The 72,089-nt window shown below is 43.0% G+C and overlaps 2 protein-coding genes and 3 long non-coding RNA genes across 10 annotated transcripts; 3 read left to right on the plus strand and 2 right to left on the minus strand.

Moving 5' to 3' along the window:
- Positions 1–21,954: 21,954 nt before the first annotated feature.
- LOC100873147 (ent-kaur-16-ene synthase, chloroplastic) lies at positions 21,955–28,201 on the minus strand. Its single transcript, XM_044464429.1, has 14 exons — positions 27,898–28,201; positions 26,139–26,188; positions 25,777–26,053; positions 25,488–25,668; positions 24,950–25,167; positions 24,745–24,865; positions 24,576–24,673; positions 24,268–24,479; positions 24,068–24,180; positions 23,885–23,980; positions 23,595–23,810; positions 23,360–23,501; positions 23,041–23,286; positions 21,955–22,511 (listed from the first exon to the last, which is right to left on the minus strand). Exons 1-14 carry the CDS (start codon positions 28,163–28,165, stop codon positions 22,176–22,178), a joined length of 2,574 nt encoding a protein of 857 aa, XP_044320364.1. The 5' UTR covers positions 28,166–28,201; the 3' UTR covers positions 21,955–22,175.
- A 703-nt stretch (positions 28,202–28,904) lies between these two features.
- Positions 28,905–37,747, plus strand: LOC123046473 (ent-kaurene oxidase 2). The gene is made up of 8 exons (XM_044469851.1): positions 28,905–29,181; positions 33,364–33,524; positions 35,905–36,066; positions 36,178–36,321; positions 36,452–36,706; positions 36,802–36,960; positions 37,042–37,236; positions 37,350–37,747. The coding sequence occupies exons 1-8, from the start codon at positions 29,034–29,036 to the stop codon at positions 37,665–37,667; spliced, it is 1,542 nt and encodes a 513-aa protein (XP_044325786.1). The 5' UTR covers positions 28,905–29,033; the 3' UTR covers positions 37,668–37,747.
- Positions 37,615–39,426, minus strand: LOC123046474 (uncharacterized). Its single transcript, XR_006422346.1, has 2 exons — positions 39,285–39,426; positions 37,615–38,186 (listed from the first exon to the last, which is right to left on the minus strand). It is a non-coding gene; the product is annotated as an uncharacterized lncRNA (long non-coding RNA).
- Positions 39,427–39,614: 188 nt separating this feature from the next.
- Positions 39,615–45,423, plus strand: LOC123046475 (uncharacterized). Of its 6 annotated transcripts, none has more exons than XR_006422350.1 (4): positions 39,615–41,304; positions 41,760–41,846; positions 42,110–42,203; positions 42,265–45,423. It is a non-coding gene; the product is annotated as an uncharacterized lncRNA (long non-coding RNA). The 6 variants fall into 6 exon arrangements; XR_006422352.1 differs by having other exon boundaries at positions 42,113–42,203; XR_006422351.1 differs by having other exon boundaries at positions 40,014–41,304; positions 42,110–44,554; positions 44,642–45,423.
- A 1,711-nt stretch (positions 45,424–47,134) lies between these two features.
- LOC123041881 (uncharacterized) lies at positions 47,135–48,379 on the plus strand. Its single transcript, XR_006418661.1, has 3 exons — positions 47,135–47,691; positions 47,773–47,951; positions 48,038–48,379. It is a non-coding gene; the product is annotated as an uncharacterized lncRNA (long non-coding RNA).
- The last annotated feature ends 23,710 nt before the right edge of the window (positions 48,380–72,089 follow it).

Genomic DNA, 72,089 nt, shown 5'->3' on the forward strand with positions numbered 1-72,089 from the left:
TGATCTGAATTGTTCCTAGCTATTCGGGGTGGATGCCGATTTTTGTTTCTCTCTTCAACAACTGTCACAAGTCTGAGCTGCTTTTCGGCCGTCTCGTACAGCTATTGAGTTTCTTTTTGTGACAGTAGCCCTATAGTTGTTTTTGGCTATTTTAGGGAGCTGCCACCTTCTTCTTATCGACCCTGTCTCATGCTTTGAGCTGCTTTTCGGCCGTCCTGAGCCGTGGTTGAGTTATTTCAGTAATGTCCCAGATCTGAGTTGTAAAGACCGTTCTGGTGGCTACTGATTTATTTGCCAATTTCTTGCAAGGGTTTCGGATGATCATTTCCCAACGATCAGAACTTGAGAGGTGTTGAACCTACCATTTAATGGGTTACCCTGTCAGAAAAATGAGGATAAACTACAATTGCCGACAAATTGCACCAATAGTACCTATGGTCATACGAAGAAGCAATATGGCCCAGCTCTTTCAGGCAAGGATCCAGACCAAGAAAACAATAATGAAGGAGCAAGAACAGTGATGCAGGTATAAAAATTGTACACGACCCCCATGATGCAGATCCCCCGGACAGTCTAAGTCAGTATTGATCTGCATGGATATGCCTACAGCATGAGTAATCGGCATCAGGAATAACAGTCTGGAAGCCTAAGTCCTCACTTATGTGAATTATCATGGATAGCCTGTCGTGAACAAAATTTTTCCGTCAGAACCACCGTCAGTCAAGTCTGTAGATATTATCATACAGGCCAAACCCTTTATGCTAGCCGCGACAGGAGACAATCAAACATTTGGTACGGATCCGATACTCATGACAGTTGAACCAGTTAAGATGATTTAGAAACTTCTGCGATGAGTCAGAATCTATCAGGAAACGGTTATGTTTTAACTCACTGTTTGGAACCCAAAGGACCTGCGGTTAGTGGAGAAACCCCAATGCAATGAGTCAGAGCTTAAGTTTTCATCAGAAAAATCGGATCATCATTACATGAAAGGTTGTCAGTGCCGGGTGGCACACCCGGCGGAAATAACTTTTGGATTTGTGAGACGGACATATATTTCAATCGTGATAATTAATCACAGTCAGCTAGTCAACAGATCTAAAAAGAAATTGGAGCATGTATAAACATGAGCAAGCCAGGTAAGATCTGTCAGAATGTGGATACAGTAAATAGAACTACCCTAGGGTCAGTCAGATAAAGATTTAGTGGGAACAACAATAAAGGAAAAAGGATACCCGAGTTGGAAACGGTTTCCTTAAGTCAGAATATTCATACATGTTCCCTGAGCAACCAAATCTTGAGGATGAGATTTCTTTAAGGGGGTAAGGTTTGTGACAGCCTGATTTTTGGCCCAGTCTTTTTCTTTTGTTTTTCCAAGGTTTTTGCTTGAGTTTTATTTTTTCATGGCTTTGTGGTCTAGAAACTGAAGAAGATGCCCTCTTCTTTGCTTCCAGAGTGGCTTGTCATTCCCAAATCCTTCCCGAGACCCTGTCATTTTCATCCTAGTCCAAATCCCAATATTCTTTTTATTGAGAATATTCCTTTTCTATTAAAGGAATAACTCAACTTGCCCTAGGTTGTGAAGCAACCTATATTTCCCTCACTCCTAAAATTCCCAAATAATTCTCATAAATTTTTTGCGTCATATCTTGATCAAATATGGCAAAATTTTTCATTGCCATGTTCAAAAATAATCCTCCAATAAATCATTTCCTATTCTGCCCTAAATGGCACATTGTGAAGCAAGTGCCATTTTCCTTTGCCCAATTGACCTCAAACTCCTTGGACATCTTTTCGCACGTTCATATCATTGCCACATGCCAAAATTCAACCTCATTTGCCTAGTAATTATTTAATTATGATTTTCCAAAGTTTCTGTCCAAAAAAAAGCTTTGTGAAGGAGGTACAAGCTAGACATATCCAAATGAGTTGCCATTATGCCTCCATGTGAGCTCATTTCATATCATAGCCCTCCACAAAAGTTGAGCTCATTTCATGCCTCCATGTGAGCACAACTTCAATTCTTAGTTTCTGGTCAAAATTTCAGTTTGTGAAGCAAGTATATTTTATCTTACACCATTATGGCTGCACATTTTTCTAGACCTTCTAGTATCCATATAACCTCCCTCAACCAAGTTGTGGCTCAATCCCTTCGACCATTTGCCCTGTGGAATTTTTCCAAGTTTCTGGTCAGAATAAATCTTTCTAAAGCAAGTGCTATTTTGGTTCATCCAAATGGCATGAAACTACTTGGGCGTCTTAATATCCTCAAATCATTGGGCCATAACCATTTTCAGCTCAATTGATGCAACTATGTGAGTGCATCATCCAAATTCTCATTTCTGGCCATTATGGCACTTTCTACAGCAACCACCCTTTAAACTCCTCCTCCTAAGCTGATTTCTTGTGATCGTAGTCACTTTAGTGTTTGATCATCACCAGACAAACTAGTTACTTAGTTACCTAGCTGGTGTCCCCACTTCACAACACAAACACTTGGCTGCTGGTTTACTTTGGAGCTAAGTGCAAATCACTTCTTTGCCCCTGGAATGATTTATTTCCTCAGTTGTACTAAGGTCACTAGGTTCAATCCACTAGACATGGTTGGTCCGGCCAAAACAAGCTATTTGCACCAGTGCGCGTGGTGATCACGCTTGCGTCATGCAGATTGCACGCTCTGGCTTCTTCCCGCCCCTGTTCTCGTCGGCTCCCTCCTCGTCTCGACCTCCATTCATGTCCTGGAGCTCCCCCGTGATGCCCTGCATCGCCCTGCATTGATGGCTCATCGTCGTTCACCTTAAATGCGTCGTTAGGTCCATTCTCGTGCCGTGCCCCGCCACTGTCCACCATTAGAGCCATGTTGGAGCCCGCTTGTGATGCTCCAGAGGCTTCCTCTGGCCTATATAAAGCAAGCCCGAGTCCTCCCGCAGCTCATCCATCCCTCCCCCCGCCTCGTTTGCCCTCTGGAATCGCCAAATCTCGTTGTTCTTTGCCGTGCTCGTCTTGGCCATCGCCGGAGTTTGCTCCTCCCCTGTGTGCCTAGCCCTCCCCTCGCCATTCCAACTTGTCCCCCGCGTTCCCCTCACGCCCGTAGCTCACCCCAACCACTTTCCCATCGCCGGAGAGCACCGTGGTCGTGTTCCTCGAGCTCGGTCACCGCCTCTGTAGCTTTCCGTCGCCGCGGCTTCCCCTCTTCTCCAACCCTTCCCCGGCGCTTGTTCTGCCTCTGAACGGGTGCGCCTCGTCGCCCCGCACCTGTCGGTGGTCCCCGTCTGGCCGAAGACGGCCGGAGCCGCCTGCTCCCTTCTCGGGCGTCCTCCTCTATTGCTCCTCTGTCGTCGCGCCTCGCCGTCTCCCCAGGCCGCCCCTGCTGCCTAGGCACGGAGGCGCTAGGCTCCAATGGTCCCTCCGGTGGCCGCGCCCTGGCCGGAGGTGGCCGAAGCAGGCTGGCCCCCTCGCCGCCCTCCCCTGCTCTGCCTCTGCTTCACACTAGGAACAGTGGAGCGGGAGGAAGGGGACGAGCGCCCGTGCCCCCTCCTGCTGGCCAGGCGGCCCCCGCCTCCCCTCTTGACCCCACGCGTCTGTGAGCCAGGAGTCGGCCGCGCGTTGACCCGGTCCGCTGACGTGGCTAAGTGGAGAGGTAATTTGGCGAGTACATTTTCATCCCCCGAAAGCGTTTTCCTCATTTTACGCCTCTACCTGATCCACTCAGGGACCTGTTTGCTGAAGAATTATTCACGGATTGGTCCCTGATCTTCATCACCTTATATCTCCGCAACCGTAACTCCAAATGATTTGATTCCAAAACCTACTTCATCGTCTCGTCAAGCCCTTTCTGTTGGTGTCACTTTAATTATGTTTTTGCATTCTGAAAATGACCTTTTCTCCCTTGCACGTAAAGAGCCCCTTCGAGAGAGAACTGTTTTTGGCAAATGTTTCCGCGGCTTCATCGCACTTCTCCCCGGTGCCTTCTTCATCCCCATGCAAGCCACAATACCCACTTGCATGATAGTCATGCAGTAGCCATGGTTTTCAACTTGAATATTTAATAAATGTTTGCTTGTTGAAAAGATGGTTATCGTTGTCCCAGTGATGTTTAGATTTGCATGTTCACTTTTGTGCTATGTTGTCTTGTACTCTGTTATCATGTTCTACCTGCTATTATGTCCTTTCATATGTTTATGCTTGCTAGTAGTACATGTTGATGTTGGTGATGGTCTTCGGTGCATGACTGTCGTCTGTCCCGAGTACCGTTGTTATGCATGTTCCATTGCATCCAGTTGGTTAAATGCTTGCATGTCATGGCATTATGACGCCGGTTATTTTCACTTTAAGTCGAACCTGATAATAACTCAACTTGAATATGTTGTTGACCGGGTCATGGTGCCGCTGAAACGAGTCTTTCCCAGTGCAACCACATTTGCCGGTATGGGACGGCCTTAATTCGGTTCATTGTCGTGCCTCTGGTCGGTGCCTCCATCTAGGGAAGGTTATGGGCATGTTGTACCCTGGCCCGGTAAGCAGGCATAACCTTGTGTGCCCATTGTTAAGTTTTTGGATCCGGGTCCCAGACTGGATCATGGCCACGACGGTGTTCGATGTGTCTTGAGGTAGACACGGGGCCACCCAGGACTAGCCTGATGGGGATTGAGTCGGAGTGGCCGGGAGAGTGTCATGGCAATGAAGTGGTTTCATCATTATGTCGTTAGTCCACCCGAATGGGAATGCGAGGCCATGGGTTCCATAGTGTGGGTCCAGTGCGCTACCTCTGCAAAGTGTATCAATCTATCGATAACCGAGTCCATAGTTAAGGACACGCTCGAAAGTAGGGTACACCATGGGTCAACACTTAATAAATTTGCACACTAAGTATGCACTGAGGTGATGGCAGAAAGGCCATCGTGTTGAGTTGGACCAGATGTGGTCGTGGTTGTGATCGCCGTAAGGATCACGGGCCATTTATTGGTCGGGTTGTGATCGCCGTAAGGATCACGGGCCATTTATTGGTCGGGTTATGATCCCGTAAGGATCACGGACCATTTATTGGTCGGGTTTTGATCGCCGTAAGGATTGCGGGCCATTATTGGTCGGGTTGTGATCACTGTAAGGATCACGGGCCATTTATTGGTCGTGGTTGTGATCGTCGTAAGGATCACAAGTTTGTCTCTGTGTTCATCACGTTTGTGATCTAGAAATGATCACGTTCGATAAGCCAGTCCAATGGACGAGTACTACTTGAGCATAGTCACAGCATTTTGGATATATTGTTGCATGCTAGTATCGTCAGATTCATTTGTTCATGCCAGGTTCATGTTGTTCTAGCTGTATCATGTTCATGTTGATGCCATGTTGCTATGATGATATCATGTTAGTTTCTGCTTAACCTGTAATTGCCATGTTGTTGTTTGTCTTGAATGCTTCTGGTTATTGTGAGCTTGCAAGTACATTCAATGTACTGACCTGGCGTGTCATCCCAGTTTGCAGGTCATTTCGGATTTGATTGTTTGTTTGCCATGGAGTCCTTGTTTGCGAGCTAGGATAAGCGTTCCAGCCAGAGTCCCTGTGGAGTGGAGTTCACCACCGTCGTCGTTGTTCCGCTGCTAGAGTTCTTCCGCTGCATCGTTTTTTTCTGCTGCTTGCATAGAGCAACAGTGGAAGGCATAGTGTCGCCGTACCGATGTAACCCTTGTACCCAAATAGATTGTAATAAAGAGCTGGTTTGTTCTATGCTAAGCAGTGTCGTATTCCATAAGACATCATCTCGATCTCTGGGCTGGAATACGGAGCTGGTTTGGGTCATATCTTGATCAAATATGGCAAAACTTTTCATTTCCATGTACGAAAATAATCCTCCAATAAATCATTTCCTATTCTGCCCTAAATGGCACACTGTGAAGCAAGTGCCATTTTCCTTTGCCTAATTGACCTCAAACTCCTTGGAAATCTTATCATGTACATATCATTTCCACATGCCAAAATTCAACCTCATTTGCCTAGTAATTATTTAATTATGATTTTCCAAGTTTCTGTCTAGAAAGAAGCTTTGTGAAGGAGGTACAAGCTAGGCATATCCAGATGAGTTTCCATTTTGCATGTTCCTTCATATCATCATATCATAGCCCTCCACCAAAGTTGATCTCATTTCATGCCTCCATGTGAGCACAGCTTCATATCTTAGTTTCTGGTCAAAATTTCAGTTTGTGAAGCACGTATATTTTATCTTGCTCCATTATGGCTGTAAATTTTTCTAGACCTTCTAGTAACCGTATAACCTCTCTCCACCACGTTGTGTCTCAATACCATAGACCATTTGCCCTGTGGAATTTTTCCAAGTTTCTGGTCAGAATAAATCTTTCTGAAGCAACTGTTATTTTGGTTCATCCAAATGGCACGAAACTCCTTGGAAATCTTAAGATCGTCAAATCATTGGGCCATAACCATTTTCAGATCAATTGATGCAACTATGTGAGTGCATCATCCAAATTTTCATTTCTGGCCATTTTGGCACTTTCTACACCAACCACCCTTTAAACTCCTCATCTTAAGCTGATTTCTTGTGATCGTAGTCCCCTTAGTGTTTTATCATCACCAGACAAACTAGTTACTGAGTTACCTAGCTGCTGTCCCCACTGCACATCACAAACACTTGGTTGCTGGTTTACTTTGGAGCTAAGTGCAAATCACTTCTTTGCCCTTATAATGATTTATTTCCTCAATTATACTAAGGTCACTAGGTTCAATCCACTAGACATGGTTGCTCCAGCAAAAACGAGCTATTTGCACCAGTGCGCGTGGTGATCACGCTTGCGTCATGCAGATTGCGCGCTCTGGCTTCTTCCCGCCCCTGTTCTCGTCGGCTCCCTTCTCTTCTCGACCTCCATTCATGTCCTGGAGCTCCCTCGTGATGCCCTGCATCTCTCTGCATCGATGGCTCATCGTCGTTCGCCTTAAATGCGTCGCTAGGTCCATGCCCGTGTCGTACCCCGCCACTGTCCACCATTAGAGCCATGTTGGAGCTCGCTTGTGATGCTCCAGAGGCTTCCCCTGGCCTATATAAAGCAAGGGAGAGTCCTCCCGCAGCTCATCCATCCCTCCCCCGCCTCGTTTGCCCTCTGGAATCGCCTAATCTCGCTGTTCTTTGCCGTGCACGTCTCGGCCATCGCCGGAGTTCGCTCCTCCCCGGTGTGCCTAGCCCTCCCCTCATCATTCCAACTTGTCCCCCGCGTTCCCCTCACGCCCACAGCTCACCCCAACCACTTGCCCATCGCCGGAGAGCACAGTGGTCGTGTTCCTCGAGCTCGGCCGCTGCCTCTATAGCTTTCCGTCGCCGCGGCTTCCCCTCTTCTCCAACCCTTCCCGGCGCTCGTTCTGCCTCTGAACGGGTGTGCCTCGTCGCCCCGCACCTGCCGGTGATCTCCGTCCAGCCGGAGACGGCCGGAGCCGCCCACTCCCTTCTTCGGCGTCCTCCTCTGTTGCTCCTCTGTCGCCGCGCCTCGCCGTCTCCCAGGCCGCCCCGGCGCCCCTGCTGCCTAGGGACGGAGGCGCCAGGCTCCGCTGGTCCCTCCGGTGGCCGCGCCCTGCCCTAGGTGGCCGGAGCAGGCCTGCCCCCTCGCCGCCCCTCCCCTACTCTGCCTCTGCTTCACGCGAGGAACAGGGCGAGCGGGAGGAAGGGGACGAGCGCCCGTGCCCCCTCCAGCTGGCCAGGCAGGCCTCGCCTCCCCTCTTGACCCCACACATCAGTGAGCCAGGAGCCGGCCCCGCATTGACCCGGTCCACTGAGTTGGCTAAGTGGAGACTTAATTGGGCCAGTACATTTTCATCCCCCGAAAGCGTATTTCTGATTTTACGCCTCTACCTTATCCACTCAGGGACCTGTTTGCTGAAGAAATATTCACAAATTGGTCCCTAATCGTCATCACCTTATATCTCCGTAAAGTAACTCCAAATTAGGTGATTCCAAAGCCTACTTCTTCGTCTCGTCGAGCCCTTTCTGGTGGTTTCACTTTCATTATGTTTTCGCATTCTGAAAATGACCTTTTCGCCCTTGCACGTAAACAGCCCCTCCGAGAGAGAACTGTTTCCGGCAAATCTTTCCGTAGCTTCACCGCACTTCTCCCCGGTGCCTTCTTCATCCCCAGGCAAGCCACAATACCCACTTGCATGATAGTCATGCAGTAGCCATGGTTTTCAACTTGAATATTTAATAAATGTTTGCTTGTTGAAAAGATGGTTACTTTGTCCCGGTGATGTTTAGATTTGCATGTTCAACTTTGTGCTATGTTGTCTTGTACTCTGTTATCATGTTCTACCTGCTAGTATTTCCTTTCATATGTTTATGCTTGCTAGTAGTACATGTTGATGTTGGTGATGGTCTTTGGTGCATGACTGTCGTCTGTCCCGAGTACCGTTGTTATGCATATTCCATTGCATCCAGTTGGTTAAATGCTTGCATGTCATGGCATTATGATGCCGGTTATTTTCACTTTAAGTTGAACCTGATAATAACTCAACTTGAATATGTTGTTGACCGGGTCATGGTGCCGCTGAAACGAGTCTTTCCCAGTGCAACCACATTTGCCGGTATGGGACGGCCTTAATTCGGTTCATTGTCGTGCCTCTGGTCGATGCCTCCATCTAGGGAAGGTTATGGGCGTGCTGTACCCTGGCCTGGTAAGCAGTCATAACCTTGTGTGCCCGTTGTTAAGTTTTTGGATCCGGGTCCCAAAGTGGATCGTGGCCACGACGGTGTTCGATGTGTCTTGAGGTAGACACGGGGCCACCCAGGACTAGCCTGATGGGGATTTAGTCGGAGTGGCCGGGAGAGTGTCATGGCAATGAAGTGGTTTCGTCGGAATGTCGTTGGTCCACCTGAATGGGAATGCGAGGCCAATGGTTCCGTAGTGTGGGTCCAGTGCGCTACCTCTGCAGAGTGTATTAATCTATCGATAGCCGAGTCCATGGTTAAGGACACGCTCGAAATTAGGGTACACCATGGGTCAACACTTAATAAATTTGCACACTAAGTATGAAGTGAGGTGATGGCAGAAAGGCCATCGTGTTGAGTTGGACCAGATGTGGTCGTGGTTGTGATCGCCGTAAGGATCACGGGCCATTTATTGGTCTGGTTGTGATCGCCGTAAGGATCACGGGCCATTTATTGGTCGGATTGTGATCGCCGTAAGGATCACGGCCATTTATTGGTCGGGTTGTGATCGCCGTAAGGATCCCGGGCCATTTATTGGTCGGGTTGTGATTGCCGTAAGGATCTTGGGCCATTTATTGGTCGTGGTTGTGATCGCCGTAAGGATCACGAGTTTGTCTATGTGTTCATCACGTTTGTGATCTGGAAATGATCATGTTCGGTAAGCCAGTCCAATGGACGAGTACTACTTGAGCATAGTCACAGCATGTTGGATATATTGTTGCATGCTAGTATCATCAGATTCATTTGTTCATGCCAAGTTCATGTTGTTCTAGTTGTATCATGTTCATGTTGATGCCATGTTGCTATGATGATATCATGTTAATTTCTGCTTAACCTGTAATTGCCATGCTGTTGTTTGTCTTGAATGCTTTTGGTTATTGTGAGCTTGCAAGTACATTCAATGTACTAACCTGGCGTGTCATGCCAGTTTGCAGGTCATTCCGGATTTGATTGCTTGTTTGCTGTGGAGTTCTTCTTTGCGAGCGAGGATAAGCGTTCCAGCCAGAGTCCCTACGGAGTGGAGTTCACCACCATCATCATTGTTCCGCTGCTAGAGTTATTTCGCTGCATCGTGTTGTTCTGCTGCTTGCATAGATCAACAGTGGCAGGCATAGTGTCGCCGTGCCGATGTAACCCTTGTATCCAAATAGATTGTAATAAAGAGCTGGTTTGTTCTATGCTAAGAAGTGTCGTATTCCAGAAGACTTCATCTCGATCTCTGGGCTGGAGTACGGGGCGTTCCGGTTTTCTCTGAGCCGGGGTGCCACACAGTATGACTATTATCGCCCACAACTCTTTGTGTTCTACTCGTGCATATAACATCTATGCATAGACCTGGCTCGGATGCCACTGTTGGGGAACACAGTATTTCAAATTTTTTACCTACGATCAGGCAAGATCTATCTATGTGATGCATAGCAACGAGCGGGAGAGTGTGTCCATGTACCCTCGTAGACCGAAAGCGGAAGCGTTAAGTAACGCGGTTGATGTAGTCGAACGTCTTCGCAATCCAACCGATCAAGTACCGAGCGCACGGCACCTCCGCGATCTACACACGTTCCGCTCGGTGACGTCCCTCGAACTCTTGATCTAGCTAAGGCCGAGGGAGAGTTTCGTCAACACGATGGCGTGATGATGGTGATGATGAAGTTACCGACGCAGGGCTTTGCCTAAGCACTATGACGATATGACGGAGGAGGAAATCTGTGGAGGGGGGCACGCACACGGCTAAACAATCAACTTGTGTGTCTATGGGGTGCCCCCCTCCACCATATATAAAGGAGTAGAGGAGGGGGAGGGCCGGCCTCATGGGGCGCGCCCGGGGGGATTCCTACTCCTAGCAGGAGTAGGTTTCCCCCTTTCCCTAGTTGGCGTAGGAGAAGAAGGAAGAGGGAGAGGGAGAGAAGGAAAGCCCCCCCCCCAAATTCAGATTGGGCTTGGGGGCGTGTGCCTCCTGAGGGAGTCTTGGATTAGGGGGTGTCCGGATGGCCGGACTATAGCCTTTGGCCGGACTCCCGGACTATGAAGATACAAGATTGAAGACTTCGTCCCGTGTCCGGATGGGACTTTCCTTGGCGTGGAAGGCAAGCTTGGCGATATGGATATGTAGATCTCCTACCATTGTAGCCGACTCTGTGTAACCCTAACCCTCTTCTGTGCCTATATAAACCGGAGGGTTTTAGTCCGTAGGACGAACAACAATCATACCATAGGCTAGCTTCTAGGGTTTAGCCTCTCTGATCTTGTGGTAGATCTACTCTTGTACTACCCATATCATCAATATCAATCAAGCAGGAGTAGGGTTTTACCTCCATCGAGAGGGCCCGAACCTGGGTAAAAACATCGTGTCCCTTGTCTCCTGTTACCATCCGCCTAGACGCACAGTTCGGGACCCCCTACCCGAGATGCGCCGGTTTTGACACCGATATTGGTGCTTTCATTGAGAGTTCCTCTGTGTCGTCATCTTTAGGCCCGATGGCTCCTCCGATCATCAACAATGATCCGGTCCAGGGTGAGACTTTTCTCCCCGGACAGATCTTCATATTCGACGGCTTTGCACTGCGGGCCAATTCACTTGGCCATCTGGAGCAGATTGAAAGCTACGCCCCTGGCCATTAGGTCAGATTTGGAAGTTTGAACTACACGGCTGACGTCCGTGGAGACTTGATCTTGGACGGGTTCGAGCCACAGCCAAGCGCGCCGCACTGTCACGATGGGCATGATCTAGCTCTGCTGCTGAACAGTGCCCTGGAGGCCGCACCAGTGTCCGCTCCGACCCTTAGCTCGGAGCCGACTGCGCCGATCGAGGACGGTGGCTGGACACTGCCTCGGGGGCTGCGATCTCTACGGCGATTGAGCCGAACACCATCCCTGTCCTTTGCAAGGCTCATAACTCCAAGGTGCCAGACTCCTCTTCGGACTCCGAACCTTCCGCGCCCCTGCCAATTGAATCCGATTGGGCGCCGGTCATGGAATTCACCGCCGTGGACATCTTTCAGCACTCGCCCTTTGGCGACATCCTGAATTCACTAAAGTCTCTCTCTTTATCAGGAGAGCCCTGGCCGAACTATGGTCAGGAAGGTTGGGATGCGGACGACGAAGAAATTCAAAGCCCACCCACCACCCACTTCGTAGCCACTGTCGATGATTTAACCGACATGCTCGACTTCGACTCCAAAGACATCGACGGTATGGACAATGATGCAGGAGACGACCAAGAACCAGCGCCTATAGGGCACTGGAAGGCCACCTCGTCATACGATATTTACATGGTGGACATCCCAAAAGATGGGAATGGCGATGGAACAACGGAGGATGACCCCTCCAAGAAACAGCCTAAGCGTCGGCGTCAGCGGCGCCGCTCTAAATCCCGCAACAGCAAAAACGGTGATTCCGGCATGGGAGACAATAACACCCCGGACAGTGCCGAAGACAACCCCCTCCAGCAAGATTCAGTGCAGGAGGATGGAGAAGCCAGCCCTCATGAGAGAGCGGCAGGCAGAGAGGTAGAGGGCGATAATTACATGCCTCCCTCCGAAGACGAGGCAAGCCTCGACGACGACGAATTTGTCGTGCCAGAGGATCCCGTCGAACAAGAGCATTTCAAACGCAGGCTTATGGCCATGGCAAGCAGCCTCAAGAAAAAGCAGCAACAGCTTAGAGCTGACCAAGACTTGCTAGCCGACAGATGGACTGAAGTCCTTGCGGACAATGAGTATGAACTCGAACGCCCCTCCAAGAGCTACCCAAAACGCAGGCTGCTACCCTGATTAGAGGAGGAAGCACCTAAACCTACATCACCAGCGCATGATACGGCCGACCGGCCACCTCGTGGCCGCGACAGAGAGGCCTCTCGGCCCTCCACTCAAGCCGCACCCCGGCGCCGCTCAAAAAATACCAAGGTGCGGGAAAATGCGCCAGACCTGCGGGATATACTGGAGGACAAGGCACGGCAAACAAGATCGATCTACGGATCACGTGGGCGCCCCCACAATACGTGATGATAAACATCACGCCGGATATGGCAATTCCGGCCGGGCCGAACACAGTAGACAAAGCTCATTTGAGCTGCATCGTGATATAGCCCAATACAGAGGCACCACACACCCACTATGCTTCACGGACGAAGTGATGGATCATCAAATCCCTAAGGGTTTCAAACCCGTAAACATTGAATCATACGATGGCACAACAGATCCTGCGGTCTGGATCGAGGACTATCTCCTTCATATCCACATGGCCCGCGGTGATGATCTACACGCCATCAAATACCTCCCACTCAAGCTTAAAGGACCAGCTCGGCATTGGCTTAACAGCTTGCCAGCGGAGTCAATTGGTTGTTGGGAAGACCTGGAAGCCGCATTCCTCGACAACTTCCAGGGCACCTATGTGCGACCACCAGACGCCGATGACCTAAGCCACATAATTCAGTAGCCAGAGGAATCAGCCAGACAATTCTGGACACGATTCCTAACCAAGAAAAATCAAATCGTCGACTGTCCGGATGCAGAGGCCCTTGCAGCCTTGAAACATAACATCCGCGACGAGTGGCTTGCCAGGCACCTAGGATAGGAAAAGCCGAAATCCATGGCAGCCGTCACAACACTCATGACCCGCTTTTGTGCGGGAGAGGACAGCTGACTAGCTCGTAGTAACAACATGACCAAGAGCCTTGGTAGTTCGGATACCAAGGACAGCAACGGCAGGTCGCGTCGCAACAAGCACAAGCGCCGCATTAATGGCGATAATGCTGAGGATACGGCAGTCAATGCCGGATTCAGAGGCTCTAAACCCGGTCAGCGAAAAAATCCATTCAAAAGAAATACTCCAGGCCCGTCCAATTTGGACCGAATACTCGACCGCTCGTGCCAGATACACGACACCCTCGAAAAACCAGCCAACCACACCAACAGGGATTGTTGGGTGTTCAAGCAGGCAGGCAAGTTAAATGCCGAAAACAATGACAAGGGTCTGCATAGCAACGACGAAGAGGAGCCCCGGACGCCGAACAATAGAGGACAGAAGGGCTTCCCCCTACAAGTGTGGACGATGAACATGATATATGCAACCCACATACCCAAAAGGGAGCGGAAGCGTGCACTAAGGGACGTATATGCGATGGAACCAGTCGCCCCAAAGTTCAATCCGTGGTCCTCCTGCCCGATCACTTTTGATCGAAGGGACCACCCCACTAGCATCCGCCATGGCGGATTCGCCGCATTGGTTCTAGACCCAATCGTTAACGGATTTCACCTCACTAGAGTCCTGATGGACGGCGGCAGCAGCCTGAACCTGCTTTATCAGGATACAGTGCACAAAATGGGCATAGACCCCTCAAGGATTAAACCCACAAAGACGACCTTTAAAGGCGTCATACCAGGTGTAGAGGCCAACTGTACAGGCTCAGATACACTTGAAGTGGTCTTCGGATCCCCGGATAACTTCCGAAGCGAGGAGTTAATCTTCGACATAGTCCCGTTCCGCAGTGGCTATCACGCACTGCTCGGACGAACCGCATTTGCAAAGTTCAATGCGGTGCCACACTACGCATACCTCAAGCTCAAGATGCCAGACCCTCGAGGAATCATTACGGTCAATGGAAACACCGAACGCTCTCTCCGAACGGAGGAGCATACGGCGGCCCTCACGGCGGAAGTACAAAGCAGACTCTCAAGGAAATTCTCGAGTCCGGCTATTAAACGTCCGAACACTGTCAAGCACGCCCGGAGTAACCTACAACAAGACCGCCTGGTACGTTCCGAGCATGCGTAGCAATGCGGCCCCAACCCCAGCCCTCGTGAAATTGCGAAACCGGTACTACGCGTACATAATTACGCTCTGGAAATACCATGGGCATAGGGGGAGGGGCACGACCACGGCAGGCCCAGAATGCGGCTCAACCGCACCAGGGGCTCCCGATTGTGTCATCCTTTTTTTCTTACTTTCAGGACTCTATTCTCAAGAAGCCCTGTCCGGCAATAGAATCGCCGAACACGCGATGCAACAGCCAGGGAAGCAGAAAGCTACGTCAAGTGTCTAGGTGGTCTCTATAACGAGCAGTATACTTGTTTCACATATCATCCCGCAGCTCGCCCCTGGAGGGGGACAGGTCAAACAGTCCCGTCCATTGCTTATCGCACTATTTGTATCGTTTTGCTTTTACTGCAGCCTTTTTGAATAAACAATATATAGCTTATCCCTATTATTGCATTCCTTTTTTTTATCTATATATGTTCACTTATGACATGTTGCATCCGTACACTTTGGTGCGGCCAAATACACCAGGGGCTTAAGTACCCCAAAATATGGTGTGATAAGTCCGAACACTTTGACAAGTGCGGCACCCCGAACTTATATCATTATATGCATCGGCTCCGAATCATGTCTTGGGTCAATAGTTGGGTTTGCCCGGCTCCCATGTTTTGGTACCTTACGTTCCGTTATATCGGCTAAGGTAGCGCTGGGAGAACCACTGCGATTGTGCCCCGGTTGAGATGGGTGCTGCACCTCAGTGGAGAAAGCTAAAACTAACCGTCATGATAGGGCGAGAGCCGGTCGCTGTTCGAGAGGTGTCGCTTAGAGCGAGGAGTCGGCTTTGTTCGGCCCAGGCGTGGATAGCACCCCGAACTCGGTCTTCCGAATACTAGGGGCTTCGTCGAAATTTAAAATTATAGAATTCTATGGCTAAGTGAGAGTGTTCAAGCATTATAGTCCGGTTGCCTCATTCGTTGCGTTGAGCGCCTCCCTCGAAGGACCCAAGAATGGGAAAAAGAGCGCTCAAGTTTATCCCAAACACCCCAGCACTCGTGGCATGAGGGCAGAAGCCGACGACTCGCCATCTCTCAAATTTAATAAACGACCGCACAGAAGGTAATATTTTAAATTCACAAGCGTTGCTTAGCGCATATGAACAAGTTTTCAGCATACAGGATAACAAATGCGAGTTTACTCAAAAATTACATCTTTGGAGCATTCACACGCTATAAGGTGGGCACCCTTCAGGACGCCCGCATAATACATTTCGGGCTTGCGATACTCCCTGCCCGGCGGGGGAGCGTCCGTCACAAGCTTCTCAGCGTCCATCTTGCCCCAGTGCACTTTAGCATGGGCAAGGGCCCTACGGGCACCTTCGATACAGACAGAGCGCTTGACGACTTCAATCCATGGACAGGCGTCCACCAGCCGCCTCACCAGCCCGAAGTAGCTCCCAGGCATGGCTTCCTTAGGCCACAGCTGAACTATGAAGCCCTTCATGGCCTGTTCGGCCACCTTATGGAGCTCGACCAACTGCTTCAGCTGGTCGCTCAAGGGCACCGGGTGTCCGGCCTCAGCATACTGAAACCAGAACACCTTCTCCGTCGAGCTCCCCTCCTCGGCTCGGTAGAACGCGGCAGCATCGGACACACTGCGGGGCAAATCTACGAATGCTCCTGGAGAGCTCCGGATTTGGGTAAGTAACAAGTAATTCACTTTCACGTGCCTGCTTTGCATAAAGAATGCCTTACCCGCCGCTATCTTCTTCATCACTTCAATCTCCTGGAGGGCTTTTTGGGCTTCGGCCTTAGCGGCTTTGGCGCTCTCAAGGGCCGAGGCAAGCTCGGACTCTCGAGTCTTTGAGTCATGCTCCAAACCCTCGTGTTTTTCCACAAGAGCCTGGAGCTCTTGCCGCACCTCCGCCACCTGCACCTCCTGTTTCTCTTGCTCGGCGCACTCCGTGGCCGCATTGCTTTCGGCCTTGGACACCGCTTCCTTCAGGGTCGCCCCCTCGTTCGTGGCCCCTGCAATACTCACGTTATTCCTGTCATTTTTTGCAACCACATCTTTTATACACTTCCATAAGGTATTACTTACCTTCCTTGTCCTTGAGCTGCTTCTTGGCAAGGCCGAGCTCGTTCTCGGACCGCTCGAGGCTCTGCTTCAATGCATTGACCTCTGCAGTCAGTGCGGCAGAGGTCAGCAGCGCAGCCTGCATTCCCCATATTGACATACTTATGTTAGACTCCTGCGTACATCTTTTTAGATCCTCAGTTCGTTTTTTCTTTCCGAACACCAAACTGAGCATCAGGGGCTACTGTCTATGTGATAATATTTTTACATATCTTAAATACATACCTCAAAGCCTGTTAGAAGGCTGGCACAGGCTTCAGTCAGCCCGCTCTTGGCGGATTGAACTTTCTGGATCACCACACTCATAACAGTGCGGTGCTTCTCGTCGATGGAGGCGTCGTTAAGCGCCTCCAGCAAATTATCTGGTGCCTCCGGTTGGACGGAGGTCACTGGTGTCGCAGTCTCGCCCTTCTTAGAAAGGGGCCGCCTGCCGGACTTCGGAACCACTAAAGGTTCCGGTGCGGAGTCCGGCCCAGGGCCGGACTTAGAGCCCTTTGGGGTTTGATCCCCCTTGTGCCCAGAGTCCGGGAGGTTGCCTTGCGGCGCCTCCTGGACCTCCTCCTCCTGGCTGGGCCCCTTCTGGGACCCCACCTCGGTGTCATCCACAGCGCGAGGAGAGGAGGCGGCCGGAAGTGAAGTGCTATTCACGTCCGACGAAGCCAGGGAGCCGCTCGTTGAAGTATTGAGCCCGTCCTTGGGCGGGCTGCAGGGTTATATTCGGCGTTAGGAGATTCTATACGACAAATGAAACGCCACGAGTTATTCTGATATCCTGACACTTACGATGTCACCAGGGGCTTAGCCCTCGGTGGCCACTCCTCTTCACCGTTGTCGGTGTTGGTGGAGTAGTCCGGAGGAAGGGTCCTTCCCTTCTTGGACCCTCCGGCCTCCCCGGTTGGGGTGGCCTTCCTTTTCTTCTCTTCCCCCGCTGGGGGAGAGGCCTCTTTTTCCTCCTCCTCGTCTTCGCGGGACGAGTCCGCCTCGGAGTCATCGGACGATGAGTCCGATAACACCTGGCGCCGGGAACTCTTTCGGGTTCCCGTGGCCTTCTTCTTGGCCTTCTTCTCCGGCACCACGTGAGGTGTCGGAACCAGCAACCCCGTCAATCGGGCGTCCGATGGGTCTTCTAGCAAGGGAGTCGGGCAGTCAACCTGCCCGGACGTCTTTTGCCAGGCCTGTCAAAGGTAAGGGAGTTTAGATCTCGCATAGAGTCAAACTATGGAAAGCAAGTGTCCTGTAAAGGGTAAAATAGCTTGCCTCGCCGGCTTGACGCTGCGAGCTAAATCCCTGATCTTCGGTAGCGGATGCGGGAGCCTCGGCGCCCTTGAACAGCACCTTCCAGGCATCTTCGTACGTAGTGTCGAAGAGCCTGCTCAAGGTTTGGTGTTGTGCCGGATCAAACTCCCACAAGCTGAAGGCCCATTATTGGCACGGGAGGATCCGGCGGATGAGCATGACCTGGACTACGTTGACGAGCTTGAGCTTCTTGTTCACCAGATTTTTGACGCAGGATTGGAGTCCGATCAGCTCTTCCGAATTACCCCATGTTAGGCCCGTCTCTTTCCAAGAGGTGAGCCGTGTAGGGAAGCCAGATCGGAATTCGGGGGCCGCCACCCATTTAGGGTCACGCGGCTCGGTGATGTAGAACCACCCCGATTGCCACCCCTTTATGGTCTCCACGAAGGAGCCCTCGAGCCATAAGACATTGGGCATCTTGCCCACCATGGCACCTCTGCACTCCGCCTGGCGGCCGCCCACTACCTTCGGCTTGACATTGAAGGTCTTCAGCCATAAGCTGAAGTGGGGCTGGATGCAGAGGAAGGCCTCGCACACGACGATGAACGCCAAGATGTTGAGGATGAAATTCGGGGCCAGATCATGGAAATCCAGGCCGTAGTAGAACATGAGCCCCCGGACAAATGGGTGAAGTGGAAAACCTAGTCCACAGAGGAAGTGGGTGAGGAACACCACCCTCTCATGGGGCCTGGGGGGTGGGGACAAGCTGCCCCTTGTCAGGGAACCGATGCGCGATGTCGTTGGACAAGTATCCGGCCTTCCGCAGCTTTTTGATGTGCCCCTCCGTGATGGAGGAGACCATCCACTTGCCTCCCCCTCCGGACATGGTTGGGGAAGGTTGAGGCGAGATGTCTGGACTTGGGCGCTGGAGCTCGAGTGCACGGAAATGGATGAGCAAAAGAGGAAGAAGGCGTGTGTGAAAAAGTGGATCCTTATCCCCTTATATGGACGGACGAAGATATGCGTCCCCACCAGCCTAGTAAAACTCGCTTATCTCCCAAGCGCCGTAATCAATGGCGCGGTTGGGTTACCCACGCCCGTATTGATGAGAATCCCGGAATAAGGGGACACGATCTCTACTTTGACAAGACGTGCCAAAGAAACCGCCTCGCTAAACGCGCTGAGGTGGAACAGTAAAAACGATCCGAATAAAGGCTTGGCCGTGGTGTGATGTCACACCACGGAATACATCAACAGATTGAATTTGTGTAAATATTATTCTCTCTACGGTGGTATGTGGAACTTATCTTGCAGAGCCGGACACTATCCTTGTGTTCAAAATCTTCTATGAAGTATTCGGAGGAGGAACCCGCCTTGCAATGCCGAAGACAATATGCGCGCCGGACTCGTCGTCATTGAAGCCTGGTTCAGGGGCTACTGAGGGAGTCCTGGATTAGGGGGTGTCCGGATGGCCGGACTATAGCCTTTGGCCGGACTCCTGGACTATGAAGATACAAGATTGAAGACTTCGTCCCGTGTCCGGATGGGACTTTCCTTGGCGTGGAAGGCAAGCTTGGCGATACGGATATGTAGATCTCCTACCATTGTAGCTGACTCTGTGTAACCCTAACCCTCTTCGGTGCCTATATAAACCGGAGGGTTTTAGTCCATAGGACGAACAACAATCATACCATAGGCTAGCTTCTAGGGTTTAGCCTCTCTGATCTCGTGGTAGATCTACTCTTGTACTACCCATATCATCAATATCAATCAAGCAGGAGTAGGGTTTTACCTCCATCGAGAGGGCCCGAACCTGGGTAAAAACATCGTGTCCCTTGTCTCCTGTTACCATCCGCCTAGACGCACAGTTCGGGGCCCCCTACCCAAGATCCGCAGGTTTTGACACCGACACCTCCCACTTGGCCGCCGCCTCCTGTCTTCCACCATGGCCCATTAAGGCCCATTAACTCCCCGGGGGGTTATCGTGGGGTTCCGGTAACCCCCGGTACTCCGGAAAATGTCCGAACTCATCCGAAACCTTTTCGGTGTCCAAACATAGCCTTCCAATATATCGATCTTTATGTCCTGACCACTTCGAGACTCCTCATCATGTCCGTGATCACATCCGGGACTCCGAACAACCTTCAGTACATCAAAACACATAAACTCATAATCCCGATCGTCATCAAACGTTAAGCGTGCGGACCCTACAGGTTCGAGAACTATGTAGACATGACCGAGACTCATCTCCGGTCAATAACCAATAGCGGAACCTGGATCCTCATATTGGCTCCCACATATTCTATGAAGATCTTTATCGGTCAAACCGCATAACAACATACGTTGTTCCTTTTGTCATCGGTATGTTATTTGGCCGAGATACGATCGTCGGTATCATCATACCTAGTTCAATCTCATTACTGGAAACTCTCTTTACTCGTTATGTAATGCATCATCTCGTGACTAACTCATTAGTCAGATTGCTTGCAAGGCTTATAGTGATGTGCATTACCGAGAGGGCCCAGAGATACCTCTCCGAAACACGGAGTGACAAATCCTAATCTCGATCTATGACAACCCAACAAACACCATCGCAGACACCTGTAGAGCATCTTTATAATCACCCTTTACGTTGTGACGTTTGATAGCACACTAAGTGTTCCTCCGGTATTCGGGAGTTGCATAATCTCATAGTCATAGGAACATGTATAAGTTATGAAGAAAGCAATAGCATTAAACTAAATGATCATAGTGCTAAGCTAACGGATGGGTAAAGTCAATCACATCATTCTCTAATGATGTGATTCCGTTCATCAAATGACAACTCATGCCTATGGTAAGGAAACTTAACCATCTTTGATTAACGAGCTAGTCAAGTAGAGGCATACTAGTGACACTCTGTTTGTCTATGTATTCACACATGCACTAAGTTTCCGGTTAATACAATTCTAGCATGAATAATAAACATTTATCATGATATAAGGAAATATAAATAACTACTTTATTTTTGCCTCTAGGGCATATTTCCTTCAGGTGACTGTAAACTGTACTGCCTCAATGGTGATCTTTAACAGTTGTTGCTTCTCGTACATCCCAAAATATTTTGTATAACCAATTGAAAGGGCATGTATCCACTAACTATGGTTTGGTAATTAATAACAATCTATATGGAGTAATGCTTTCACTAAGATATATGTGAAGGAATATTACATAGGTGGTGCCTTAATGATGATTGCCATAAAGATGAAGATTTGCTCTAAGCTTTGGTATTGAATGAGAATTCATATGAAACATCAAGGGCATTGTATCTTATGTAAAGAAATGGTCCATAGTGATGCATGAAGCATGTTGGACTATTGTGGAAGAGTTTCATCAAAAGCCTTTCAAAGAAGTCCTCATGGTATCCTCTCTGCTTAACCCGTGAGCACGGGGTCCAGGAAATCTCTATGTACACCCCATGCGCACGGGCCTCTTGACCCGTGCACAAGGGGTAGAGTGTTAAATTCTGTGGATGTCCCGTGTGCATGGTTGTACCTGTCAATGAAGACGTCTTTTTTCGTCGTTACCTTGTTGAATGCATTGCTCGGATATAATTGGACAAAGATTTCACGATGAATCGGGGCTTCATAAACATATGTATTTCACGTCTTTCCTATATGATTAAATAAAATATAAGGGGATTTTTGTAAAAAGAATCCTCGTGCGCGGAGTATACCCAACATTTTCCCGCTCTCAGCCACTTACAGGTGGGTCACCGCTATGCTGGCACGCCACGCAGATTGGACGTACGTTTGGATTCGGAAGGAGGCACCGTATTTGCACCATGGGACAAGTTTAAGCACTAGTTTCATGTATTTTCCAACTTTAGGCCTAAACTGACCGCGCAGGACAAGTTGGGGCACCTCCAGCGTACTTAACTCTATTTAAAACTAAAATATGTCTAGATGCATCCATTTCTATGACAAGTATTTCCGGACGGAGGGAGTATTTGCATCAACATAGAAGTGCACCAGCGAGTACAATGCCGAGAATGTCACGGGATTTACACAAGAAAAGATCAACACCACGCGGCAGATACGGAGCTTCGTGGTGTATACGAGGAATTTACGTGAAGCATATAACTTAAAAATAACATATGCTTATGCAGCTATACCAAATATATAATACATATGCAAATGTGACATATTTAGATAGGAAGTTGAATAACAAATATAGTACAATAGTTGTTTCTGATGTACCACATACACAGTGTATCCGTACTGCTGGTTATTATCTGATTCATAAGTTTTTTCTCAAGAGAGCATCAGATTGATCGGTCCATTAAAACAAGGCAAAATACACGGAACCCTTAATTTACTGACTGCATGGGCAAAGGTCGATTGTTGATTTGGAGTTTTAGCGGCTCGTTGATAACTGCATTAACCGCACTCACCATTTCGTTTGGCGAGCTAAATCCATCAGTCTGAGAGTAGAACAAGTGAACTATCTTGCACATCTTCCAGAACAGCTCCTTGCATGGCCTAGGAACAACTGTGTTTTCCCTAAGAACCAGCTTTAGCAAGTCTTTTCTACATGAGGCTATGGCCTTCTGTATCGTTTCTTTAGCCGTTTCAATTGACATAGAACCACCACTGTGGAGAATAAGTAGTGAGACACAATCCAGGTTTCCCTCCCTGCTCTCCCTCTGTAGTAAATAGATTTAAAGATTGTCAGGGTACCAAATTACAGCATGCAGGTCGAAAATACATGAGACAATAGGGATGAGTAATTACTACTATTCTCTTCATTATTATTATATAATAACAGGATACGCAACTACTAGATGTATTATAGCTTCTAAGAGTAAACATCAGTCTGTCTTCTACCATCGCCTGGAACTCCTAAGATTACCATACAAGCACTTAGATGTGTGTTTTACAAGAATAAATTCTTGACAAGATCATGAATGACTGCAAATTTTGATTTTTGTTAGAACTTGTAGTCCTGAGGATTACTATAGTGTCTCTATCTCACCACATATCTGTTTACAGTTTGTTGTGGCAACCATCGGGATATTTCTTTATATTAAGATGAAAGGAATTTCCCTGTTGTGGTGTGTGAAGCATATATAACTTGAAAATAACATATGTTTATGCAGCTATACTAAATATAGAATACATATGCGACCGTGACGTGCGTAGGTACGAAGTTGAGGATAAAAGGAACCCAAATACCTCAAGGCCTTGGATATCATTGAGGAGACGACCAATTGTGCTCGTTAGCCTAAATAACTCCTTGTATTCTTGATCTTGGATAACACATCCCGAGAGCTTTGGCCCAACAAAGTACAACGATGTGAGCACAATGGGCCCCAGTGTGAAGGAAACAACTGCATTTGACATGTATTGCTCAACTGTTGGCACATATTTTCTCATCCGCCATTCTGCCTCAGACATCATAGACCTCAACAGTTGTAGCCACTGCAGATGGATTCAACATGTCAGTGCTGAACAATTTTATTTTGAGAAATAGACAAACATAATGGAAACTCACTAATTCTATCAGGTGCTTTCGAACATCACGGTTTTGTATTGCAGAAGCTACTACTCCAAGCTGATTGACTGTAGTATAGATAGCATAAAACAATATTTTCACTTGCTCAGAGCAGAACTCATCTTTGGAGTGATCATCCCACCTAAGATAAACATTAGCAAATCAGGGACCAAAACTTGTTAGCAATGTGCGACACACCAACTCCACTTACAAAATGAAGGGCCAAGGGGGTTACTTCTCAACTAATGTTACGAGGTTTTCATGTTCTTCTTTTGATCCCCCAACATCGAAGAAGTCATCAACAACAGTTGTGAGCACACCATTTTTGGCCCACGACATGCGAGCATCAGACAGTTCAGGAGGAAATATAGTAGCAGCAGCAGCAAGATAACAATATGCCAGCTTCTGCCGTGCAAACTGTAATTGGTCCAGCCGATTCCCTTTCGCCCAACTGTTGCCACAATTATTTTTTAAACATCTAAGAATGGAAATTAATAGGGCAAGAGAGCATAAATTTTACATTACCTTTCAAGATGCAGGAGTTCATCCTGGTAAATAGATTGAGAAAAACTGAAATCTTCAATAGCCAAAGCCAGGAAATCTTGGCTGACACGACATGGCCTGATTCAGCAAAATGTCTAGAATTTATGTCTGACATCCTTATTTATATGACTTTACAGACTATTCTTTTTGAGAAATGAGACTTACAGATGTTCTGTCTTTAGCTTTTGAGAACCACAAACATCGAAGTGTTCAATGTTCCTCTTGTGGCCTATACGTTCCATTGTGGCATAGAAGGGAAATTTAAGAGCATACTCAACCTAGAAGTATAAAAACATAGAAACAGTAAACACCCAATAAAAGCTAGAATTAGTCCACTTTCTAAGATTTAAATTTCATGTAAGGACCTCTTGAAATATTGCCGTTGTTTGCACCCGCTCGGAGAGCAATTTTTCTGTCAATAACCTGCCTGACCAGTAGCCTATGTTATCTAGGCTAAATTCATTTTCTGATACACTGACTTTTGAAGCTTTGTACAATTCCAATATAGATTTTGTATCATTTAAATATCCCTGAAGTGAATTATGGAAGGTGGATGCATCAACATGATACAGATCATCTGCATTGTATTGAAATTAGTGAGTTAAATTAAACATACAAAAAAAATATAAAGATAACATTTGTAAGATAGGAAATTCCCGCCCAAAGAAAGTACCCGAGGAAACATCATATCCGTTCATTCGCAAAAGACGGAATGCCATTGCACATGTTGCTACATCTAGCATGATTTCCTCATCTCTCTGTAACCAGAAACTACAAAGTGGATACAATGAAGTTTACAAGATACAAAAGATAAATATCAGAACTTTATTCATGACCGTTACCTGTGTGCCACGTCCAGGATGCTCTTTATCTCACTAGAAAAATGATGAGATGTCCCGATGGTTTCAAGATAATCTACCAATGAAAGCTGACAATGTATATTTGTTGGATAAACTGTTGGCACTGCAAAATTCTAATATTGTTAGGTATTTAGCCACAGCCTGAAGAGCTTACAAATTTCTCACAAAGAAAGGTAGCTAGACCGACCTGAACCACCAAATTTATTGACAAACAAATTTAAGTAGTGTAGGGCTTTGTCATCAAAATTGTGGATTAGTGCAGCAGCAGTTGTGGAAGGAGAGTTGAACAACGACCCATTCTTCCTCTGGAACTTCATAACTTGATTCCAGTCCAGCAGGTTTCCTAGCCCTTCAGCAACATAAGCCATATATTCTTTTCTCCCATCGGATTTATCCCCAAGAAGTCTGAATAAAGTCCATATGTATAAGATACAAACTTTTGAAATAATAATCAGAGGTAATACATGTCTAACTCAAATTCTGGTTGCCCATTTCATTAAGGAAAAGACAAATGTGCTAACATGTGGTCCTTTTCTTCTTCAAGTCATGGTTCTTAGAAAATCATTAAAAAAATGAACTTCGCACTGAAAAATGTTCATCTTATACAAGAGAAAAATAGCCAGTCCCAAAAACCTATGTTTCAAAATCATCTATCCCTAAAGTGTAAACGTGGCCAGAAAAGAAAGAGTACAACACAATTTTCATGCCAGAATTGTCAGACAAACCTTTTCAGCTCCACCTCCCGGAGGTGAAGAATCCTATCAAGATCATTTTGTCCAACCGGAAATTCCAAACCCATCTCAGTCCCAAGGATAAGCATACCCGAAAACGTGATATTGAAGCCTATAGGGGTATCACTCTGCTCATTCGTAACAATAGAGAAATTTCTTCTGATGAAACATAGTCCTGCCAGTACCATTTTTATCGCATCAAGGCCACATTAATTTGGCAAAACTTGAGATACAAGACAGTAAAACAACAATAAAGGGTAGGCAAATTCATCTTTGTTCATACCTCTCTTGATATGCTCACCACCAACATTCCATCTCTTAAGTGCCAGCACACAAGCCAATGTGGATGAGAGGACATCCTTGTTGACGGAGGAGTCCATTTGGATGAGACCCCAAGATCCATTGCTCTGCTGGTTTTGTAGGATCCACTCAACACACTTTGGGAAGCATGGAACTTGAGGAGAGCCCGACAAGGGCACCATAGCCACCCAGGCGGTGTCGTAGGAAGATGGCAACAACTCAGCTTCCAGGAGCTGCTTCCTTATTCTAGCCTTCCGCTCCTAATTTAGTTGAAACTAGAATCATGTGACAAGAGCCTCAAACATCACCGCAACAATGATTGATAGTGATGTACATACTACATACCATGTTTTGGAGACATGCATTTTCTTCGGCAGATGCCTCCTCCACATTTGCTGATTGAAGATAGGAGATGTATTTCACAAATCAATTGGCACATCCCATAAAAAAGAATGTTTGAGGAAATTGGGACATCACCCATGTTATTTTTTTCAGGCTAGGGACATTGCTCATGTAAACACTGCAAAGGATGCTACTCTCAGGCATACAAAACATTTAAAGTGTATATTCATTCTTGTGCAGCTAATGGAGAATATGATTTTTTTAGCAAATCTAACTTGAGATGAGAAAAGTATATTTTCCGTCCCTCAACTTTTTTGGTAGTCTACAAATGGTTCCTCAACTCTAAAACCAGCAAAATCTAATCCCTCAATGGTTGAAACCAGAAAATTTTCGTCCCTTGGTTTGCTTCGGGTGATTTTGTGCTGACCTGACATGGTTTTGACCGTTGAACTCACCACCTCATCTTCGTATTCTCTCTCTCTCTCTCTCTCTCTCTCTCTCTCTCTGCCCACAGGAGCACCTCGCCGCGAGCGTCTGCTGAGGCCGCCGCCTTCGGCAGCCGTGGCCTCGCCTCCATGCTCCTCCGCTTCTTCCTTCACTCATGACAATCTTCCACAAAGGTACTCCGATTGAAACAGCGAGACGCGCACGTTCAGAGCAGTAAGCAACTCGATCGATCCTGTTGTGTGAAGCTAGCCAAGCTAATTGATTTACCACCGGCCAGAAACGCACAACTCTCATACACGTACACACACTAGTAGAAAACGGGTCTTTAGTCCCGGTTCCAGAGGGCCTTTAGTCCCGGTTCTGAAACCGGAACTAAAGGGTCGGGACTAAAACCCAAAACCTTTAGTCCCAACTCGCTACACTTTTTAGAATTTTGTTTGATATATATTTTGATTAACTGTTCATTCAGAGAGCATATGCTCCCGCGAGCTAAAGTGGCGCCCTCCGAGATAGATTGCAAGCCCTTTCTCTTCTTGGCTATCATGGTATCACTTGTTAAATTGTGTATGTACACTGACAATTGACCTGGTAATTCCGTGGGTTGTGCATTAAATAGCCTGACCCTAAAATCCTAAGGCCAGTCTTGCCTAGTATGAAAAGTAAAAATGATAGCATTTTATATTTAAAATATTAATTAAATGATTTATATACTTTTCACTTAAACCCTTCTTTTAAGGCATTTTAGGCTTTATAGAGCTTTTGGGTCATAAACTGAAGCCCAAGCCGGCCGAACTGTCGAGCTTCAGGCTCGGGCTGTCAGATCGGGCTGCCCATGCCCAGATTCTAAGTGATAGGTTGCGAACAAACATGTCACAAAACCTCACAAATAATATTACTTGAAAAAAAATCATGTACATAGATTACCAGCACCTGTCAAATGCAGCTGACTGTCTTAATAAGAGATCCAATGGCAATGGAGAGTGGAGCCGGACCGCATGGTTTGAACCACACAGTATTTCTCCACATTCTTAAGTAAGCCTTCACATGTTTGTTTATATATAAAAAAAATATTTGTAAATTTGTTATGTTATTTCTGTGGCTCATTGAGAAATAACTATTTCTCTGTCTCAATGGTGAGAATCTGATATTATATACAAGTACTCCCTAAACGCTCTTATATTAGTTTACGGAGGGAGTAGATACGGATGTAAATTAGTCACTCACTGCTGACAGCAATAATTCCGACTAAAGGAGCGACGGGTCACTCTCTTCCGAAGGTGACGAAAAAGGAAACGATCAAACCAGAGTTTCTTACCTAAAGCGGAAGTTACCATCGTCCGCGTCCTCCTCGCGCTCATCGAACAGGGAGGAGGACGGCAATGGTCATGAGGGAAGAACTCGGGGCGGTGTGCTCCGGTGAGACCATGCTCGGCGGCACGGGCGGAGGCAAGGCCAAGAGGCTGGTTTCTTCTGTGATGGTGTGAGCGAGACAAGTTCGACACGAGCGGCGACACCGTGGCAGGCCGGAGGCGATGTCCGGCGATGGCGGAAGAGGTCCCGGCGGCTATTCTCGCGGTCGCCATGGAGATGGTCGATCAGCTGAATCAGAGAGCAGTGGAGGGAAGGTCGATGCGTCGTCTACATATTTATACGGCTACTAGTGCTAGACATGGCATGCAGATGCGGATTTTTAAGTACTGTATTTCGAACTGCCTGCCATGCGGATTTGCTGGTGCATGCATGCCATCAAGTATCGACCTGATGCATGCAGATTTTTCTCCTCTTCTAACAACGTGCTACGCTAAAGCCAAGGAAATTGAAGCATCGACCTGGACCTTTCCGGGTCAACGCAGCAGCTTACAGTCAGATAAGAAGAAAATAGCCGCCGGCTTGTACGAAACCCGATCTGTAGCCCCCCCCTAGTACTGCTGGCACTTGCAAAACTCTACAAATATTCCCTTAATTATTGCTCCGAGCTTTCTAGTCTAGGAATACAATTCTAAGTCAACACACTTAGCACCTCACGGGTTTCAACCACGTGTTTGGACTGCAGAGCCGGATAACACAATTCCAGGTCCAACACGCACAGACCGCGGCATCACGTGCTCAACACATTGACCCGGCCGCAGCAACATGTGTTTCAGTGAGACGACATATCATTCACCATAGCTCCTCACGTGTTCTCTGGCTATGCCGTCGTATTCTTTTTTGCCAACGAAGTATTGTACTCCCCCCACAATACCTGCTGGGCTTCATATCCCAAGGCAATTGGGCGCCTCGCGATTTCATGACCAGGCGAGCCCGTCCACTCTTGTTAATATTCACCCTGTCACTACTATAAATACTGAAAGCGCGCACGTCAGTTCTCTCCCGTCTAGTGTCCCGGGCTCCCCTGCCGCTGCCTAATTTCCTCCTCTTCCACACCAGGCTCCGCTCAATCGAACGACTCCGATGGAGTCGCTGCTGGCGGCGCTCGCCGCGAGCAGTGGAGGCACGGTCGCTGCCGCAGCCGTTGGCGGGCTGGCCGCGGCTGCCGCGCTCGCTGTACAGGCCGGCAACGGCGGGACGGGCCCCAAGGACCGCACCAACGCGCCCCCAGGTGACGAGCGTCTTTTTATTGCTCTAATTGTTGTATTGCTCTGCTTCTTTTTGTTGTCGTGGTTTCAGTTCATCCCCTCCACAGTGCTACCAATGGCATCCCCAACAGTGCATGTAGTACTACACACCGTATCTTTTTTTATTCTTAAAATCAGTACTTATATTATTTCTTGAAATCAGATAAACCATAGTTGCCATAGCTATTTGACGAGTTATGTTCCCTGCCTTATGGCAGTACAATGGTTTTGGTATATCTTATGTGTATGAGCACAAATCAATTGCTATTTGTTTTAGGACAAGTAGTGGCTATTAGGGATTTGAAAATAGGAGCCCAACATAAATGAGTTTACCAAAATATATTGCACTATACAATAATTTCCCCATTATTTTGAGTTGGTAATTTCACCAAATTTTACAAGTAATACTTTCTATATAGAAAAATACGATGGTTTGATATTTTAAAGAACATGTTGACCTACTTGTGATGCAGATTAATCCAGTCAAACAATCTCCTCCTTTTGATACTTTGAGCATTAGAAAAGTCCAGGACTCAATTTATATAGATATATTGTCGTAAGATTGTTGCCTTGTCTTACTTACTGAAGGTACTCCCTCCGTTTTTTAGTCCACATATTAGATTTGTCTTAAGTCAAAATTTATAAACATTGACCAAATTTATATTAAAAACACATATTAAATATAAAAATATATTCCATAATAAATGTAACGGTATTGATTTGGTATTGTGAATGTTGTTACTTTTTTTATATAAACTTGGGCAAACTTCAAAAGGTTTGACTGAAGACAAATCTAATACTCCCTCCGCCCGAAATTACTTGTCACATAAATAGATGTATGTAGACATGTTTTAGTTCTAAATACATCCATTTTTATCCATTATGGGACAAGTAATTCGGGACGGAGGGAGTATGTGAAGTAGAAAGAAACAGAGGGAGTACATAAGAAAAATAAATAAATGTATTACTTGGTTGATTCATTTGGATGAGTCTAAATTTCATTTGAAGTATGCAGATGAATTATAAATCCGACTTAGTTCAAATATTAGTTTTACCCATCATAGAGAATACTACTAACACAGTGACGCATGCTTTTGTGCGTCTAGATTTGATGTTGTTTTAGATTTTGACATGACTTTGGACTAAATCATATGAATATGCTTGTATGAAAATAAATAAATGATAGTGCCATTAAAATTTGTAACAAATACATTAATACTCGCTTCACTTGAGAACTTTTTTTAAATAATATGGCATGTATGTTCACTAGACACATCGCTAACCATATCATAGTTCCATCACTCACTCAACAAGTGTAATATTGTTTTGAATTAAGTATACCATGGGCCAAAATTATTAGTTTAAAATAATGTTAATGTCGTATTATTATAATTTTATCCATTCAAGTGACTTTTTTCTTCAATTTTTGTTTGCTTCTAAGTTGAGAGGTAGTTTGATATAAAAGGATGAACACATCGTCCACATCTTTCAGTTTTTCTTTGAGAATCTTTTTATTTTTGTTTGTGGTATTTTAGTTGTTTGTGTTATAATATTAGTGCAATGTCACACACCTAGATGATTTTGCACATGCTTACTTAACTTCCTCTAATTTTATCATTCAGATCTCTACCTAATGCAATGTATTTGCTAGTGCATACTAAAAAAATGCTAAAGAATTTTATCTCATTCGCTTGTATGGTAATTTGTCCTTTTCTTGTTCGCGTTGTCCATGCCATCTGCTCAAACGATTGGAATTCAAAATGCTAGTTTCATTTCAATATTTTTAATTCCACGTTTCAGTATTAAATATAAACAAATATAACTAAAATCCTTCTGAACTTGTCTGTTTATGCACTCTCCATGGGTTTGGTAGGAAAATCAATATGGAAATTCACATTATTTTCTTATTCTAAATTTTATACTTCCATGGGTTTGGTAGTACATGGGTTTGGTACAAGCATATTCATATGATTTAGTCCGAAGTCATATGAATTTGCTTGGTAGTACATGGGTTTGGTACAAGCATATTCATGGAAGTATAAATCATATGTACACGGGTTTGGTACAAGCATATTCATATGATTTTCATGGGTTTGACATGACTTCGGACTAAATCATATGAATATGCTTGTATGAAAAAAATAAATGATAGTACAATGAATATGCTTGTATGAAAAAATATTAATTCATTGATGTTCATAATAAAAAAAATAATTTTCCCATTTTTATATCTCAAAATATTAATTTGGGATACAAATAAGAGTAATATTAATATTGTTTTCCAAACTTAACCTGAACAATGTGGCATGTATTACAATTGTTTTCCAAACTTAACGTAAACAATCTGGCACGTATACATACCTTTATGGAACCTGCTTTGTTTCCACCTATCTTCTTTTTTTGGACTATGATATCCATTCAAACTATATGCATGTTTGTGTGCTTGTCTGTGTCTTCAATATGTTTGCGCAATTATGTTATCATAGGACACATTTGAAAATAAAAGAGTAAAACCATAAAATTGGTTAAGCAATTGCTACATACCAACCACAAAACCATGTGTTCAACTATTGGATCATGAACCCTTCATGTCATGTGGCTAAAAGGACTATAGCCGGGTCGTAGCATTTGATGAAGAAGGTGTCCTCGAAAACATATAAGTACACCATTCTTTCCATCCACATATAGGTCTTTTGATGATATTTTATCAACTAATTTTTGTTTAAGCATGCTAACTTATATAAGAGTAATTTTACGTTACAAAATTACAATCCACAATATAGCAACATCAAATCGATGTTTCGGATGGTAGTAAATTATTTTCTTATAGATGGTCAAATTGCAAAAGTTTGGCTGGCAAAATTATGAAATGACCTACATTATGGATTGGAGGTAGTTTTTTTTGCCGGATGTTTTCAGCTTCTAGATTACAAATAGATGTAATCCTACCTAACATGAAGATGCTTGTTTAACTATACATTTCTAGAGTAAGTAAATTATGTCATTGTGTCCTTATGACTCAAACAACAATGGACGAGGAAGCTCTCAAATGTTCCATAGTTGTACATGTTTATTACCAAGAGAGAAGTGCACATTACAACCATGAACTCGCGACCAAGTTTAACTTACAACCTCAAACTTGAAATCTGGCTAGAACATAATTTTTTCTCAACTCGATGGTGGTTTTTGCCAATGAGGATGACATTTCATCGTTTTTGACAAAGTCATGTACAAACCATGCCATTAACCTCATCCTTGCTCTGTCTCTTTACTCAAAAAAGTACCACATCCTTCTGCTGGCCTGCATAGATGAACCCCATGCCGGTGGTCGTGGTCGCCAACATGAACCTCTCCTCCGGCGTCCATGATGGCACGCTAGCTAATACAACAACATCCACGTAGCAAGCTCGTGGATGGGTAGTTGCTACTCTAGTCGTTCACCTTAGCATAAACCTGGGCCATGTGTCGAGTGGCAGGAGGCGACGATTGTGGACTTGGGATCAAACAAGTAACACACCTAGGAAGTGTTGCTAGCCGAACACTACGTTCTTTTTAGATAGGAGCGATTTAGGCTTACCAAGATGGCACATCAACATTGACTGGTCTACCGGGAGGCAAGGTCGCAGCAAAACTACCTTCTAATTGTCCAAGAGGGGTAAAGTAGATGGTTTAAATAGTTTAGGGGCACGTCCTAACTAGTTTCGAAGTTGACAGTTGTAAATTATACTAGGGCATGAATTTCAAATTGAAATGTACACTTCTCTCTGTCACCATCACCTTCTAATTACTAATTAAGTCTGAATAGATATATTGGTACAAATTTTGTGTGCATCAATACCAGAAGGTAGTGCAACGTGCATTACATCTCCTAGTTCACGTTGTGATGAACTTCCATCCTAAAGCAGAATAGATTGGAATGTATTTTATTCTCTACACAAGATTTACCTAGTGCATCAGTCGTCACGAACTTTAGGTTAAGGATCAATCTTTTTCCTTTTTGCGGTTAGGTCAAGGATTAATCTTATATCTTCAATGTATCATACTTTAGACCATTATTAAACCTTTGTCGTTCTTTCTCTTTCAATTCGCTAGCAAAATAATAGATATATTCTGCTGCAAGAAAAATATATGTTAAATCTCATTTGCTCTATATAAATTTCATGCAGTTGTTCCTGGTTTACCACTGATTGGAAATCTGCACCAATTGAAAGAAAAGAAACCTCACAAGACCTTTTCAAAATGGTCTGAGACTTATGGTCCGATATACACTATAAAGACCGGGGCTTCGTCAGTAGCTGTGCTCAACACAAGAGAGGTGGCTAAGGAGGTAATCTGGCAATAGTCAATTCCCATATTTATTAAGGCCATTTTAGAATTAATTTTTAAGTTGTGCTACACAAATATCATTTTATTAGAATGCTATAAAAATATCTCTCTTTTCCACTCCTAGGTATAGGCATCCTCATCTTCGCCTCCCCCGGCCTAAATACGGCTCTCCGTACGAAAACCAAACGCAGGAAACTGCAAAAAAAAAAAAACTCGGGAAAACAATTCGGGAGCTCAGCTCCACTAGCGAGCAATTACTAGTTTTTTTAGTGGACCGAGCAATTAGTTGTGTCGAGAACACAATAAGGTCAAATATGGCCCGCTAAGAAGGGTGGGTTTAGGTCCATTTGGAAGCAAAGGACATGGGCTCTAGGCATGTTGTCTGCCCTAGGTTTCAAATGATAAGGTATTAACCCATTTAGTTAGGCGTTCCCTCTTCAAGCGCTTCGTTCGTCCATGATCTTTTTTATTTTTGGGTTTGTTTCAGTTTTCAGTCCTTTTTTTCTACAAATGCCAGAATATTTCTGAAATAATGTATTGAAAAGAATTACTTTTTAAAAAATTGGACCCTTCCTAAATTTTAAGAATGTTTTTGAAAAAATATGTAATATTTCCAAATTCAGGTCATTTTGCGAAAACAGGAATTGTTTTAAAATTTTGATCATTCTAAAGCACTTTTTTTTGAAAATCCCCAAACCTTTATTGAAATTGTGAACATTTATGAAGTTGTGAATAAATTTTGTGAATGGGAACAGTTTTTGAAATCACACTTTTTTGAATTTGCCAACAATTTATGAAAACAAGAAGTTTTTAAAAATTCGAAAAATTAAAACACGAACATTATTTTAAATTTCAAATGCAATCATTTTTTAAAATTATGATATTTTTCAAAATTCTATTTTTTTAAATGTGAAAAGTAAAATGTTTTTTTTAAGAAAGCAGGTAAAAGAACAACAGAAAAAATAAAAAAAATGACCTGAACCGGTTAGTAACCGTCTAGAAGGTTCCCAAAAGCTGGATCTATAGAATGCAAAAAGGGCCAGCTCAGTTAGTCCCTCCTACAGTCCTACTCCAGATTTGTGCGGTAGGTCAACAGTTTGCCGCACGGATCGGTAAATAGGATTTTCTATTTCCTCTCACTTCTTGGGACGAATTGTAGGTGAAATGAACAAGTGCTAGCGACTTGGGCGTACCAACTACACAGGCGGGTTACTGGGTTGGGAGCGTTTTTTCTGTTTTTCTTTCATTGGTTTCTACAACATACTTTTGTATTTTTATTTTCCCTTTATTTATAGCTTTTTAAAACTCACTAACATCTTTAAAATTCAGGAGCCATTTCAAAATAAACGAAGTTTGACAAATACACAAACATTTTTTGTAAATTTGAGAGCTTCACTTAAAATTCACAAACTTTTTTTAATTTTGTGGATATTTTAAATTGGTGTATATTTTCAAATTACACGCAAATTATTGTATTTCAGTATTTTTTGATATTTAAATGAACATATTATTTCTAAATTCATTTAATGTTTTAAAAAATTATTATATATTTAGATGTGTGAAAATCTTTCTATTTTCGTAAATATTCATTCCTGAACTTTTTCCATATTGAAATGATATATTTCTAATATATCGAAACAAATCCACCAACAGTTCTCTTTGTGGAGGAAAAAACGAACTGGAAAACCGAAAAAGACGAATGAAGGAAAGAAAAACACTCATAGGAGACGAGCTATGGATGGAGGACCGAAGTGGGTCTTTCCCAAGACCGAGCGCTATGTGCGTTACCTAGACAATACGGCACAAAGAGCATCAAATAGGAGGCTGAATGGCAGCGCATCAATCCCAGAACCGCTGATCCATTGGTCACTCCATTATGCTACCCACTCGGAGAAATACTGCGGAGTTGGGAGCTGGTGGATTGTAGAACATGGCCTTAATAATTGGACTATTTTTAAAAAATAATTTTACGTTAGTCCACATTTACTCTGTATGCTTATGTTGACAGTATCTTAGTGATTTTTCATTTGACTGACAACATGATAATAAAAATCTAGATACTACTCCTTAACCCCCACCCCTAAAATTGAAGTTTAAAGCTGATATGAAGGTTATTCTTATCGCTCATTTCCTCATGTTGGAGGTGAACCAATGGTTTTAGTAACTTTTCTCTTCTCAAACGGTTATAAAATGACCTCTTTTTCCTTGGAAATTACCAAAATAAACACTAAGCTAGAAAGTAGCCAAAATACTCATCCATATATATAGTTCTTCTTGATATTAGCTGCGATGCAAAACTAAGAAATAATAGCAGCATTGTAGAACTGTGTCACATTTGACCATAAATTTACAAGAACATATATTATGTCCTGTACTTGCAGGCAATGGTTGCAAAATACTCATCGATATCTACTCGAAAGCTACCTAAATCTTTAGATGTGTTGGGTCGCGATAAAGCGATGGTTGCTATGAGTGACTATGGCGACTTCTACAAAAAGGTGAAGCGTTTGGTTATGGCGGGCATGTTGGGTTCTTCCACTCAGGTATAAGCCCTAACACTTTCGAAATTAGACAGCTTAGTTGACATCTCTTGGGTCTGGTTAAGCTTTCAGTTAACTAACATCTCAGAACAAAATGCTTGCCAAAACATCTAGAAACAATTTCGGGAGACAAGAGACCTGATGATGGATAACATGCTGAGCAGTTTTCGTACATTGGTGACTGACAACCCGAATCATTCCCCTGTGAACTTCAGAGATGTTTTCAAGGACGAGTTGTTCCGCCTGTCCTTGGTCCAGGTTAGTCTACAAATTTTATGATGGATTGTGCTGCTCCACAGTGTCATTAGTATCACTTTCTTGAGTTAAATCAATCTTCGGGTGCTTTGTTTATTATTTGTGATACTGAGAGTGCACACTACAATTACAGAGTATAGGCGAGGGTGTGAGTTCAGTCTACGTGGAGGAGTTTGGGAGGGAGATATCGAGGGATGAAATCTACCAGATTACTGTGGTTGACATCTTGATGTGGGCGATTGAGGTTGATTGGAGGGATTTCTTCCCCTACCTCGGCTGGATTCCAAACAAGGGCTTTGAAACAGGACTTCATACCACAGAATTTAGGCGAACCAGCGTAATGAGAGCCTTGATCAATGAACAGAAGAAAAGAATTGCACGTGGCGAGGTGGCTCCAATGCACATAGCTTGTAGCCTGATTCATTTTGATCCATTTACTCCTTTGTGTTCATTTCATTGACGCAATACATTTGCGATATGCAGGCAAGGGTGTCCTATCTGGATTTCTTAGTGGCAGAAAACGCGCTGACAGACGACCAATTGATGATGCTGGTATGGGAGGCGGTCATCGAGAATGCAGATACTACTTTGGTGACCACCGAGTGGGCTATGTATGAGCTTGCCAAAAACCCAGAAAAACAGGCGAGTTTCCTAGTCTCCCGCGGTTATCTATTCTGCATGGAACAAATTGTTAACACAAACAAAATACTCTTGGCACATCAGGAACGGCTCTACCAGGAGATCAAGGATGTGTGCGCGGGCGAGACGGTCACTGAGGACCACCTGCGACGGCTACCGTACCTCAACGCCGTGTTCCATGAAACGCTGCGGTTCCATTCTCCTGTCCCACTGGTGCCTCCAAGGTTCGTCCATGAGAACACCAAACTGGCCGGCTATGACGTCCCTGCCGGCACAGAGGTAATTGAACCAGCAATGCATGGCATCGAGCTACATGCAATAATCATAGCTGATGGCACCTTGAGTTTCGGCTGCCGGCCGTGGATTTCTGAAGAATTTCTCAATTGTTGTAGATTATCATCAACCTGTACGGGTGTAATATGAACGAGAAGGATTGGGAGAAGCCCGAGGAGTGGAGGCCAGAGAGATTCCTGGACCCGAGGTTCGACTCTGCGGACATGTACAAAACCATGTCATTCGGCTCCGGGAAGAGGATCTGCGCCGGGAGCATGCAGGCAACGGTAATCTCGTGCACAGCTATGGCGCGCATGGTGCAGGAATTCTCCTTCAGGCTGAAGGAGGGCGACGAGGACAAAGTGGACACAGTCCAGCTCACCAGCTACAAGCTCCATCCACTCTACGTGCATCTCTCTCCGAGAGGGAGCAAGTGAATGGCAGCATTGTTTTGATAATAATAATAATGAAAAGGCAGTACTCGAGCCGGCCCAACGTTTGGTCCGGTCTTACGCTAGCCACCCGATCTATTCATCATTAGCCATTGGATTTGGCCCTATCTGTGTTGTCTTCCTCGCGAGAAAAAAACAAGGGGATTCACAAGCTCCCCCACGTGCACACCTCCACTCCCTCTCCTTGTCGTCGTTGTGGCCGTGCCCGACAAGCTCCGGTGAGGTCGTGCCCCCGTGACCGTGCCCGATGAGCTCTAGTGAGGTCCCGCCCTCGGGGCCGTCTGGATTGCATCAGGACCACCATTGGTTCCAGCACGATTCACCATGAATGCAACTCTAAAAATAAATCAGATTGATCAGATTCAGTGTGCGGGCGCCATTATTGTAGCATCGTAGGGTAACCCCGCCTCCGGCTCGCCACAGTTGTCGGTTTGCACCATCACGTCCCGCCTCCGGCTCGCCACAGTTGTCGGTTTGCACCATCACGTCCAGTCAAAAACAGATCTAAAAAAGGCACAAATTCTCAGTCTTCGGTTGAAACAAAATCATTATAAGGTTCCAGGAAAACTAGACATTGGTTCCAGCAAAAAATTAACCTCAGCAGGGAGAACTTCAATGGTTGATTGTAGCAACCAAAATTGCTAGTTCCGGCAAAAATAAACACTATTTCCAGCAAAAAAAGCTCAACAAGAAGACTCTCAATGGTTCGATTGTAGCAAACAAAAGAATGATTGTATCAAAAAGAAAAGCTAGTTTCAGCAAAAACATATACCGGTTCCAGCAAAAACTCCATCGTCGACGGCGAGGGCGCATCTGGATGCAGCAAATCGCGTGGCCGATGGCAAAAAAAACTGATGACGGTTCCAGTAAAATGGATGGCCGGTTGCAGCAAAAAGGTAGCCCGCAACACGCCGTCCGTCTCCACGGCGCGAAGACTTTCGCGGGTTGAAGCAGCGGGGGGCACCGGTTCTAGCTCTGGGATGCTCGATTGCAGCAAAACAGGGAGCCCGTTCCTGCTCACCACCGCTTCCAGCACCAGCGGCCCCTTGCCGCAGGTTTGCCGACACGGACAGAGCAACTCCAAAATGGTCAGTTCCAGCAAATTCCATCACCGGTTCCAGCAAAACTTGTCGCTGGTTCCAGCAAAATTCGACAAATGTCGAAGCAAAAATCACCACTTACGCAGGGTCTCCGGCAAATTTAGAAACCGGTTCCAGCAAATTTCATCGCCGGTTCCAACAAAAATTGTCGCTAGTTCCAGCAAATATGTCACGACAAAATATCAGCACCTATGCGAGATCCCCAGCAAAATCAGACACCAGTTCCAGCAAAAATCATTGCCGGTCCCAGCAAAAATTTGGCCGGTTGAAGCAGCGGTATGGCATGGGCGTAAAAAGAGAGCGCGCCCCGTCTTCCTTGCCGCAACCCACAGCCACCGGTGCCCCTTGCTTGCAGCAACACCCTGTGGTGGGCATTCCGGCAAGGCGGAATCGCTACCAGCCCCATGCATCGATCGTCGGGCCATGGGGGAGTGTGTGACGTCCTCTGTAGATGCAACAGCTAGAGAAAACTTCAAAGCAGGGAAGGGGGAGAGATGCTCACATCAGTGGGGGAGGGAGGTCTCGTGGCTGTAGGCGGTCGGATCCTTTAACGACGGTGAGCTCCAAATGCGGTGGTGAGGGGACAGGCACTCGGCGCCATGGCCAAAATAGAAAAAAGAAGAGAGCAGCGGAGGAGAAAAAGGATGCGAGGCCAAGCGAAGGAGATAAGGGTCCGCATGGGCCTAGCTTGGCATGTGGACGCTGTTCGCGTGGTTCCTACACGTGGCTGTGCCATACTGTCAATGCGGCCGGCCGAAGTTTTGGCCGGCGCGGTTTATAAGTGTTCTCCATAATGAAATGGTAACTAAGAACCAGCTCTGTTGCTTTTTACAACTTGGCCAAACAAGCTCGAGCGTGATACAAGTGTGTAATGAATACTGGTTTGCATGAATAATTTGTTCAGATATTCTGATTATATGTTTTTATTTTTTGTGATAATCTAACATATAAAGCCTCAAGAAGTGCTAGGCACAACCAATGCCTCGAGAGCACGGTACCACGCGAGGCAAAAGACCACCGCATCGGGCGCAGCGCACCACACGAGCGACCTGGTGAGGCGGCGCCGCCGGCCATGGGACGCTGGACCTCGGGGAGCCCCATCCCAGGCCCGCGCCCAAATTCTTGGGCAGGGGAGGATAGATCGACGATGGCGCATCACATAAGGGAATGGGAGATCGAGGAGAAGGGAGACGGGGGTGGGTGGTGGCTTGCAGCATGGGGCGGGCACATCCAACGAGGGTGGTGTTCTGTGGATCTGGTGCCCCCTCTCCTTTGGCGACCTCCTCCTTCTCATCTGCTGCCGATGGCTGTGAGTTCACGGCTGCTCCGGAGCTCCAACGAGCCAAGGTCATCTCTGAACCGCATTTGTTTAAGGGAAAGATAGATACAAGAAGAAATTAGTCTGTACGTGCCCTTATTTATTTTGACTTTTACCACTCCTTGACCAACTCATGCTCACATATCAACTATTCCCCGGACTCCCTGTTTCTAGATTGCTAGACATGTTAGTTGGTTTTGTTCTTTCTTATCCTAGGATGGCATTTTTGTTTAAGGGGAATTAATTCTTTTTTTAATAGTACATCTTCCCCTTTTACCAATAATCTGATTTTTATATATCAATTTATGGGTTTCTGGAAGAGTTTTGGTGAAGAAGAACAAGGTGAACTCTCTCTCTCTCTCTTCCCCCTCTCTCTCATGTACAACTATGGTTGTTTGCAATGCTTGTTTCTTCTTATGGTGCATCTATGATCTTCCTAGCTTGTTTTCATTTCTAAATTACCACACACGCAAGCACCACCACAGTCTAGCCAGGTTTGGTTCAGAAGATTTCTTTGTTCCCTGTCTTGTAGATTGTTTTCTAAAGAAAGAAAAACAGGTTTTCCTCAACAAGGAAAATAAATAAATGAATGATACTACTGAAAGTACTAACTAGCTAGCTTCTATTCTTGTCCTAAAATTTGGTTCTGTGATCAACATAACTTGCATGGAAGAACAATGTCACTCCTCCATTATCTAAAACCACATGTGCGTGTGCATGCAGAGTAGCAATGGATTGTACAGAAAATAGCATACTAAATGTTCTTGATGAGCTGATCATGGACCTCGGCAAAATTGACAATGCTATCGACACTCTTTGCGACGCTGTATAATATCTTACACACTCATATTCATTCGATATATGCGCTTGTATATGTTATACCCTTTTTTAGACGAAGTATATGATACTGCTTACCAAACATAGCTGTCCTGTTACACTTTTGTCAGGGAATAGAAATAAAAAATTATAATTTAATTACTCTGGCATCTACAGTGGAAGGATCAGTTTTTATGGCATGGACTAGAAAGGAGAGAAGTGGACCATGTGAACGTAGTACAACATTGTTGTTAGTTCGCGCAGTCGAGGTCTGCTCAGGAAGACACAGTTCGACCGAACAGCTGTTGTGTTTTCCCAGTTGTTTGCAAATCCGACGAAAAGGAGCAAAGAAAGAATATTGAGGAATATTTAGGTAAAGAAGAACAAGGTGAACCCTATGTCTCTCTTCCCCCTCTCTCTCTTGAACACCGATGGTTATTTGCAGTGCTTGTTTGGAATTCTTATGGTGCATCTATGATCTTCTTAGCTTGTTTTCTTTTTCGGGTTAAACTCCAATCAAGCATTGTGACGCATTAGTCATAATTTTATTATTTTTCCCTTGACTACTTTCTTTTGCCAAGATGAATTAATGTGTAGGTTTTCCACCACAAGTTCGTTGCAATGCCTTATTTTGTATTTAGTTCAGTTCAACTCTGGAGAATAGCAGTTTGATTTTTACCCCTTGACAAGTTACATTGGTACTGTATACAGGTTTGTGTATGATCTTAGTTCCTACAAATTGGAAGGCGAAGATAGATCAGTTTACCATTTTTTACCATCTTCAGTCACAACCATATTTTCCGTCATGAAAACACTCTTAACTCTGAATTTGCAACTGTTCAGTGCATTTATGTTGCTTCCTGCAAGGTCAATGATATGGAGCCAGTTGGAATTCATATTCAAGCTAATACAGTGACTAAATTTGGCGAGGTTGGCACCTTACTGCTACTCTATTGATTCCTCTTTCTTATAATTATGTCGATATGTCGTTTCTTGAGAAAATATGCTTTTGTACCTAATCATGATATGCTGGAGGGTGACTGATTTTGACAACTGAGTGTGTCTTAGTCGCAGTAGGGTAAGGGCATCCATAATTTTGATCGTGGTACCGTAGTTTCCAACTAAACTGTCATTTGCCGATTCTATAGCAGTGATTTCATATGCCTTACTAAATATGCTCTTGTTTTCTAAAGCAGCGAGTGCCTGATCATGATCTGCGGGAGGGTAACGGTTATTATAATAATTGAGTGTACCCAATGGAGGCTGCATTACATAATTAATCAGAGGGTAAGGGCGTCCATAGTTTTCATTGAACTACTGCAGTTTCCAACTGAATTTTCATTTGCAGATTCCGAAGAACGGAGTTCTAGGTTCTAACCATGTCGCTTCCATTTGTTGTATTCTGAGAATAAATCTTGTTCTATGTCCCTGCATTGTTATCCACTGGACTCTAAAACAAAAATCAATGTTTGCACATCCAGACAAGGTAAACTTATGATGAGTGGACTCCACAATATAAATTGACATTCCATGTCAGTGGAAGTGAGTCTATACTCACCGAGGAACAATTTGATCTGATAACTATGAAATGTTCTTTGTTGGTTTTGGTTCTATAAGATCAAGATCTATAATTATATTCACTTTACATGTTAACATGTTGTAAATAAATTGTTATCTAATAGTCAGCAATCTGTGGGAGCTTTTCCTCACAGTAGGGTGTGTTGTTGATGTTTTCTTGATCTACCAGTGAACTTGTATCATGTGGCTAATATGTATATACAACGAGACTTTATTTACGTTCGCCCTTTTTGTTTTGTGCGTGCTTGGTGAATTTCTTACCCGGTGTGTGGCAGAAAATGGAAAGTCGAGTTTGATTTCTATTGTGGCATTGCAATAGATGACCAACCTTTTATGTTATGTGCTTTAGCTTCTTTTCAAATTTTAGAGTGACAACCGTTTGACAAAGGGTGAAATTTTTGGTAGGGCCTAGGTGGAAAGTATTTGATTAGTTTTTTGAGAGACTGAACAATATTTTTAGTTTTGTTTTGTGCTAATGAACTACTTTTTAATCACTTTCTTATGAACGTATAAAATAAATTACATTGTAATGTATCATGTTGTATTACATGAAAAGGTGTTGAAAATGACGCAATCCATCAAATATATGTAGTATGATATAGGATCCTTGCTTTATTGTATTCATATGTTGTAAGGAGATTATCTTGTCCTTTCATTATTCTTATTATTTGTCCTTTTCACACTAATCGTGAGTAGACTTGGGCCATTGCATTTGATGTTGATCTTATTTGCATATTAGTCCAAGAACAACAATTGCTCTTTGTTGTGGCATTGCTGGAGAAATACAAATGTATATACCCGTTTCCCACTGTCCAGTCGAGGAGATCCCTGAGGCATTTGATTCTTGTGGGATTCCCACACATCTTACAGGATCATCAACAAGTGGCTGGGCCTCTACATCACTCAGAAAAGCTTCCGACAGTCTCCGATTCAAAAGAAAACAAATAAGAAAGGATGCATTGATTATTTTGGGTTGATCTTATTTGAATTTCCAGTGAAATTCAAACTTGAGATCTTACTCGAGTATTTAGTTCCAATGGAATTAAATGAATTTCCCAAAATGCCTCTTTGGATATTAGTTACATTTTTATTTGGATCCTTGTACATTCAAACAGTTTCCGATTCAAAAGACAACAACACGGAGAAGATAAGATGATTAAGCAACACCCAAATAGTGGTTGCAGCAGATCTCTCTCTCATTCTCTTTCCAGTTTGGTTGACCATTCTTTTTGTTCTTAGGTCTTTGATCTGCTTTCTTCTTCAATGAAGCAGACCATGATCTCCTACACATTATGCCTTGCTCCCTGGGGCAACCTTCTCTGTTTCAAATCCACTCTTTTCGTTCTGGTTTTAACTATGCTTATGATTACCTGTCTTGCCGAAATTCACTTGCCATATGCAAGTCTTCTGGTGTGTGCCGACGGAAATTTTATTTGCGCAATCAGATTAGAGTAGATAATTTCCTAAACTTGATTCGTTATCGAGTGCTTACTAAAATAGATGTACAGTTATTTCATTCCATGCTTACAATCCACAAAGTTAATTCTTGTGATTTACTTATGCTATCAAAATCTGTTTGATTTCCTATACCCGTAGGTACCATTGTATACCTGAATTCATGTGATTTCATGTCTCTATGGTTATATTGATTATCTTACCTTTGCTAGCCATGTGTGCCCTCACCTTTGTTCATCAATTCGTGCGCAGGTATGGATCGGTGATGTCGATGCCCATAGAGCCATTACCTCATGCATGATGTGTGTTTTGTGTGTGCCAGTTTGTCGGTTAGTGAGTGATAATATTCTGATGAATGTTTCATCAGTGTAGCAAGTGATCAACAATAGACAGCTCTTACTTTTGGATTGAAGTGCAGATCTTGCTAATGAGTTAACTATTGACTCATTTATGTATTCTTATGCCCCAATGCTTCATTAAGTATTCTTATTTCTGCAACATAAAATTATTTCTTACCATCTTCTATTGTTTTCCTCTGTTTTTATAGTTATTCAGAGAACACCACATGTCACATGAATTCTAGACTACTTGTCTACAGTTAACTGGTTAGAATCAGTTTCTTGAGTTTGCTTGCTTAGCATGTAATATTTCACACTCACTAATTGTATTATTTCACGGTTGTCAATTGTTAGAACCAGGTCTTGAGTTTGCTTGCTTAATCGTGTCCCTGTGTAATTGCTCACCAAGCTCGCCAATGTGAGTTTGTCCCACATAATGGAGTTTCTATGAATTTTTGTAGTCCAGAAATTCTTGGAAATTCTCTTGTTGCTGTTATAATGTGGGTTTGTTCGGCTTCCTTCTTCATTAAAGGTGAGTCATTTCTTTCAGGTTGGCCAACATGATGTTGTTTCTGCTGCAAAATAATTCATTATGCAATTATGGTTAGGTTGCCCTTTTTCCTTCATAACCGCGTTTAATGGGTAGCTATTATGCTCACTTTCCTCAAAGCAAGGTTGTGTAGCCGTGCTATTTTGTGCTTTAAGAAGTAAGCCGACACCAAATCAGTAATCATGTGCTTCTGCTTTGTTGGACCAAAGTCACTATTTTTTGTGTGTTATCTTTACTCTTTAGCCATTCCAAAACATTTATCTGATTTTGCAGTATTGCTGACCATAGAATTACAAGTTGACCATATTTTTGAATGTGTGAACCTCACATAGATGTCGTGCGAATGCAGTTTGACAAGAGTCGTAAAACCAATGGATAATAAGAGACTGTTTGATGGTGAAAGAATTTATGCTCGTGGTGACTACCTCAAGTGTGCCAGAGTAAGAATTTGTCACAATTTAGTTTAAGAAGACTATATTATAGTTCTGCAATATTACATGCTTATTACATGAAGAGGACCCATTTGGCAACACTTAAATCATTTTATGGCGCCTTTGTTTCTGATCTACAAAACAACAACTTTTACCGAGGCTTGTTATTTCTAATTCATTCTTTTCCCTGCTTGCTTATTGTAACACAAGCCACCATGACTCTAATATCAATCATACACACCTGTTCGATATACTCCCTATGCCGTGCAACAAGCCAAAAGTAATCCATTGGAATTTATAGATGCTTACAAAATATGCAGCCCTATTGGTAAAAAAGGAAAAACAATTTTCAGATGCCCCTGTTTTCTCCATCGAGATTAGCCTTCATAAAAATCACATTCTTATTTTCCTTTGCAAAACATTCTGTCGCCCTTCTGTCTACCATACACAACCAATCATATAGCTCCTTGACTATGCTAAACATTTTTTTATGCCAACAGAAAAAATGTGTACTACTAAATCGCCTGCGCAGAAATAATTTTTTTCATTAACAAACATAATAACGTGGTTCTGCCCCGCAAAGATAATAATAATAATGTGGTTCTGGCTTTTGTAGCCGCAAAAAAGTGCTCTCCATCAACTAAACAAGTTTCTGTAAAATAGACCAGCCTGCTTAATACATTGGCTTTCGAAAAATTTCACAGCCCATCACCAACCCATAAAAATCTTCGCCTGACCCTTTTTAGAAGGAGACCGCAGCTCCCATTAAACTCAGCCGCTCCAGATTCCTTATCCAGATCCACCGCCGGACCACCTCCCCCATCCGCATCAACAGCGACCGACCTGGCATCGATCGGCTGCTGGAGACATGGCCAAGAAGCCGCTCCGAAGTAGCGCCGCTGTCCATCGTCACGGCGTGCTACCGACGCATTCGCTCGCGGCACGCCTGGCTCAAGGACTCACCAACGAACAAGCCACCTCTTCCCTTCTGCATACGCGTTCCAACCGCCAGATTTACGAGGTAGGATCCAACAACTGCATTAGATTCGTACAGACTAGCCAAGATTTCTCTTACAGAATCGATAAAGAGGCAAATCAATTTATCTAATACTTATATAGTTATTTTTATGAGAGATAACCTAACACTTACAATATCATCTCAAAATTTCCAAATAGATCCTGTACATCTTCCATCAAGCACTATTTTTAGATGCTATGCTAGAAGACACTGTAGCTCCAAAAATCTGTATGTTACGCCTAGCCTATAGGAGATGTTGTTATAGAGACTGTGACTAAGTTTTCTCGATCTCTGCAACGCTTGCCAGAGAGCACTGTCAAGAGATATGTTTTTCAGACTCATCTTGCTACTTTTTCCGGTTTATTAACATATGAAATCACCATAATTTTTGCCATGTCTCTGGTTCTTAATATGATGCTCACAAGCACTATCCCATCCTGATTATTCGCATACAGTTTATTGTTTCGCTCAAGATCGTCTTTGAGAACTGGCCAATCTTCAAGTCAATGAAGAGCACTCACATGGCCAAGAGCCATGAGATCTTCATCCACCAGACCTTGAAAATGAGGCGAGAGAGATCTGCCCTCACCTTGAAAATGAGGCGAGAGAGATCTGCCCTCTACTGGGTTCGATGCGATGCCGTCGATTTCACCCACTGGCATTGAGCGATATGCTTCCCCTCCCACATAAAGAAATCAGATTTTTGAGGGCTAGGATTATTTATTAAATATAATGACCGCCTTTTACTACTAATGGCCTGTTAAGTCTGTGTGCATCACTGTTAATCATCACAACTAATACCACGGTCTAATATATCAGCTTAATTATTCTATTACTTCTTTCCAGATGGCTGCTGTTAAACAAGAGGAGGTAGACACAACCAATGATACCAGCGGTGGCCAAATTACCCATGGTAATTCTGAAAAATGTATTTATAATTGTTTATAAATTGCAAAGAATGTTTCTTCTTCTTCGCTGATGCATGCTGTTTGAAAAGTTTTTTGTATCACACTTACACATGCAAGTTGATCAAGTATGTAATAAAACAAACTTCTTTCAGGGTCCAATAGATCTTGTGTTTGCTATTCATTAATGCTGTAATTTATTTGTTGTTACATGTGCAAGCACTGCTTACTACTTCCAGCTTACCATATACGATGGATACCATTTTCTGCCTTTCACTAATACACACAAGCTAATTAGCCCCTCTGTTTGTTTATGTTATCCTCTATCTGCTGTTGCAACCTTTTACAATGTTCTCCTTACCTATTCAACACAAACGAACCACTATGTCGGAAGCACAATAAGTGATATGAGTATATTCATCGCCCACGCAAAGCAAGCTCAATCCAAAAGTTCAAAGGCAAGAAAATCCATCTAAAGCCTGGAAAGTTCATTCTCCGTGGTAAGAACTACATTACTCTTCCCATTCCATCAGCTCTCGCAACAACTACTGAAAAGTATAATTTTGTGCAATTTAACATAGGTGAGCCTTGCAAGCACTACTTAGATGAGTTTAGTCGCCACGTTGTGTGGGGCAACACAGTTAGGCTCTACAACCATAATGTTCATGCACTGCAAAAGATCATCCGCAGCACCACCACGCCTAATAACTACTATGTGTGCCACATGACAGAAACATTTGCAACACAAGGCAAAAGAATGGTAATCCTTCGCAATTATTCTGTTCTGTTTCATATAATAGCATGGTATAAAATGATATAGTGACTAACCTTTACTACTATTTTCAGTACTTTAATGTCCACTTTTCTACGGGTTCCCTTTTCCCACACATGGATGCTGACCACGATGAACTTACAATCACAACTGGAGATGGAACAACCACTGTCACGGCCCGCTTTATCAAGGGAGTTGACAAAAGGGCCACCATCACTAAAGGCTGGAGCGACTTCTTCCGTTGGACCCACATGAACGAAGGGAAAGCATATGCTTTCGGCTTCAAATGCACTTCCAAGGGATTGCACCTGATTGTCTACTCAATATAAGCAAGTTGCAGGAGCCCCTTTCTATATAACATAGTATTAGTATAAATGCCTACAAAGACATCTATATTTATCCTCCTTTTCGATCTTATGTAATCCCCTAAGACAATGTTGTGCATTTAGCTATCGATTATCCGCTACTTAGACTTCTCTATCGCATGCTTTTGAAACAACCATGATAAAGGAAATATATGCTCCTTCAAGTTCATATCCAAAGGCCTCTACATGATTATTTATCCAATCTAAAAAGATCACAAGGGTCCTTTCCTGCATGACTTGGTGTATCATTTCCAATCTTATGTATTTACTGCATGTAGTATATGACCTATTCTTTTTGAAAAACAATATGTTAATGCACACTCTTACACCAATTGGCTTACATTTGGCCTTTGCGCCATGGGCGCAACGGGTCATCTAGTGAAGAGAAATCTTTCTTGCACTCAGCTGAGCACAACTCAAGTTGTTACAACTATTATGCAGCTGGCTATGTGTGAAACAATATTACATTTCTACTTCAGTACATCCCCTCTAAACACATCGACGCTGAAGATCATCTGATACCCCTTCATAACGGAGGGCATGATAGGCATTTAAACAAATCCCCCCCACGCTGGTACACGCCGTGCAACTTTATGCATACTCCCGTAAGAGCATCTCCACTCACCTCCCAACAGCCCCAGGCCATTTTTTATCGCCGACGCTAAAAAAGGGCCCCAGTCGCGCCCTTAGAAGCCCAAATTTCGCCGGGAAGGACCGAAATTGGCGCCGGTGGACCCAGGTCGAACACAACGCGCTGGGGCCCGACAGGGGCGCCGGACAAAAGAAAAAAAATGTGCAAAACCTTCCCGCACCGAATTCCCATCATGTGGGCCCGTCGAGTCAGCGGATGCATCATCGTCCTCAGCGCCTTGCCTCGGCTCCCACGCGAACCAATGCGAAGGCTGTCGTTGGTCAGCCTTCCATTGATCACGGCCGGAACAGTGAAGGCATCCCGCCGCGCATCCCGCACCCTTTCTGCCATGCGTCCACACTGCTGCCACCCCCTCGCCGCCATAAAAACCACCCATCATTGCCGTTGGCCGCACATTCGTCTCCCACAGCTCTCTCCCCGCCGACCACCTTCTTCCCCTTGACGCCCTTTGCTCTCTCCTCCTCCTTCCCAGATGGCTGAGCGTTTCCCCGATGATGGAGCGGCGGCTAACAGCTTCGATCGTCGCCATCTGCATGAGTGGGAGGCCCGCCTCCTCTACGAGGCCAACTACCCTACGCCACCCGACATGCGCGTGCCGTGCTCATGGAGGCTCAGCACCGGCGGCGTTCCCGTGCCCCCATTTCCCTCAGATGCTGAACACCGCACCGAGATCGCGCGGATCCAGGCGGTGCTGCCGGAGGAAGCACGACAACAACCGAGGTACGCCCCAGACAGCCACGCGCTGTGGATGACGTACTTTCAGCGCCGCCACGTCGACCAACTCGCGTCCATGAACGGCGCACATGCGCCATGGGGGCGCCACAACTCCGCCGGCCGCCGACAGTGGTGGGGCGTCCCCGGGCGCATGATTCACGCCGTCCTCAAGGACATCGAGGGCGGTAATGCACTGGAGTACCCGCCACCCACTTTCTCACGTCGGAGCGGCGACATCTCTTGGCTGCCAAGGCACATGGCGGGAGCGTGGTTCTCTTCCTCCAGCTCCTACTCCTCCGGCACGATGACGTTGCTCGCCGTCATCAAGGCTGAGCCCCAGGAGACACTGGAGCACCGGCGCAGCCGCAACGGTAGCCTCGTCATAAACGAGGGCCGCCGGCAACCTTCTCCTCCTTCCCGCAGCCATATTCGCCTGGTCAGGCCAAAGAAGGAGCCGGTGACGCCGCCTGTCGTTGTCAAGCACGAGCACGCCGACATAGCCGCCGACCTTGAGACGGGCCTCAAATGGGCGCGGGACGACTATGTCCGGGAGAGATGGAGCGCCAGCGCCGCGCCCTCGAGGAGATCACCGCTCGGCGCCACGGCCGCAACGAGGGAGGCATCATCATCCTCGAGGACAGCAATAAGGAGGTGCCGGCGCCCACCAACCCCGTCCTCCAAGGCGACCCAGGACAAGGCTGCAGCAAGGACGGCGACGACATGCACGATGACGATGACGACAATGACGGCGACTACACCGCCTTCTACAAGCTCCTCGGCATGCAGTAGGCTCGGGGCGACGGCGGCAACGTAGTTCTATTTTTTCTAAGTTTTTAAGTTGTGTCTTTAATTTTGTACAAATATCAATTGAGACCGCCTGAATTTTGCCCAAATTTGTGTCATTTTGTACTAAATTTAGCCGGACTTGTATTTTAAAAATGTGGTCTAGGGCCAACTTGGTGTGGCGGTTGGGAAACAGACCTCCCCACAGTGAAAATAGTGCCGGCTAGCCACCAGAGGGCGATATTTCAGTCCCTGGGGCGCCGGACGGCTGGAGATGCTCTAAGCGTTCCCCGCGTTCACCTCCACAACTGATCGACACTATCAACTTACTGTGCAGCGGTTCCCCACACAGCGAGCATGTAGTTAGTTCCCCACACAGTAAGCATGCAGGTAGTTCCTCACACGACAAGTCGACGCCTACCACAAGCATCTCCAGCCTGCACATGTGGAGATTCCCATGTGCCCATTAATGAGGCACAAGCGCCCACCACCCTCCCCTCCCCCATCTATCATCTTCCATGATTGCTAGTACTCAAAGCATATTCTTAGAACAAATGGCATCCATCAAACACAGAGAAAGATAGGAGCTTAATATTTTGCCTCCCAACTAATTTATCATAAGATAATTGTCAACAATAATAAATCATGGTCAAATATATTTTACGGGCCATATGTGCCTAAATCTTTCCCCACCACATGATGCTTGCCAACTATAGAATACTTGAGGTTGAATGAGGACGTATACTATTGACCCTTTGCATAAAAGTAAATAATGAAAAGTAAAAGATAGACCCTTCGTAGAGGGAAGCAGAGGTTGTCATGCGCTTTTTATTGTTGGATGCCCAAGATCTTAATGCAAAGGAACGTCACGTTATATTGCCCCTTATGATAGCAACCTTTATTATGCAGTCCGTCGCTTTTATTACTTTGCCATCACAAGTTCGTACAAAGCTCAATTTTCGCTTACAATAAAAGATCAAACATATTTAGGAGCAATTTTTATTGCTTTATGCACCGATGACAACTTACTTGAGGGATCTTATTCAATCCATAGGTAGGTATGGTGGACACTCATGGTACGAAACTGGGTTTAAGGGTTTTATGGATGCACAAGTAGTATCTCCACTTAGTACGAATTTTGGCTAGCAAAAGATCCTAGGCAAACACCACATGTTAGAGGATCCATGACAATATAACTTCTATGCAAATATACACAACCATAACTCATTACGTTGTCTTCCTTGTCCAACTTCAACTAATTTTATCAAGTTTGAAAATAATTAATGGGCATTGACAATCATAGAAGATGTCCAAGATAATATATTTGTATGTGAAAGTTCTCTTCCTTATACTAATCATTCATGAATTGCTTGTATGACCAATATTGTGATTGTCAAGCTTCAAAAGATTTCACTTTCTAAACCCAATGTGAAGCTACTACTAGGCATGATATGAACATATAATTTCAGCTTCATGATATTCAATTCATTCAACAATTTACTCATAGGATATAAGTGAAGCACGAGAGTAAAAGACAAACTACTCCAAAAAGATATAAATGAAGATCAAGAGAGTAGTTAAGTAAATAGGTAGCTATGTGAGGACTCTCTCTTATTTAAAACAAATTTAGATCTAAGTATTTTATTAAAACAACAAGCAAAGCAAAATAAAATGACATTCCAAGAATAGCACACATCATGTGAAGAAGCAAAAACTTAGGCTCAACCGAGGCTAACTGATAATTGTTGATGAAGAAAGGTGGGATGCCTACCAGGGCATCCCCAAGCTTAGATGCTTGAGACTTCTTGGAATATTATCTTGGGATGCCTCGGTCATCCCCAAGCTCAAGCTTTTGTGTCTCCTTAATTCCTTTTATACCACGATTTCCCTAAATCTTAAAAACTTCATCCACACAAAACTCAACAAGAACTCGTGAGATGAGTTAGTATAAATCAATGCAAAAACCTTATCATTCTCTACTATAGAAAATCACTAAAGTTATTATTTAACATTGCATATTTAATGCCTCTTCATATTTAATACTTCTATCCTCAAATAGAATCATTAAACAAGCAAACATATGCAAACAATGCAAACATAACAACAATCTGTCTAAACAGAACAGTCTGTAAAGGATGCAACAAGGTCCAATCTTATTTAACTCAAAAAATTCTGAGAAATTACCAAACTGTAGAAAATTTATCATAGCTTATTGTGAAAAAAAATTCAACATGTTATCACATTCCGACTTTCCTAGAATTCACGCACTAGCATATAACTTTCTGTTTTCAAATAGCCACATATAGACTTGCAAAATAAGCATGGTAAAGGCTATACTTGCCATTTTTATTGAAATAAAAGATGCAAAACATTATTCTAAATAACAACAAGCAAATCTTAACAAAATAAAATGATGCTCCAAGTAAAACTCATACCATGTGAGGAATGAAAATATAGCTCCAAGTGAGGTTACCGTTAATGTTGGAGACGAAAGAGGGGATGCCTCCGGGGCATCCCCAAGCTTAGTTGCTTGGATCTTCCTTAAATGTTACCTTGTGGGTGCCTTGGGCATACCCAAGCTTAGGGTCTTTTCGCTCCATATTCTCCACATGTCGATATCTCTCACCCAAAACTTGAAAACTTCAATCACACAAAACTTAATGGAACTTCGTGAGATAGGTTAGTATGATAAAGAGGAAATCATTCAATTTGGTACTATCAAAGACAAGATTCATAATTGTTCTCACACAATGCCTACTGTACCATATCATTTCTAAAATTTATATTGATCAATATAAGCCATAGAAACTAGAAAACAAGCAAACTATGCATTGAAAACATAATCTGTCAAAAACAGAACAGTCTGTAATGATCTGGACAACTACCATACTTCTGCTACTCCACAAATTCTAAAAAATTAGGACAACGTAGGTAATTTTTATATACATCACCTTTAAAAAATTCAGATCAAAATCACGTTCGAGTGAATTTTTAATATTCCTTGACTGTGCGCAAAAGTTTCTATTTTTGCACAAAATCAAGTCTACTATCATCCACACTATCCCAAAGGATTTACTTGGTACTTTCTTGAAGCAAAAGCTATAAAACATGATTACTACAGTATCCTAATAATGTGAACACATAAAAACAGTAGGGGTAAATGTTGGGTTGTCTCCCAACAAGCGGTTTTCTTTAATGCCTTTTTAGCTAGGCATGAAGATTTCAATGATGCTCGCATAAAAGATAAGAATTGAAACATAACGGGAGCATCATGAATCACATGACAAGAACATTTAGGCCTAACCCACTTCCTATGCATATGTATTTTGTGAGAAAACGAGTTATGGGAACAAGAATCAACTGGCATAGGAAGGCAAAACAAGTGCAACTTCAAAACTTTCAACATAAAGAGAGGAAACTTGATATTATTGAAATTTGTAGAAGCATATATTCCTCTCTCATAATAATTTTTAGTAGCATCATGAATGGATTCAGCAATATAACTATCACATAAAGCATTCTTTTCATGATCCACAAGCATAGAGTTTTTATTACTCCCCACATAAGCAAATTTCTTCTCGTCCATAATAGTGGTGGGAGCAAACTCAACAAAATAACTATCATGAGATTGAAAATTAAAATCATGATGACAAGTTTCATGGTTATCATTATTCAATATAACATAAATTTCATCACCATAATAATCATAGCTAGCAACTTTGTTGTCATAATCAATTGAAACCTCTTCCAAAATTGTGGATTCATCACTAAATAAAGTCATGGCCTCCCCAAATCCACTTTTATCATTATAAAAAGATTCAGCATCCTCCAAAATAGTGGGATCATCATTACATAAAGTTTACACTCTTCCAATCCCACTTTGAACAATATAATCATCATAAATTGAAGGCATGCTTTCATCATAATAAAATTTCTCATCAAAACATGGGGGACTAAAAATATCATCTTCATCAAATATAGCATCCCCAAGCTTATTGCTTTGCATATCATTAGCATCATGGATATTCAAAGAACTCATACTAACAACATTGAAATCATGCTCACCATTCAAAATATTTTGTGGCAAACATTTTTTTGAATTCTTCTTGTAACAATTGAGCACAATTTTCTGATCCATCATTTTCATGAAAGACATTATAAAGATGAATAATATGAGACCACCTCAATTCCATTTTTTGTAATTTTATTTTTATAAAACAAACTAGTGATAAAGCAAGAAACTAAAAGATTCAATTGCAAGATCTGAAGACATACCTTCAAGCAGTCACCTCCCCGGCAACAACGCTAGAAAAGAGCTTGATGTCTACCACGCAACTTTATTCTTGTAGACTCGTGTTGGGCCTCCAAGCGCAGAGTTTTGTAGGACAATAGTAATTTTCCCTCAAGTGGATGACCTAAGGTTTATCAATCCGTGGGAGGCATAGGATGGAGATGGTCTTTCCCAAACAACACTGCAACCAAATAACAAAAAGTCTCTTGTGTCCCCAACAAACCAAATACAATGGTAAATTGTATAGCTACACTAGTTCGGCCAAGAGATGGTGATACAAGTGTAATATGGATAGTAGATACAGGTTTTTGTTACAAGAACAATAAAAACAACAAGGTAGTAATTGATAAAACGGAGCACAAATGGTTTTGCAATGCTTTAAAATGAGGCCTAGAGTCCGTACTTTCGCTAGTGCAATCTCTCAACAATGCTAATCTAATTGGATCATATAACCATCCCTTAACACGTGATGAAGAATCACTCCAAAGTTCTTATCTAGCGGAGAACATAACAAGAAATTGTTTGTAGGGTACGAAACCACCTTAAAGTTATTCTTTCTGTTCGATCTATTCAAGAGTTCGTACTAAAATAAAGCAAAGTTATTATTTCCGTTCGATCTACCCAAGAGTTTGTACTAAAATAACACCATATGATATGCATCAACCAACTCTAATGTCACCTGGATACTCGAATGTCACCACAAGTATCCATGAGTTAATTATACGATACATATCAAACAATTTCAGATTCATAATACCCGGCCCAACACAAAGAACCTCAAAGAGTGCCCCAAGACTTCTATCGGAGAAACAAGGACGAAAACGTGCATCAACCCCTATGCATAGATTACCCAAATGTCACCTCAGGAATCCGCGAGTTGAGTGCCAAAACATATATCAAGTGAATCAATATAATACCCCATTGTCACCACGGGTATTCATATGCAAGACATATATCAAGTGCTCTCAAATCCAAAAATATTCAATCCGACAAAATGAAATCTCAAAGAGAAAACTCAATTCATCACAATAAGATAGAGAGGGAGAAACACCATATGATCCAACTATATTAACAAAGCCCGCGATACATCAAGATTGTGCCATCAAGAACACGAGAGAGAGAGAGAGAGAGAGAGAGAGAGAGAGAGAGAGAGAGAGACTAAACACATAGCTATTGGTACAAACCCTCGGCCCCGAGGGTGGACTACTCCCTCCTCATCATGGAGACCATAGGGATAATGAAGATGGCCTCTGGTGATGATTTCACCCTCCGACAGGGTGCCAAAACGGGCTCACAATTGGTTTTTCGTGGCTACAGAGGCTTGCGGCGGTGGAACTTCCGATCTATCGACTCACCTAGGGTTTTTGGAATATTTGGGAATTTATAGGGCGAAGAGGCGGTGCAGGAGGCCACCAAGGTGGGAACAACCAACCAGGGCGCGCTTGGGCCTCCATGCGGGCCCAGGTGGGTTGTGCCCCCCTTGGGGGCACCCACTGGTACTTCTTTGGCCCAAGTTGTGTCTTCTGGTCCATAAAACTTCTCCAAAACGTTTCTCTGCGTTTGGACTCCATTTGGTATTGATTTTCTGCGATGTAAAAAACAAGCAAAAACCGCAACTGGCATTGGGCACTGTCAATAGGTTAGTCCCAAAAAATGATATAAAGTTGCGATAAAAAATGATTGTAAATGATAATATAACAACATGAATACTTCATTAATTATAGATACATTGGAGACGTATCAGTACCAAACTGAGGTTCTAAGGCAAAGATTGAATACAAGAGATAAACTATGATCTAAGAGGAGATGGTGATGGTGAAGATGTTGATGAAGATTGACCCTCCCTCGATGAGATGATCGTTGGTGATGACTATGGCTTCGATTTCCCCCTCTCGGAGGGAAGTTTCCACGGCAGAACAACTCTACCAGAGCCCTAGACCGCTTCTACCCAGGTTCCGCCTCGAGACGGTGGCGCTTCGTCCCAAAAGCTTCCTTCTTATTTTTTCTAGGTCAAAACATTTCATATAGAAGAAGACGGGCACCAGATGATGGCCAGGGGGCCCACAAATCCCGGGGGACGCGCCCTGGGGGTAGGGCGCGCCCCTGATATGTCACCAACGTATCTATAATTTTTGATTGTTCCATGGTGTTATATTATCGTTCTTGGATGTTTTACAATCATTTTATAGCAACTTTATATCATTTTTTGGGACTAACCTATTGACATAGTGCCCAATGCAAGTTGTTGTTTTGTGCTTCTTTTTTACTTCGTAGAATATCCCTATCAAACAGAGTCCAAACGCATCAAAACTTTTTGGAGATTTGTTTGGATCAGAAGACAACTTGGGAGCCAAGGAAGTACCTGGGGGAGGCCCATGGGGCTCACAAGACACATGGGTGCGCTAGAGGCCCCTAGCGCGCCCTGATGGATTGTGGGGCCCACGAGGGTCTCCTCCATCGCCTCTCAGCTCTATAAATACCCAAATATTCCAGAAACCCTAGGGGAGTCGACGAAACACAATTCCATCCACCGCAAGTTCGAGAACCATGAGATCCAATCTAACACAATTACGGAGGGGTTCATCATCCTCATTGGTGCCTCTCCGATGATGCGTGAGTATTTCACCATAGACCTACAATCCGTAGGCAGTAGCTAGATGGCTTATTCTCTCTTTTTGATTCTCAATACAATGGTCTCTTGGAGCTCTATTTGATGTAATGACTTTTTGCGATGTGTTTGTTGGGATCCGATGAAGTTTGAGTTTATGATCAGATCTATATCCATGAATATTATTTGAGTTTTATTTGATCTCTTATATGCATGATTATTTATAGCCTCGTATTTCTTCCTCGAATCTTTGGTTTAGTTACGCCAACTAGATCGATTTTTCTTTCCATGGGAAGAGGTGCTTTGTGATGGGTTCGATCTTATGGTGGCCTCACCCCGTGACAGAAGGGGTAGCGAGGCACGTATGTATCATTGCTATTAAGAATAACAAGATGGGTTCTATTCCTACATGAATAGATCTTGTCTACATCATCTCATCATTCTTATTGCATTACTTTGTTTATCTATGAACTTAATACACTAGATGCATGCTGGATAGTGGTTGATGTGTGGAGTAATAGTAGTAGATGCAGAATCATTTCGGTCTACTAATCTTGGACTTGATGCCTGTATATTGATCATTGCCTTGGATATCGTCATAATTATTTGTTCTTCTATCAATTTCCCAATAGTAATTTGTTTACCCACCATGCGCTATTTTCTTGAGAGAAGCCACTAGTGAAATATACGGCCCCCGTGTCTATCTTTTATCATATTGCTTTCAGATCTATCTTTTACCATGATCCATTATTCTAAAAACCCAAAAATACCTTGCTGCACTTTTTCTTTACTTATTTTATTTCGTGTTTTATTCAGATTTATTTATCCAAACACATACAATTTAATCTATCTTTTTATAGAGGAGGGATTGACAAACCCTCTTACGCGTTGGATTGATACCTTTGTTTCATAACCGAGGGAAATACCTACCATAGCTATACTGCATCATCCCTTCCTCTTTGGAGAAATACCGATGCAGTTTTGAGCCGCATCAGCCCCCAGGCTTGTGGCCACCTAGTGGGTCCCCTTTTGTTGTTTCTTTGCCTAATATTTTTTATATATTCCAAAACAACTCCGTAAAGTTTCTGGATATTTGGAGTTGTGCAGAATAGGTATCTCAGATTGCTCCTTTTTGGTCCAGAATTCCAATTGCCGACTGATGACCCACAAGTATATGGGGGTCAACTGTAGCTCTTTTCGATAAGTAAGAGTGTCGAACCCAATGAGGGGCAGAAGAAAATGACAAGTGGTTTTCAGCAAGGTAATGTCTGCAAGTGCTAAAATTGTAGGTAGCGGAGTAGTTTGGTAGCAAGAGTATTTGTAACAAGCAAGTAACAATAGTAGTAACAAAAGTGCAGCAAGGTAGCCCAATCCTTTTGAGGCAAAGGATAGGCCAAAATGGGTTCTTAAGATAAGTAAAGTGTTCTTGAGGGTACACGGGAATTTCATCTAGTCACTTTCATCATGTTGGCTTAATTCGTGTTCGGTACTTTGATAATTTGATATGTGGGTGGACTGGTGCTTAGGTGTTGTTCTTACTCGAACAAACCTCCTACTTATGATTAACCCTCTCGCAAGCATCCACAATTACGAGAAAAGTATTAAGAATAAATTCTAATCATAGCATTAAACTTTTGGATCCAATCGGTCCCTTACAGAATAGCGAATAAACTGGAGTTTAAGCTTCTGTCACTCTCGCAACCCACCATCTAATAACTACTCCACAATGCATTCTCTTAGTCCCAAATATGGTGAAGTGTCATGTAGTCAACGTTCACATGACACCACTAAGAGAATGGCAACATACATACCATCAAAATATCAAACACATATCAAGTTCACATGATTACTTGCAACATGATTTCTCCCGTGACCTCAAGAATGAAAGTAACTACTCACAAATTATAAACATGCTCAAGATCAGAGGGGTATTGAATAGCATAACGGATCTGAACATATAATCTTCCACCAAATAAACCATATAGTAACCAACTAGAAGATGTAATCAACACTACTAGTCACCCACGGGCACCAATCTATAGTTTTGGTACAAAGATTGAACGCAAGAGATGAACTAGGGTTTTAGAGGAGTTAGTGCTGTGAAGATGTTGATGAAGATAACCCTCCCCAAGATGGGAGAGTTGTTGGTGACGATGATGACGATGATTTCCCCCTCCGGGAGGGAAGTTCCCCTGGCGGAATCGCTCTGCTAGAGGGCAAAAGTGCTCCTGCCCAAGTTCCGCCTCGAGGCGGTGGCACTTCATCCCGAATGTCCTCTCCTTATTTTTCTAGGTCAAAATGACTATATACCAGAAGATGGGCACCGGAGGTGGGCCGAGGAGGGCAGCACCCACCAGGGCGCGCCTGGGCCTCCTGGCGCGCCCAGGTGGGTTGTGCCCACCTGGTGGCCCTCCTATGGTACTTATTTGCTCCAATATTACTTACATATTCCGTAAAAAAATTCTCGAGGAGTTTCAACTCATTTGGAGTTGTGCAGAATAGGTAGCTTGACGTAGCTTTTCAGGTCTAGATTTCCAGCTGCCAGAATTCTCCCCCTTGGTGCATACCTTGCATATTATGAGAGAAAAGGCATTAGAGTTACTCCAAAAAGCATTATTATACAATAAAATAACATAAATAATAGTAGGAAAACATGATGCAAAATGGACGTATCAACTCCCCTAAGCTTAGACCTCGCTTTTCCTCAAGCGAAAAATCGAAATCGAAAAATATGTCCACATGCTTGGAGAGAGAGGTGTCGATAAAAACAAAAATATGGACATAGCAGCATCATCTGACTTATTATAACAGCAACAAACTTTAATATAAAACTTTTATTATAGAACTTTTATCATAGACTTCTTATGAACAAGTGACAATTCATCACAACATTGAAGTATAAAGCATAAACTCTATTGTAAACCAACAAACTATGTTCTCAGTCAAGTTTGCAACTACAATTCATCATCTTTTCAGGAAGGGTCATGTATCGGAGCATTTAGGCAAGTCCACATACTCAACCATCATTTAGTCTTCTATGATTGCTAACACTCACCGCGTATACATGAGCAAAACGTTTCAACCGGACACAAAGAAAGATAGGGGCCTATAGTTTCGCCTCCCAACACACTCACCTCAAGGGTGATGTCAACAATAATAACTTATGCCACCCATATTCAACTGGACATATGTGCCTAGATCTTTCCTCACCACATGATGCTTTCCAAAAGAGAAAAATAAAAGGAATAGAGAGAAAAACTTTGACTCTTGCATAAAAGTAAATACACGAAAGTAAAAGATAGGCCCTTCCCAGAGGGAAGCAGAGGTTGCCATGCGCTTTTGTTTGTATACTCAACCCCTTAGTGCAAGAGAACATCACGTTATATTGCCCCTTGTGATGGAAACCTTTATTATGCAGTCTATCGCTTTTATTCTTCACCATCAGAAGTTCGTACAACGCTCAATTTTCCCTTACACTAAATGATCTCACACTTTTATAAGCAATTTTTATTGCCCTTTTTGCACCGATGACAACTTACTTGAAGGATCTTACTCAATCCATAGGTAGGTATGGTGGACTCTCAAACAAGATAGGGTTCAAGGGTTTTGGATGCACAAGTAGTATCTCTACTTAGTGCGGAATTTTTTGGCTAGCAAAGATAGGGGCAAGCACCACATGTTGAAGGATCTATGACAATATGAATTCTATGTGAATATGAACAAACATAAATCATAAGTTGTCTTCCTTGCCCAACGTCAACAATTTTGGCATATAATATTTTTGTGGGTGCTCACAATCACAAAAGATTTCCATGATAGTGTATTTATATGTGAATCTTCTCTTCGCTTATTAATTCTTTCATGTGTTACATCATTGACCAATGCTATTTTTGTCAATCTACAATAAAATTTCCTACTTATACTTTTCCTTATGTAATGTCATCACTTACCATAAGATTAGCATATGATCTTTCTTTTTATTTCCTTTCTTTTTATTGCAGCAAGTAAGTAAGAAGGCAAAACTCAAACTAAACTTTATTATATCCCGCACTCGATTACAAGGATTGATCACTAAGCAAACTCACAAAAAGAAAGGATCGAACTAAACTTTTATTCATCTAATATCAAAAGATAACCATTGATCGAACTAACAAAATAAAGGCAAAAGATAGTGGAGATTGATACGATACCAGGGCACCTCCCCCAAGCTTGGCGAAAGCCAAGGGGAGTGCCCATACCCAATACTCAGTTTTCTTTTGGTGGTGATGAAGAAGATGGTGGTGATGAAGTAGAAGGTTTCTTGTCCTCGGATTTCCATGGAATAGGTTCACCATCATAAGAGGAGGAGTGAGTCTCCCGGATCCTGCAACTAGCAGCCAAACTCATACCTTTAAACCTAGCCTCATATTCAAAGACCTGGCTTTGAAGATCGTGGATCTGGCTATGGAGGAAGTTGATTTGCTCGTTCAGGGAGAATATGATATCCTTTATGGGCTTGCCATCCACCTTGAGATCATAGGTATAGTCCGTGATCATGAGGTGATTGGCATTGAGTCCACGCTCCACCATCCCCTTGCACGTGAAGATGTCCTGCTCCATGGCTCCAAGCCCGGCCTCCATGGATCCAGTCCCCCTGGGTCCTTGCACATCATGGATGTGCAACACCCCATCATGCACCTGGATAGCTTGAGGGTGCTGCATCACCTCCCACAGATATGGGTTGATGAAATTGTCGAAGAACTTGTCCTTGGAGGAGCTTGAAGAGGCCATGGTGGATTGGATCTGACAAAAAACAGCAAGAAAAGAAAACGGGAGATTTCTCCGTGATACGGAGGTTAACAGGTTCGGGAGGTATATATAGATTTTTTTTATCTTGGGGAACAAGCAGAGCAGAAGAAAAATGGAGATCAGAAAGTACCCGAGGTGGGCACAACCCACCTGGGCGCGCCAGGCAAGCCTGGCGCGCCCTGGTGTATTGTGCCCACCAGGTTCACTTTCCTGGAAGTTCTTATTTTCCTAATTTTCTAAATATTCCAAAACTGACGAAACATATTTTTGCGGATTTTTCCGAGTCCGTTTACTTACCGTATCACGTACCTCCTTATTTTCACGATTCCGGAGTGTTCCTGAAGGACTCCTTTATGTGTTCTTCCGGTGTCAAAGTTTGGATAACATTACTTTCAACATTAATTGGCGTAGCTGAGATATAGTGTTTTATTCGTTGACCATTGACAACCTTTGGGTTAGTCCCTTTGGCATTATTTATTTTGATAGCTCCTGAACGATAGACCTCCTCGATAACATAGGGTCCTTCCCATTTGGAGAGGAGTTTTCCTGCAAAGAACCTGAAACGAGAGTTATAGAAAAGAACATATTCTCCTACTTTGAACTCACGCTTTTGGATTCTTTGTCATGCCATCTTTTAACTTTTTCTTTGAATAACTTAGCATTTTCATAAGCCTGGGTTCTCCATTCATCTAATGAGCTATTATCAAATAACCTCTTTTCCCTAGCAAGTTTGAAATCATAATTGAGTTCTTTTATTGCCCAAAATGCTTTATGTTCTAACTCAAGAGGTAAATGATAAGCTTTTCCATATACCATTTTATATGGAGACATACCCATAGGATTTTTGTAGGCTGTTCTATAAGCCCAAAGTGCATCATCTAATTTCTTAGATCAATTCTTCCGGGACCTATTAAGAGTCTTTTTTAAGATTAATTTTATTTCTCTATTGCGAAGTTCAACTTGACCACTAGACTGAGGATGATAAGGTGACGCAATTCTATGATTAACATCATATTTAGCAAGCATCTTACAGAAAGCACCATGAATAAAGTGTGAACCACCATCAGTCATTAAATATCTAGGGACTCCAAACCTTGGAAAAATAACTTCCTGAAGCAGTTTAATAGAGGTGTTGTGATCAACACTACTAGTTGGAATAGCTTCTACCCATTTAGTAATATAATCAACAACAACCAAAATATGTGTATACCCATTAGAGGAAGGAAAAGGTCCCATAAAGTCAAATCCCCCAACATCAAATGGTTCAATAGCAAGTGAATAATTCATAGTTATTTCTTGACGCTTACCGATATTACCTATTCTTTGGCATCCATCACAAGATGAGACAAACTTACGGGCATCTTTGAAGAGAGTACCAATAAAAACCAGATTGCAATACCTTATGAGCGGTTCTATCTCCCGTGTGATGTCCTCCATAAGCTTTGGAGTGACATTTCTGTAGGATTTGTTCCTGTGCATGCTCAGGTACACAACGTCTAATAATACCATCTACTCCTTCTTTATAAAGATGTGGGTCATCCCAAAAGTAATGTCTTAAGTCATAGAAGAATTTTTTCTTTTGTTGGTATGTGAAGCTAGGTGGTATGTATTTAGCAACAATATAATTAGCATAGTCAGCATACCAAGGTGTACTATGAGAAACATTTATTGCAGCTAGTTGTTCATCAGGGAAGCTATCATTAATTGGTTGTGGGTCATCAAGAATATTTTCAAGTCTAGACAAGTTATCAGCTACGGGGTTCTCTGCTCCTTTCCTATCAGTGATATGCAAATCAAATTCTTGTAGCAGAAGAACCCACCTAATGAGTCTAGGTTTAGCATCTTTCTTTTCCATAAGATATTTTATAGCAGCATGATCGGTGTGAACAATTACTTTAGAATCAACAATGTAAGATCTGAATTTATCACAAGCAAACACCACTGCTAAGAATTCTTTTTCAGTAGTAGCATAGTTTCGTTGAGCACTGTCTAGAGTTTTACTAGCATAATGAATAACATTTAGTTTCTTATCAACTCTTTGTCCTAGAACAACACCAACAACATAATCACTAGCATCACACATAATCTCAAAAGGCAAGTTCAAATCAGGTGGTCGAACAACAGGTGCAGAAATTAAGGCTTTCTTTAGTGTTTCAAAGGCTTCCATACAATCATCATCAAACACAAAGGGAATATCCTTTTGCAAAAGATTAGTAAGAGGCCTAGAAATTTTAGAAAAGTCTTTGATAAACCTCCTATAGAAACCAGCATGACCAAGGAAACTACGAATACCTTTGATATCTTTAGGACATGGCATTTTCTCAATTGCATCAACCTTGGCTTTGTCCACCTCAATGCCTCTTTCAGAAATTTTATGGCCCAAGACAATACCTTCGTTAACCATAAAGTGGCACTTCTCCCAATTCAAGACAAGATTTGTTTGTTCACATCTCTGCAAAACTCGATCAAGATTGCTTAAACAATCATCAAAAGACTTCCCATAAACAGAAAAGTCATCCATGAAAACCTCAACAATCTTTTCACAAAAATCAGAGAATATAGCAGTCATACATCTTTGAAAGGTAGCAGGTGCATTACATAAACCGAAAGGCATACGTCTATAAGCAAATGTTCCAAAAGGACAAGTAAAAGTGGTCTTTTCTTGATCAGATTGTAAAACAGGTATTTGTGAAAAGCCAAAGTATCCATCAAGGAAACAAAAATGTGTGTGCTTAGATAATCTTTCTAACATTTGATCAATAAAAGGCAGAGGGTAATGATCTTTTCTAGTAGCTTTATTTAATTTTCTATAATCAATTACCATTCTATAGCCCGTGACAATTCTTTGTGGAATAAGCTCATTCTTATCATTAGGAACAACAGTAATACCTCCCTTCTTAGGGACACAATGAACAGACTTACCCATCTACTATCAGCTATAGGATAGATTATACCTGCTTCCAGAAGTTTCAATATTTCCGTTCTTACCACTTCTTTCATTTTCGGATTTAACCGACGTTGGTGATCAACAATGGGTTTAGCATCAAGTTCCATATTAATCTTGTGCTGACATAGAGTGGGACTAATGCCCTTAAGATAGTCAAGAGTATATCCAATAGCAGCCCTGTGCTTCCTTAGAACTTTGAATAATCTTTCTTCTTCATGTTCTGAAAGGTTAGTACTAATAATAACAGGATATATCTTCTTTTCATCAAGATAAGCATATTTCAAGGTGTCTGGCAATTGTTTTAATTCAAACACAGGATCACCTTTAGGTGGAGGAGGACCTCCTAGAGTTTCAATAGGAAAATTGTGTTTAAGTAGAGGTTGTTGTTTGAAAAAGATTTTATCTATTTCATTTCTCTCACGCATATGCAAATCATTTTCATGGTCTAGCAAATATTGTTCCAAAGGATCGGTAGGAGGCACAACAATAGAAGCAAGACCCATAATTTCATTCATACTAGGTCTTTCTTATGAGGTTGTTTACTAAACTTGGAAAAATTAAACTCATGAGATTCATCACCAAAGCTAACACTGACAATTTGTTTCTTACAATCTATTTTAGCATTGACGGTGTTCAAGAAAGGTCTACCAAATATAATGGGACAAAATTCATCTTGTGGGGTGGTAAGAACAAGAAAATCAGTAGGGTATTTTATCTTCCCACACAAGACTTCAACATCTCTAAGAATCCCAATTGGTGATATAGTATCTCCATTAGCAAGTTTAATAGTAACATCTATGTCTTCTATTTTAGCAGGTGCTATTTCATCTCTAATTTCTTCATATAACGAGAAGGGAATAGCACTCACACTAGCACCTAGGTCACATAACCCATGATAACAGTGATCTCCTATCTTAACTGAGACAACATGCATGCCAACAACTGGTCTATGTTTATCTTTTCCTTCAGGTTTAGCAATTCTAGAAGCTTCATCACATAAGTAAATAACATGCCCATCAATATTATCAACTAAGAGATCTTTAACCATAGCAACACTAGGTTCAACTTTGATTTGTTCCGAAGGTTTGAATGTTCTAACATAACTTTTGTTAACCACAGTTGAAGCTTTAGCATGTTCCTTCATCCTAACAGGAAAAGGTGGGTTTTCAATATAAGCAGTGGGAACAACTAGATCAACATTGTAGATGATAGTTTCTTTTTTAGCTTTTACCAGTTCTTTAACTTCTTCTTTAATTGGTGGGTGATATTTGAACTACTTGTCCTTAGGGAGATCAACATGCGTAGCAAAAGATTTACAAAAGGAAGCTACTATCTCAGAGTCAAGTCCATATTTAGTGCTAAACTTCTGAAAGGCATTGGTATTCATAAAAGACTTAACACAATCAAACTTAGGTTCAATACATGACTCTTTACCTTCTCGAGTTCCCAATCTTCAGAGTTGCGTTTAATTCTTTCTAAAAGATCCCACCGGAATTCAATAGTCTTCTTCATAAAAGAACCAGTACAAGAAGTATCGAGCATGGATTGATCATTACGAGAAAGCCGAGCATAAAAATTCTGAATAATAATTTCTCTCGAGAGCTCATGATTGGGGCATGAATATAACATTGACTTAAGCCTCCCCCAAGCTAGAGCGATACTTTCTCCTTCACGAGGCCAAAAATTATATATATAATTCCGATCACGATGAACTAGATGCATAGGATAAAATTTCTGATGAAATTCCAATTTCAAACGGTTCCAGTTCCAAGATCCAATATCATCGCATAGCCTATACCATGTCAATGCTTTTCCCTTCAAAGATAAAGGGAAAACCTTCTTCTTAGCTTCATCTCCGGGCAAACCTGCAAGCTTAAATAATCCACAAATTTCATCCACATATATCAAGTGCATATCAGGATGTTCGGTTCCATCTCCTGCATAAGGATTAGCTAGCAGTTGTTCTAACATACCCGAAGGAATTTCATATTCAATATTTTCAGTAGGTGCAGTAGGTTGAGGGGTAACTAATTGTGGTTCCGGTCGAGGTGAAGATACCCCGAACAAACCCCTCAAAGGATTGTTTTCCATAGTAGCAAGTGACAATAAATTTCAGCACGTAGTAATAATGTTTCCTTACCAATTTCCACTTACCAAGAGTGCTTCACTCCCCGGCAACGGCGCCAGAAAATTGCCTTGATGACCCACAAGTATATGGGGTCAATTGTAGCCCTTTTCGATAAGTAAGAGTGTCGAACCCAACGAGGAGCAGAAGGAAATGACAAGTGGTTTTCAGCAAGGTAATGTCTGCAAGTGCTAAAATTGTAAGTAGCGGAGTAGTTTGGTAGCAAGATAATTTGTAACGAGCAAGTAACAATAGTAGTAACAAAAGTGCAGCAAGGTAGCCCAATCCTTTTGAGGCAAAGGACAGGCCAAAACGGTTTCTTATGATAAGCAAAGTGTTCTTGAGGGTACACGGGAATTTCATCTAGTCACTTTCATCATGTTGGCTTAATTCGTGTTCGGTACTTTGATAATTTGATATGTGGGTGGACCGGTGCTTAGGTGTTGTTCTTACTTGAACAAACCTCCTACTTATGATTAACCCTCTCGCAAGCATCCGCAACTACGAGAAAAGTATTAAGAATAAATTCTAATCATAGCATTAAACTTTTGGATCCAATCAGTCCCTTACGGAATAGCGAATAAACTGGAGTTTAAGCTTCTGCCACTCTCGCAACCCACCATCTAATAACTACTCCACAATGCATTCACTTAGGCCCAAATATGGTGAAGTGTCATGTAGTCGACGTTCACATGACACCACTAAGAGAATGGAAACATACATACCATCAAAATATCGAACACATATCAAGTTCACATGATTACTTGCAACATGATTTTTCCAGTGACCTCAAGAACGAAAGTAACTAGTCATAAATGATAAACATGCTCAAGATCAGAGGGGTATTGGATAACATAATGGATCTGAACATATAATATTCCACCAAATAAACCCTATAGTAATCAACTACAAGATGTAATCAACACTACTAGTCACCCACAGGCACCAATCTATAATTTGGTACAAAGATTGAACCCAAGTGATGAACTAGGGTTTTAGAGGAGTTGGTGACGTGAAGATGTTGATGAAGATAACCCTCCCCAAGATGGGAGAGTTGTTGGTGATGATGATGACGATGAATTCCCCCTCCGGGAGGGAAGTTCCACCGGCGGAATCGCTCCGCCAGAGGGCAAAAGTGCTCCAGAATGTCCTCTCCTTATTTTTTCTAGGTCAAAATGACTTATATACCAGAAGATGGGCACCGGAGGTGGGCCGAGGAGGGAAGCACCCACCAGGGCGCGCCTGGGCCTCCTGGCGCGCCCAGATGGGTTGTGCCCACCTGGTGGCCCTCCTCTGGTACTTATTTGCTCCAATATTCCTTAAATATTCCATATAAAATCCTCGGGGAGTTTCAGCTCATTTGGAGTTGTGCAGAATAGGTAGTTTGACGTAGCTTTTTCAGGTCCAGCTTTCCAGCTGCCAGAATTCTCCCCTTGGTGCATACCTTGCATATTATGAGAGAAAAGGCATTAGAATTACTCCAAAAAGCATTATTATTCAATAAAACAACATAATAACAGTAGGAAAACATGATGCAAAATGAATGTATCGCCGGCATTCTCCCCCTTCATGTAAACCTTGTAAAATATGAGAGAAAAGGCATAAGTATTGCACCATAAAGTGAAATAACAACCCATAATGCAATACATATCAACATAAAAACATGTTGGAAAATGGACTTATTTTGGTATTGTAGAAAACCCATTCATATTTTGGTATTGCATTATGCCCACTCTATTCTAACTTTACCATCGCTTATACCCCATGATACAATCCATAGATTCATATAAATAAGCACACAATGCAACAGGATCAAATCAACTATCACCCAAACCATCCTAAATGCATTACTTGGTAGAAACATTAATTAAATCATAAAAACACAATCATAACAGTAGCATAATGGTGCAAACACACAAGAAAAGAAATAAAAAGTGAAACATTTATTTTATGCATTGGGTTGCGTCCCAACAAGCGTTATTATTTTATGCCCCTAGCTAGGCATAATGCATAAATTCAAGTATTATCATCTTTAGTTTTTGCTCCATAGCTTGCCATCATGATTGACTCATATGATGGCTTTTCTAGTTCTAGGGAAGTGTTCCATACCCTTTCTCAATGGAAACTGAAATTTAACAATCCCTTCTTTCATATCAATCACGGCACCTATAGTTCGTAAAAACGGTCTACCAAGTATTATGGGACAAGACGGATTGCAATCAATACCAAGAACAATAAAATCTATGAGCACATAATTCCTATTTGCAAGATGAACATCATTAGTTCTTCCCAAAGGTTTTCTAATAGTAGAATCAGCCAAGTGTAAATTAAGAGAACATTCCTCCATATTGGTAAAACCTAGCACATCACATTGATATTTCAGAATTGTGGAAACACTAGCACCCAAATCACATAAAACATTGCACTCATAATTTTTGATCTTGACTTTAATGGTGGGTTCCCATTCATCATATAATTTTCTAGGAATTGAAATCTCTAATTCCAACTTTTCTTATAAAGCTTTCATCATTGCTTTGATAATATATTTAGTAAAAGCTTTATTTTTTCCATAGGCATTGGGTGAATTTAGCATGCATTGCAACAAATAAATACACTCAAGCAAAGAGAAACTATCATAATTAAAGTCCTTGTAATCCAAAAGAGTGGGCACATCACTAGTTAAAGTTTTTATCTTTGCAGACAAACTTTTCTCAATTTTTTCAACAAGATATTCACCCTCCAAATTATGGGGACACCTTCTAGCTAAAGTTGACTCTTCTTCAATCCCCTTATCATCAATTTTTAATATTACTAAACAAGGAATCACTAGAAGAAACACCAATAATCTTAACATCTTCATCATTACTATGAAAGCAATCGGGGGAAATGCTTTTTCTAAAAAAATCTTTTAGCTCTTAGCATCGCGGTTCTTTTCCTACTTTCATCCATGGAAACATATAGAGCTTTAATTGATTCATCAACATCAACCTTGGGTGGTAAAATTTTAATCTTGAGATTTTCTACATCATGCATAATTCTATCAATGCTTCTAGACATATCATCATTCTTATTCAAATTTTCTTCTATCGTAGTGTTGAAAACATTTTGAGCATTGATAAATTATTTAATATTACTCTCAAGATAAGAGGGCATCCTATTATTAATATAAGAATTACCATAGAATTGCCATAATTATTAGAAAAATTTCCAGGAAACGACCTAGTATTAAAATTACCCCTATAAACATTGTTATTAAAATTGTTTCGCGAGACAAAATTCACATCTACAGAATCATTATTTTGCTTAATGAAAGTAGACAAAGGCACACCATTAAGATCAATAGGAGAATTTTTACTAGCTACAAATTCATAAGTGCACCAACTTTTTCACTCAAAGTACTAATTTCTTCAGACCTTTACTACTAGGTGCTCTTTCGGTATGCCATTGTGAATAATTAGCCATAATATTATCAAGCAATTTAGTAGCTTCACCCAAAGTAATTTCCATAAAATTACCACCAGCGACGGAGTCTAAAAGATTTCTAGAAACATGATTCAATCCCGCATAATTTTTTTGTATAATCATCCATAGATTTAAACCATGAGTAGGACAATTTCTTAGCATTAACTTCATTCTTTCCCAAGATTGTGCATCATGTTCATGCTCAAGTTGCTTGAAATTCATAGTTTGGTTCCTAAGGGAAATAATTTTTGCGGGAGGAAAATACTTAGTAATAAAAGCATCTTTGCACTTATCCCAAGAATCAATACTCACTGGTGTAGAGACCTGCTATACAAACGGTTTTTAACCCCTTTCCATGATGGCGTTTGGAACTATCGCCAAGTGAGTGTGGGCAATATGGGGGTCCTTCCCACACGACCCAGAAACCGTCGGGGATAGGCTCTCCTGGCACACAGGCTTGTGCAAAATGAGTTCGTGTGCAATCTAGCGGGGCATCGAAACCCAATTGTTTATGTTCGTATGTACACCCGACACGGTGAATCCCAGAAAAACATTTCCGTTTGTATGTATATCACACACAGTTTTTTGTGTGGAAACATTTGTGCAAGGTGGCCTAACGCAAACAGTTCTCTGCCAGAAGTCGTGTGTGATTGTTAGTTCATCGCCCACGGTGCTGTCTAAGTAACCGTCTGCAACAGAAAACCCCAATAAGCAGGGTAGTTAGCTTATTATTGATAATCCATGTACTAATCAAATTGATATTTCTTATAAAAACACATCAGATATTTCATATCCGTATAACAACAACCAGGATTTCATAATAGAATTACATCAGATGGCTTCTGCACTTAGTTCCGCCATTACACAATAGCACCAAGTTTCCCATGCGACATCAAAAAGCTTTGTAAAGTAGCATCATACACGATAAATAGACATATGAATCTCATCTAGGAAACTACAGAAGTGGAAGGCAATTATTGAGCCTTCAGTGATGTTGAATGTCCTTGCAACTTTAGGACAGTGGCTATGGATAATTGCCCGCCGAACCTTCGTCCTCTTCAGCAAGACTTCAATATTGTACCGTGGATGTTGAATGAATACCTTCCTCGCCTCTTGACCATGCAGGTGGTTTGAGAGGTAATCATCGGTGAACTGCTTTGAAAAGTACTGAAAACAAAGATATGCAAACAAGGTAAAAGAGTTAGTACCATCCTATGGTTGACCGATGGCGCAAGGGGTAAAAACAACGTAAAAGAGTTAGTACCATCCTATACTTGACCAATGTCTTCTTCATTATGCAAACAAAGATCTTGCTGTTATTCATCGCAAGTTTCTTCATCCTAACAATCTTTCTGAGTTTCTTAACTTTACTGATATTCATGGACATCTCA

The sequence above is a fragment of the Triticum aestivum genome, chromosome 2B, assembly GCF_018294505.1.
Source record: "Triticum aestivum cultivar Chinese Spring chromosome 2B, IWGSC CS RefSeq v2.1, whole genome shotgun sequence".
NCBI classification, from domain to species: Eukaryota; Viridiplantae; Streptophyta; class Magnoliopsida; order Poales; family Poaceae; genus Triticum; species Triticum aestivum.

Bases quoted from the DNA above. Each gene is read 5' to 3' on its own strand.
- LOC100873147 (XM_044464429.1), bottom strand. From the start codon at position 28,165: ATGGCGACCGCGAGAATAGCCGCCGGGACCTCTTCCGCCATCGCCGGA. The intron at 24,674-24,744 runs GTAACGGTCATG...TCCACTTTGTAG, and splicing joins ATCCTGGACGTGGCACACAG to TTTCTGGTTACAGAGAGATG. The intron at 22,512-23,040 runs GTATTTGGGTTC...TATTTACTACAG, and splicing joins ATGATATCCAAGGCCTTGAG to AGGGAGAGCAGGGAGGGAAA.
- LOC123046473 (XM_044469851.1), top strand. From the start codon at position 29,034: ATGGAGTCGCTGCTGGCGGCGCTCGCCGCGAGCAGTGGAGGCACGGTC. The intron at 33,525-35,904 runs GTAATCTGGCAA...CTGTACTTGCAG, and splicing joins CAAGAGAGGTGGCTAAGGAG to GCAATGGTTGCAAAATACTC. The intron at 36,961-37,041 runs GCGAGTTTCCTA...TTGGCACATCAG, and splicing joins CCAAAAACCCAGAAAAACAG to GAACGGCTCTACCAGGAGAT.